This window comes from Pyrus communis, chromosome 8 (genome assembly GCF_041283825.1).
Source record: "Pyrus communis isolate YQ-2024b chromosome 8, ASM4128382v1, whole genome shotgun sequence".
Classification (NCBI taxonomy): domain Eukaryota; kingdom Viridiplantae; phylum Streptophyta; class Magnoliopsida; order Rosales; family Rosaceae; genus Pyrus; species Pyrus communis.
This window is the reverse complement of record NC_142572.1, coordinates 23647607-23718533: the sequence shown is the minus strand read 5'-3', so window position 1 is coordinate 23718533 and position 70927 is coordinate 23647607. Positions and strand designations below refer to the sequence as shown.

General features: G+C 38.2%; 8 protein-coding genes across 9 annotated transcripts; 7 read left to right on the top strand and 1 right to left on the bottom strand.

Moving 5' to 3' along the window:
- Positions 1-3517: 3517 nt before the first annotated feature.
- LOC148695398 (uncharacterized) lies at positions 3518-5340 on the bottom strand. Its single transcript, XM_088698219.1, has 2 exons — positions 3978-5340; positions 3518-3804 (listed from the first exon to the last, which is right to left on the bottom strand). The coding sequence occupies exons 1-2, from the start codon at positions 5338-5340 to the stop codon at positions 3764-3766; spliced, it is 1404 nt and encodes a 467-aa protein (XP_088554345.1). The 3' UTR covers positions 3518-3763.
- A 7549-nt stretch (positions 5341-12889) lies between these two features.
- On the top strand, positions 12890-14655 carry LOC148695397 (uncharacterized). Its single transcript, XM_088699133.1, has 2 exons — positions 12890-14167; positions 14494-14655. The coding sequence occupies exons 1-2, from the start codon at positions 13042-13044 to the stop codon at positions 14520-14522; spliced, it is 1155 nt and encodes a 384-aa protein (XP_088555259.1). The 5' UTR covers positions 12890-13041; the 3' UTR covers positions 14523-14655.
- A 3313-nt stretch (positions 14656-17968) lies between these two features.
- On the top strand, positions 17969-26269 carry LOC137717769 (WAT1-related protein At4g19185). The gene is made up of 7 exons (XM_068457246.2): positions 17969-18511; positions 18887-18949; positions 19054-19170; positions 19317-19602; positions 24119-24274; positions 25531-25682; positions 25871-26269. Exons 1-7 carry the CDS (start codon positions 18306-18308, stop codon positions 26082-26084), a joined length of 1194 nt encoding a protein of 397 aa, XP_068313347.1. The 5' UTR covers positions 17969-18305; the 3' UTR covers positions 26085-26269.
- An 8521-nt stretch (positions 26270-34790) lies between these two features.
- Positions 34791-37843, top strand: ABCG14 (ATP-binding cassette 14). Of its 2 annotated transcripts, none has more exons than XM_068457919.2 (5): positions 34791-35291; positions 35422-36226; positions 36355-36546; positions 36669-36841; positions 36949-37843. In XM_068457919.2, exons 1-5 carry the CDS (start codon positions 34944-34946, stop codon positions 37603-37605), a joined length of 2175 nt encoding a protein of 724 aa, XP_068314020.2. In that variant the 5' UTR covers positions 34791-34943; the 3' UTR covers positions 37606-37843. The 2 variants fall into 2 exon arrangements, with proteins under 2 accessions (XP_068314020.2, XP_068314019.2); XM_068457918.2 differs by having other exon boundaries at positions 34903-35291; positions 36355-36594.
- A 1831-nt stretch (positions 37844-39674) lies between these two features.
- LOC137717631 (zinc knuckle (CCHC-type) family protein) lies at positions 39675-43889 on the top strand. Its single transcript, XM_068457052.2, has 7 exons — positions 39675-40076; positions 40205-40267; positions 40399-40550; positions 40648-40770; positions 41338-41539; positions 42357-42474; positions 42567-43889. Exons 1-7 carry the CDS (start codon positions 39840-39842, stop codon positions 43373-43375), a joined length of 1704 nt encoding a protein of 567 aa, XP_068313153.1. The 5' UTR covers positions 39675-39839; the 3' UTR covers positions 43376-43889.
- A 3235-nt stretch (positions 43890-47124) lies between these two features.
- Positions 47125-47589, top strand: LOC137718004 (uncharacterized). Its single transcript, XM_068457529.1, has one exon. The coding sequence runs from the start codon at positions 47125-47127 to the stop codon at positions 47587-47589; it is 465 nt and encodes a 154-aa protein (XP_068313630.1).
- Positions 47590-48699: 1110 nt separating this feature from the next.
- On the top strand, positions 48700-50199 carry LOC137718558 (uncharacterized). Its single transcript, XM_068458110.2, has 2 exons — positions 48700-49067; positions 49505-50199. Exons 1-2 carry the CDS (start codon positions 48867-48869, stop codon positions 49733-49735), a joined length of 432 nt encoding a protein of 143 aa, XP_068314211.1. The 5' UTR covers positions 48700-48866; the 3' UTR covers positions 49736-50199.
- A 9404-nt stretch (positions 50200-59603) lies between these two features.
- Positions 59604-61949, top strand: LOC137718007 (F-box protein SKIP31-like). The gene is made up of 5 exons (XM_088698260.1): positions 59604-59648; positions 60013-60187; positions 60286-60404; positions 60782-60848; positions 60922-61949. Exons 1-5 carry the CDS (start codon positions 59604-59606, stop codon positions 60990-60992), a joined length of 477 nt encoding a protein of 158 aa, XP_088554386.1. The 3' UTR covers positions 60993-61949.
- The last annotated feature ends 8978 nt before the right edge of the window (positions 61950-70927 follow it).

Below are 70927 nucleotides of genomic sequence, written 5' to 3'. Positions count from 1 at the left end.
CTCCATTACGAGGTAAGAAGGGAAGAAGAGAAAGTGAAGAGTATGAGGGAGAGAATTAATGGGGTGTCACCGGTGAAATTATCACTGTCGATGGAGGTGGGTCGTTGCCGAAAGTTCATGGTGGTGCTTAGTGGGTGTTTGTCGTGAGTTATTGGCAGGGGTGGATGATATTTCCGAGTTTCTGTTTCACTTTCGGGCATTGTAATCGACAAATTGGGTTTATTTTTGTTTAATTAATTTTCTTAAAAACTAAATCAGATAGATTCTTTAATGGGAAACGTGGCACCTTCCGATTGGATGGGTACACCAACTGTCCATGGTGATGTGGGATTCCCGTCACCCCAAAAAATATCTCCACATTTTGTTGACTACATCCCACATAAAATTTAATATTAAGTAATTCATATATCTTAATACAAAATGACTATTTAAGCCCTAAATAGTACACTCCCTTGTAAGAATTGCAGAACCCTTAAAGATGAAGAAGGAAGAAAGAACGCAGGAAAAAGAAGAAGAAACGAGAAAGAGAGACTTAGGAGGGAAAACAGATTTTAGAGAGAAGAAAAGACTTGTTTATTTTTCACTCACTCTACAGTTTACACAAGGACTGTTATATGTAGTTACAACACTTTCTTACTAAGCTTAGGACCAACTGCTATCTAACAACCTTATAACAAACTATGTAGGATCTTGACAAGTGTCATTCATTTCTGCCATAGATTCATCTTTCACTTGGAGGTTGGTATTTCTTACTTCACTATTCTTACAACCCCCCTCAAGCTCATGCGTGTAGGAGCTGAGCATGAGATTGCCACAATGCAACTGGAATAATGGCGCAGATAGACCCTTAGTCAAAATGTCAGCTGACTGATCAGATGAAGAAACATGTTGAATGTGGAGATCTCCTCGTGTGACACGTTCTCGCACAAAGTGGTAATCGATTTCAATGTATTTGGACTTAGCATGAAACACGGGATTAGTGGATAGAGCTATGGTAGAAACATTGTCACAATGTATCATCGGAGGCAAGAGCAAAGGAATGTGAAGATCACAGAACAATTGGCGTATCCAGGCAAGCTCAGCTGCAGTGATGGCAAGAGCTCGATATTCAGCCTCTGTGGAAGATCGAGAAACAGTATGTTGCTTCTTTGAAGCCCAAGAAATTGGATTAGAGCCAAGAAAGACAATGAAACCAGATGTAGATCTTCGATCGTTGGGGTCGCCAGCCCAATCTGCATCACTATAGGATTGCAGATGGAGTGGTCCTGATTGAAATCGAATCTCATACCCTGAAGTACCTTTGAGATATCGAATTATTCGTTTGACTGCAACTACATGGGATTCTATAGGATTTTGCATAAACTGGCAAGCTTGATTAACTGAAAACGCTATATCAGGTCAAGTAAACGTGAGGTATTGCAGTGCACCTACAATACTTCAATATTGGTCAGGACTGTGATAAGGTTTCCCATCATCTTTGATCAGTATGTGATAGGGAAGACAAGGAGTAGCACAAGGTTTACAATCTTGAAGGTCAACCTTGTCAATCAACTCCTTGGTGTATTTGGATTGAGAAACAAAGAGACCATCAGAAGTGTATTGAATCTGAAGCCCTAAGAAATAGTGCAGAACTCCCAAATCCTTCATATCAAATTCCATAGTGAGAGCTGAAATAACATTGGAAACCAACTGGGAATCACTCCCTGTGAGAATCATATCATCCACATAAAGCAAGAGAACAACCGTGCCCTCTGATGTATGTTTAACAAACAAAGAAGGATCGGCTGGAGATTGTCGAAACCCCAATCCAGGCAAAAAACTTGTAAACCGTTCATTCCAGGCTCGAGGGGCCTGTTTTAGACCATAAAGAGATTTTTGAAGCTTGCATACATAGGTGGAGGGATGACTAGAACTGTAAAAGCCTGGAGGTTGTTCCATATACACCTCTTCATTGAGGAAACCATGTAAGAATGCATTTTTAACATCCAGTTGGCGAAGAGGCCAATGAAACTGTGCTGCCAATGCTAGGATTAATCGAATGGTTGTAGGTTTAACCACTGGACTGAACGTCTCACCATAATCAATGCCTTCCTCCTGACTGTACCCCTTTGCAACAAGCCTGGCTTTGTATCGGGAGATGAAGCCATCTGCATTTCGTTTGATTCTGTACACCCACTTACACCCAACAAGATTTTTATGGGGTGGAAGAGGAACAAGGGACCATGTTTGCTGAGAATTTAAAGCAGCAATTTCCTCTTGCATAGCAGACTGCCACTCTTTCACTTTTGCAGCTGCTTTGAATGTTTTGGGTTCCAAAAGTGGTGAGGGGAGAGCCACTGATGCAGAATAAGCCTTGCGTTTGACAATGCCACTTTTGGAACGAGTCTGCATTGGATGCAGATTCATATGGATTGGAAGATCAACAATTAGATGATCTTGTTGGAAATCAGGATCATCAGGGATAGGGAACTGTGTAACAGCCTGAGGGCTAGACACTATGGGTGAAGAGGGTGACAGTGACATGGGATGATGCAGTGAAGATGGTTGAATAGATGCTGAAATTGTACATGATTGTGGTTGAAAACACTCTAAGGCTGTAGATGCAGACAAGGAATCTGTGGCACTAGATGAAATTGGACTCGAGGACTCTGAGGTTTAAGATGAAGATGAATGATGATGTGATGATGGTAAAGTGACATGATTATGCAATGAAACTGATGGTATGAGTGGTGCAGATGAAGGAATTAAGGACTTGGATGTGGATGAAGGCATAGAAGATATAGCAGATAATTTGGTGGAGTATGGAAACAGTGATTCATCAAAGAGGACATGTCTAGAAATATAGATTTTGTTTGTGATTCCATCTAGACAGATAAAACCTTTGTAGTTGGCTGGATATCCCAAAAATGTACAGGTTGTGGATTTAGGTTGGAGTTTGGATGTGTTATAAGGTTTTAAGAGAGGGTAACAAGCACACACAAATACTTTGAGGTGTGTAAGAGGTGGAGAGTGACCAAATAATAACTGGTAAGGAGATTGCATTTTTAAGGAAGTACAAGGCATTCGATTTATCAGATAAAAGGCTGTGGAACAAGCAAAGAACCAGAATTTGGAAGGAAGTGTAGCTGTTTGCAATAAAGTGATGGTAGTTTCCAGAATATGTATGTGCTTCCTTTCTGCCAATCCATTTTGCTCTGGAGTGTAGGGGCAAGATTTTTGATGCAAAATACCTTTGGTTGTGAGAAAATGTTGAAATTGATGACTTATGAATTCACCACCACCATCACTTTGGAAGATTTTAATATGTGCAGAAAACTGGGTATGTAAGTAGGCATGAAACTTAACAAAGATTTGAAAAACTTCTGCTTTATTGCTTAATGGAAAAATCCATGTATATCGAGTACATTCATCCACAAAACTAACATAGTACCTATACCCTTCAAATGACAACACTGGGGCAGGGCCCCATACATCACTATAAATAACCTCTAATGGAGTTACAGACTTAGTTGCAGGAAAAGAAAAAGACAACTTTGTAAATTTGCCTTCCAAACAAGGAGTACAAATGCTGTGACAGGTATCTGTGAATGCAGAAGGATTGAGGTGTTGAAGCATTGCAGAGGTGACTTTATTGGAGGGATGCCCTAATCGTTGATGCCATAAGCTTGTAGTAACTGGTTTGGCTAGATAACATACATGTAATGTGGATGATGCAGGTGATTTCTGCTGTGGAGACTTAAACGGGATGGGGTAATAGCCAGCTTTACACAGCCCCTTGAGAAGAATTTTCCCTGTGATTTTGTCCTGAACCCAAAAGGAAATATCATCACATATGAATCTACACTGGTTATCCTTGCAGAGTTGATATATGGACAATAAGTGTTGTGAAAGTTTAGGAACGTGCAACACATTGTTCAGTGTAAAGATGTGGTTGGGAGCTTGCAGTGTAGATGTACCAATATTAGAAATTGTCAAACCTGCACCACTGGCAGTGGTTATTGTATCTGTGCCTTGGTAATGAGTAGCCATGTCAAGATTCACAAGTTCTGAAGTCATATGAGATGTGGCACCAGTATCTGCAACCCAGAACTGTTCAAATGATGAATAAGGATTGTGACTTGCTTGCATCGCAGTGAGATTAACTGAGGGTGGTCTCCCTTGATATGCAAAGTTGTTTTTGTGATAACATTGAGTAGCAGAGTGTCCAAACTTCCAACAAATTTGACATTGAATAGTTGCTCCATGTCCAGCAGGTGATGTATTGTGCCTTTGAAAACAATCTGCAGCCACATGACCTTTCTTGTTACAGATTTGACAAGTGGGAATCGCATTTGGATGATCAGGACAGGTGTGTTGAAAAACCTTGGGGGCACCAAGAATTCCAGGACTCGAATTGTATGGTGGAGAATGAAATCTAGGACCATTGTTATACTGGAATCTGCCTCTTCCTTTACCTCTGTAATGTGTCCCCTTGTATCCCCCAGAAGACATGGTATTGCCATAACTGCCATTAATATGTTCAGAGCCATTTGAAGAAGATGACCCTTGTCCAGAGTGAAATCCATTAGAAGTAGATCCACTATTAAAACTGTAGTCTTGACTTGAACTGTGATCAAGACTAAGAGCTTTACCTTTTTCAGATTGAGTGCTTGCAACCATTGCAGTTCCAAAAGACAAGGAAGATTCACAAGACTGTCCAATTATAGCTTCTTCAGCAAGAAGCTGTGATCGAAATTCTTTCAGAGAAATCTCATTCTCTCGGCCTCTAATAACACACCTAAATGTATTATAATCAGCAGACAACCCTTTTAGAGCAAGGATGATTATATCATCATCATCAAATCGAACACCGGCTGCAGCAAGATGATCTCTGGCATCTTTGATCCTTTGCAGATAGACAGACACTGAATCGGACCCTTTCTGTATGTTCTGAAGCTCTGTCTTCATCTGAAAGATGGTTGTTTTTGTAACTGTAGAAAACCTTTCTTTGAGATTTATCCACATGGCATGAGAAGTTGTACTGCCAAGCACACAGGAGATCGCAGTGGAGGACAATGTAGCGATGAGAAGCTGCATAAGAGCCCGATCATGCATTTTCCAAACCTGATAGGCATCAGTTTCAACCCCTTCAATATTCGCTTCATCAAGAAACCTTGGTGGACATTGCTTGGACCCATCAGCAAACCCAAGAATTCCATGACTGTCAAGCAGAAGATTAATCTGAAAACTCCATACAAGATAGTTTGAATCATCCAACTTGACTGTAACAGAAGACGACACTGTAGAGATGAGACTTGTAATGGGTGATTGCACAATATGCAATTGCGCTGTGGTAACCATTGGTGAAACAACAAGAGAGTATTTGACTTGGAACTTTTATCGAACAGTTGGTGAGCAACTGTATCGGAGACGAGGATCTTGAGTATCGGGACTTTGATGAGCCCAGAAATCTCAGAAAAGTTTACAAATTAGAGGGTTGAGAGAAAGAAATATATGTATCAGATACTATGTGGAAGCTTTGGATCGACCTTCGGCGAGGATACCATGTAAGAATTGCATAACCCTTAAAGATGAAGAAGGAAGAAAGAACGCAGGAAAAAGAAGAAGAAACGAGAAAGAGAGAGTTAGGAGGGAAAACAGATTTTAGAGAGAAGAAAAGACTTGTTTATTTTTCACTCACTCTACAGTTTACACAAAGACTGTTATATGTAGTTACAACACTTTCTTACTAAGCTTAGGACCAACTGCTATCTAACAACCCTATAACAAACTATGTAGGATCTTGACAAGTGTCATTCATTTCTGCCATAGATTCATCTTTCACTTGGAGGTTGGTATTTCTTACTTCACTATTCTTACATCCCTAAGTTCTTTTAACAGCAAAACCTAATAATAATTCAAGAACATGTTGAGATTTTTTTTGTTTTCGAGTTGCAGTCTAAAAGTTCAAACTTGAAAACATTTTTTGTAAATTCTGATATCACTAGTTTAAAGAAAATTTTCATAAGCTGGGGATGTAATTGCGATTGCAATCGCAATCGCTAATGTTGCAAGGAACCATGAGATTTTCCGTAAAGGAAATATATTGATGTTGATACATGCATAATCATTAATTATGAATCAGAAACTGATTCCATTAGGCAATTAATAATGTCTAGAAGAGAGAGTTGCATTTCTCTTTCTTTTCTTTTTTTCAGTTGAAAGAAGAGACTTCAAGAAGAGAAAAGCTAGTTGAAGTTTGAAATCTCAAAGCAAAATAGGATAACAATGTAAGAGGTCAAGCAATAACCAAATAGAAACAACTAAATTATACAAATAGCAGTACACTAGAAGCCTCGTATTTTATTTCCTGGAATTCGACAAACAGAAGCAATTCTTTCTAAGACTGGATAAATCTCTCACCAAGGCAGCAACGACCTTTATTTCCTTATGTGGGGTGTAAGGGTAGTGTAGGAAATTAAATGGGATGTATTAAGATAATTTTTAATTTAAAAAATAAATGTGGGGTGTTTTCAGTACATGGGGTGTAGTCAACAAAATATGATGTGTTAATAAAACAACCCTAATATTTTTTTCTTTTGAAAAAATGAGGCTAAATCTGAAAAACAACTTTAACTTTAAGGTTCAGCTATAACTACCTTAACAATAAAATCATTCAACAACTAACCAATTCATTTGTCCCACCCACTATTTTAAAAAACTCCTCCTAGGCGCTAGATGGCTGGCACCATCTCCATTAATCTCTAGGCATTTGAAAATTAAGAAGAACTATACAAGCTTAGGCGCTCGCCTAGCCCGTCTAGACTCGACTAGGCACTCGACTAGGTCACGTATCTCACTTAGACAACAAATAAATAACTTTCATTTGCTTTTTTTTTTTAATAAATTGTAAAAAATTTGTTAAATACTTAGATGAACACACATTATATGTTTGTTCCCCCATGTTTTCATTACCTTCTAATACTTTATAATCTATAAGTCATTTTATTTAGCGATTTATTTATCTCAATGAAATTATGTATTTTTTTAAGTATAGGCAGACACTTATTTATACGATTATATAATGAATTTATTTAAATCCACTTAGTCCGCTTAGGCGCTAACCCCAAATTGTCGCATGACTAGCGTCTAACGTCTTTTAGAACTTTGGTCTCACCCCACCCCCACCGCCACCACCTATCACCAACAACAGTTTCAACGCCAAATCGATGCCCACTCCAAGTCCATGCCGCACCATCGATCATCGACCATCGACCATCCCCTAATTATATTTAATTATCTTCGTTCTTCATCTATCTCTTCCTCATTGTGGAGCCAAACATAATCACAAGGCGACACGTGGATTTTTGGATAGAAGAGGACAAAAATACCCTTGAGGCATACCAAGATTCATACGCACAAGTAGCGGGCAATCATCCCTCAACCAAGTCAAAGGTGCCCAAAATAGGTAACAAATTCAAAACTATTTCATCCACCCTCATCCTATATTCTCCACAAGGTAATTATTCCATAACCCCCAAAACATTTCTTTTAAATTATGTTAACTAGTCAATTAATAGATTTATTACCTAATTAATCTATTAGTGACTAATTAACTACAAATTACACCCAAAAAATACCACAATGGCCGGTCCCTATTCTCCTAATAGGGCCGGCAATATCACTATAAATAGCTCTCTATTCTCTCCAAAAATGATGTCCAAGTCTCTTGCAAAACTCTACAAAATTCTCCAAACAATCTTCCCTCAAAATTCTAACTTTGGCATTAGAGGTTTTTCGGCCAAAGCACCCCCCCCCCCCCCCCCCCCAAATTCATCATGAGCGCTGAGGCTTTTTGGCCTTGACCAAATGTGTGATTTGTTTTGTAGGTGCAATTTTGTCCAAGAAGGAGAATGCGGAAATTTGCATCCATAAATTGGTGCTTTCATTGAGAGTTGAGTCCCACACTCGTAGAAGACTCTCGCATCCAAGGTTTTCTATTTTCTTGTCCATTTGTAGATTTCTCGTACGTTCTTATTATTAGAATTTTTATTTGCAAAAATTCTTTGATAAAACGTAAAAGAGAAGTACAATGGTTAGAAATTAAGAAAATTCAACAAATGAAAATTTCAACACACAAGAGATGGGACCACGGCGATCCATGAGGCTAAATGTGACAATAGGTGGAGCAATACCACTACCCTTAGTTTCCACCACGAGAACCACTGCGGTGGCTACCACGGTAGCCACTCGTGGCGAGGTTTATAATGTCACCACCACGGGCTGAGCCGTGCCATCCAAGGCAGCTCACAGCACTAAGGCCACGGCCTAAGCCATGTCATTCTACGCCCAATGCGTTGCCAAGCCGAGCCCAAGCCTCGCACCCTCGTGCATTATACGCCGAGCGGCCCACTCCCCGTGGCCTAACCTGCATACGCCAAGCAGCCCACTCTCGTGGCACAACCTGCTTCCGTTGAGCAACTTGCTCTTGTGGCCCAGCCTTCTCCCGCCGAGCAGCCCACTCTCATGGCCTAGCCTGCTCCCTTCGAGCGCCCACTCTCATGGCCCAGCCTGCTCTCGCGACATTCTAAGCAGCCCAAATCGGCCCAAGACTATCTCAACCATTCAGACCAACCATCAAGCCAGGGGCATTTTCACCACGTTTCTCCGCAGATTTAACATTTTCCAATTCAAATCTCATGCCCGGAACCTACCACACTTCCACTGCTTAAGGAGGCATATTCCTTCCAAGCTCTTCCAATCCAAATGGCGAACAACACTTGTCTCGACAAGTCATAAAGTTGACGAGCGCCCTTGCACAGCAGACAACCTTGGTGAATCAACTCTTGCAATGCACAGAGATCCAACGTGCCCCAGACGAGGTGTCCCAAAGAATGACAAAGGCAGAGGAACTTCTCCACTAATGTTCCGACAAGCAGCCACTTGACCAGTCTCGAACCGAGCGTTCTAATATAGTACACTCCTGACTGGACCCCCGAGATAGCGTATACTCCTGTCTTAGTGCGTAAAGGAGCGTACATTCTCAGTTAGGCCTACGGATAAACATACACTGACAGTTAGGGCCACACTCCGATAATCAACATGAGCAACCTTCTAGGTGAAGTGTTCATTCGCGGCAAGGCCCGCAAAGAACATCATCCACCTCACATCAGAGTAAGCAGCACAGCGAACGGAGAGAAGCAGTCACTCAATTTGGCTGAAGTTCAACCAGCAACCTACTAGTTACTCGCTCACCTGTTAGGAACATACCACACCCACTGCGGACGTGACATAAATGAGCCGAACACATGGAAGAGTAGCCTAGACCAGTAGGTCACGACCAGGGGCAGCCGAGAGTTATGCCACCCCCAACAAAGGCAAATTCAGGAAGAAGTAGAAAGGTTCCTGACTGAGCGATTGTGCAATTTTCAGCACAACGAAGCTATTGACAAGGGGCTCCGATGAGACATAACCAACATAAACGAGTCATCTTTCAATGACAAAATCGAGCAGACGTGACTACCCCATATAGATTGTTGGATATAAAAACTACTTATGTTCCGACAAATGTAGTAGCTCAACTTAATGGCACACCGGGGGCAGACGAGTACTAGAAGGACACACCAGCCCAACTACCAAGAACCAGTGGCAGGCTAAGGATTATTTCGATTGTCCCAGCAATCCAGCTTTCCTCAGCTGCACTCTAACAATGATTTACATGCTCTCCAGTGCGAGAGGATAAACTAATTGCTCTCCAGGGTAAGCTCTCCAGTGCGGGAATGCCACATAGCTTAAAAGATCGAATGCTTGAAGATCAACTAGGTAATAAATGGTTATGGGGCAGCAACCACTTTTACACTTAACAGTTCGCTCATCCGACACTTCATCTTCACCAACTCCGATCTTGGTAGCTCCATCCTTGACTGTTCCATCTACGACAGCTAAGAAATCAAACTCAAGTAGTTTCCTCATTTTTGCCAAGCAGCCCAGACGTGGCAGCCCAAACTGTAGCTTATGCCACGCAACTTCCTCGGCCCATGCCAAGCCAATCCTTGGCTTCAATCAAGCCGAGCAGCACAAGCAATGGCCCCTGCCAAACCACCTCTTTGGCCCATGCCAAGCTGACTCCTGGCCCCTGCCAGCCGACGTGTCACACCACCCTGACGGCTGCCCCGCGACAGCACTATCGACGAAGAAAACAAGAAAAATGAAATTTTTATTACATCAGTGCGGCATGGAGAAAATGAAGAAAGCAACGAAAGACGGTCCTTTGCACGGGCAAGATGTAGAAGATTGCTAGAGGAATGGGAACAAATATCCTTTAAGCTCTCTCTTGTAGGGTAGAATAAATCGCTCTTCAAAGTTGATTTAATCACCCACTTAAGGTGGACTTAAATAGACTTTGAGAGAAATTTAAATCTCTTTCCTAGAAGGATCTAATTTCCTATTAAAGAGGGAATCTACATCAAAATAGGAAGCGGTCCAAAGTTTCTTAAAGCAAGAAAATCTCTACACCTGTTGCCATTTTCTTTGAGCAACCAAACAGGTGTGGGGGCATTTGTGGAGCCAAAAATAATCATAAGGCGACAGATCGATTTTTGGATAGAAAATGACAAAAATACCCTTGAGACATACCGAGATTCCTACGCGCAAGCAGCGGGCAATCATCCCTCAACCAAGTCAAAAGTGCCCAAAATAGGTAACAAATTCAAAACTATTTCATCCACCCTTATCCTATATTCTCCACAAGGTAATTATTCCATAACCCACAAAATATTTCTTTTAAATTATGTTAATTAGTCAATTAACGGATTTATCACCTAATTAATCTATTAATGACTAATTAACTACAAATTACACCCAAAAAATACCACAAATGGCCGGTCCCTATTCTCATAATAAGGCCGGCCATATCCCTATAAATAGCTCTCCATTCTCTCCAAAAACGACGTCCAAGTCTCTTGCAAAACTCTACAAAATTCTCCAAACACTCTTCCCTCAAAATTCTAACTTTGGCATCTACGGTTATTCGACCAAAGCCCCCCACCCCAATTCATCATGGGCGCGTGAGGCTTTTTGGCCTTGACCAAATGTGTGATTTGTTTTGTAGATGCAATTTTGTCCAAGAAGGAGAAGTCGGAAATTTGCATCCACACTCATCATCTTTCTCCTCTATCTATTTTTAAATCTTTATGGTCCGATGTTGATGACACTTGCATGTAATTATATCTTGTTGTAGGCAAATGTGGCCAGCGTCAAAATGATAACCAACATAAAAATTCAAAGATTGAAAAAAGAGATGAGAGACAAGAGTGGCCATCACCAGTGTCGTAAGTAAACGACAGTGTGATCATCACCAGAGTTGGGCCTCGACGCCAATTAATGTGGAAATGGGTTTGTGGATTTGTCGTTTGGGGTAGAGTGGGATGTTCAGATTGGTTTTCTTTTTGGGGTGTGATATAGACACACGCCTTTTTACTTCTTACACATTCTTTTAATTTTCAGCCGTCGGATTGGATGAATTGAAGAAAATCAAATGAAAGAAATTAACAAATATATGTAAGAAATAAAAAGGGGTGCATAGATAACACACATCTTCTATTTTAGTCCATGTTGCAACTGGAATTGGCTTGTGTCATCAATCACCTTGCAAATTTGGTATGCTAAGTGGTGTATCGATTACTAAAGAGAATCTTTCTACCCCACAAGTAGCCTGATAGCGTCCATAACCATGTGTGTCAATTGAAGAAAGACATGTTGGTAAGTATATGAGTAATTCAAAGTCCTTCTAATGTTTTTCAACTTTTGCAACGAACGTATGTGCGTGTGCTTACTGAATTTACAATAATACTAGTTGAACGCACACAACTAATTGGGTTAGATAACTAGTTGTTAGGGGGGGGAGAATGGTGAGGATTGAACAAACATCAGGTGCATAAACATGATTGTTTTCTGCTATTGCGGTAAAGCACCATATGCATATAATAAATCAAAGGGTTACACCATACATCTACTTTTTAAATTAAAATTTATCTTAATACACTCACGTACTTTCCAATACTGTCCTCAGACCCCACACTCTACATTTTTTTTCTCCATTTTTATTTATTTATTATTATTAAGGAGAGAGGAAGATTCAAAACTATTACAATAATTTAGAAAATGAAGAGTTTCAAATATGTGACGTGTGATAGAAACCCAACACCTTATCCATTAGAATATTGGATCATGTCAAACTCTTCATATGATTTTCTCATATACTCTATTCAACTTTATGCACATCTAATTTTATGTCCATTTGAGGGTTTAGTAAGTTGAAAATAAAGGGTTTAGGATAAATTTACACAATGAGGTACTTATAAGATTACAAATGAGCAATACTAGGAAATAATACAATTCTTTGTCTACAAGACAAGAAAACCTAGACCAAATCAAATCATATTAAAATTCTAATTAAATCATATCAAATCACTAATTAAATCAAATCTCTAAAACACTTTCCTTTTATTTTCCAACACCCTCTCAAACTCATGATGTGAAATCGTAAGTTTGTCTAAAAGAAAATAAGATCTAATTTGAAACTTTGTCAACACCATTTTCCCGTTGGACCACACATAAAGTAAGCCAAACGTGAACTAATGTTTTTTTTTTTTTTTTTTTAATTCCTATAAATAAATCTCTCGACAAATTCTATCAATTTTTCAGATTTTTGTCATTACAAATTTTAGATTTCGTATGTATACAATGGCAGAGCCACCTAAAACCTGGCCACTTTGCACTTTTGCATGGTTTTGAACTTTTGAATCAGTATGTATTGGAAGAAGTGCCATAAATCAAGGATTTGCTTTTCCATGTTTTCTGATTCCATGTTTGATGCTGCTTTCTTTTTCTTATTCTGTTGCTTTTTTTCTTCCGCTCATTTATATGAGCTCCTTGTACTTTGTTTTCACATATACAAAAATAGACATTCAAAAATTCAATATGGTATCAGAGCAGTGACCCTAACCGGCCTGTCTCTGTGGTGTTCTCTTGAGAGATTTGTGAGCTTCTTGTCCTTCAATCATGGCTGAAGAAAGCTTAGTAAATTTGGAAGGAAACGGCTTTCATGCTACTCCACCATCACCACACTCAGATATTGATATCAACCCAAATCAATGTCTTAGTTCTGTCTTGCTAAATGAGTTTAACTATCTTCCATGGGAGAGAGCAGTTTCTCTTGCTCTGGGAGGACGATCAAAGCTTGGTTATGTTAATGGTGCTATTCCAATGCCTGAGACTACCTCACCGGAGTATGATGCTTGGCTATGCAAAGACCAGTTGGTCATGTCGTGGCTACTCAATTCCATGGATCGTAAGATTGCAGAAATTTTTAGCTATGCTGAATCCTCCATGACTCTTTGGAAAAATCTCAAGGAAATGTATGGAAATCAGAACAATGCGGCTAGAGTGTTTCAGTTAAAGAAGGACATTGCTGGTTTGCAACAGGAAGGGAAGCCATTTGTGCAACATCTTGGAAAGCTCACCACTATGTGGAACGAGCTGAATGTGTATCGACCACACACCATCGACGCTGCTGTGCTAACTAAAAGAGCCGAGGAAGACAAAATATTCCAACTCCTAGCAAGCCTGAGCCCTGAATTCGAAGATCTTCGAAGCCATATCCTCATGAATCCCGAATTGCCTTCTTTTTCAAGTGTGTGTGCCACAATTCAAAGAGAAGAGGTTCGAAGGAAAGTCATGACCTTGGACATGAAGGCAAATATACCAGAAGCTAGGGCTTACTTCTCTAACCAAAAACTTGGTGAGGAGAGAGGCTACAAAGGAAAGAAAACTGGCTTAAAATGTAGCCATTGTGATGCTGGTGGGCACTCAAGAGACCGATGCTGGATTCTTCATCCAGAGTTAAAACCAAAGTTTCCTAGGGATAACAAAGGTGTCTCGAAAGGCTCGTACAACCCTTCTTACAAGGCAAATCATGTTGCCACAACTTCTTCTGATGGAGCACTGAAGTTCACCACTAATCCAGCTGCACTGATCAACGAGTTTGCTATGTTTCTTCACAAGAAACAAGGTCTTGGAGATAGTGAAGGACCACTAAATCAGTGTGACAACAATCAAACTGCACTACTAGGACAGTTTGCTGGCTTCCTGGCTGGAAATGAAGGCGTGGTACAAAGGGACATCCCAGGTATCTTACACTCCTTCTCAACTGCTCTCAGCATTGGTAATGTGCATGATTATTGGATTATAGATTCTGGAGCCACTGATCATATGACTAACCAGTCTACAAACTTGCATAAATTTGAAAAATTTTCTATTCCATCCCAAGTGTCAGTTGCCAATGGAAAAAATGCTATGGTTGTGGGAAAAGGAAAAATACATTTGATCTCAAGTGATGTCGAGTCTGAGGCTCTTTATGTTCCCTCATTCCCTTTTCAACTTTTATCTGTTAGCAAGATCACAAACTCATTAAATTGTCTTGCCATTTTCTCTCCCAAAAATGTGATCTTTCAGGATGTAGTCACCAAGAAGACGATTGGTGAAGGATTTTTCTTAAATGGTCTCTACTATCTTTCCAAGCATATTCAAGTTCCCAAGGTTTTTCAAGTCACTTCAAGCTTAGCTCAAGAACAACAACTTTGGCACCAACGTCTAGCACATCCTTCTGAAAAAGTTCTATCCATCTTGTTCCCAAATATGTGCAAAGTTACAAGTCCTTGTGATGTTTGTCATTTTTCTAAGTTTACTAGATTACCATTTACTTCCTCTTTGTCTAGGGCTAGTAACCCTTTTGAAATTGTGCATTCTGATGTTTGGGGACCAACTATAGAGTCTTTTGATGGATATAAATATTTTGTAACTTTTGTGGATGATTTCACAAGGATTACTTGGTTGTATCTTTTGAAATTTAAAAGTGAAGTGATGGAAGTTTTTCAAGATTTTCATAGACTTGTGGCCACCCAATTTGCTTCAAAAATTCATATTTTACGATCAGATAACGGCACAGAATATATGTCTCATAACATGTCACACTACTTGAGCATGCATGGTATATTACACCAAACAAGCTGTGTTGGAACACCTCAACAAAATGGGGTGGCCGAGAGGAAGAATAGAGATCTACTTGAGAAGACTAGAGCTCTTATGTTTCACATGAATGTGCCTAAGAAGTTTTGGTCTCAAGGAGTTCTTACTGCGGCATATCTCATCAATAGATTGCCTAGTAAAGTGTTGAATTTTAAATCACCTTATGAGGTCTTGAAAAATAGAAAGATCAATTTTTCCCATTTGAGAGTCTTTGGGTGTACATGCTTTGTTCACATTCAAACTCAAAATCGTGACAAGCTAGACCCAATGGCTGCCAAATGTGTCTTTCTAGGTTATTCATCTACCCAAAAAGGTTACAAGTGCTATAATTCAACAACTAGAAAAATGGTTGTTTCAAGGGATGTTAAATTTGAAGAACATGTTCCTTACTTCTCACAATCACTGGATTACTCTAGACAGGGGGAGCATTTGATGGACTTATTTCCTTTTCCATGTCCAAACGGAGAAGATGCAACATGCATTCCTAGTGATCATGTGCCGGATGATGTTAACCTTCACTCGGTGGAACATCTTGAAGATGAAAACCCTTCCTCATCAGAGATTCACAATGCACCCTCCAGTGATCCTTCCAACCATGATGTTGTTCAAATACCTGTAGTTCAATCTCCTACAGTTCGTCGCAATCCTACACGAGAGAGGAAACTTCCATCCAAGTTGCATGATTATGTGACCTACACTGCCAGGTATCCCGTGACTGATGTTATTGATTATAGCAAAGTTTCATCTTCTTTTGCTACATTCCTAAGTGCCATTAATGAAGCTCGAGAACCTCAAAGTTTTCAAGAAGCCAATCTTTACAGTGAGTGGAGAAATGCTATGGCAGAGGAGCTTCAAGCCCTCCATGAAAATAACACATGGACTATAGTGAAACTTCCAAAAGGAAAGAAGGCAGTGGGGAGTCGTTGGGTGTACAAAACTAAGTTTCATTCAGATGGCACAATCGAAAGGAATAAGGCTCGCTTGGTTGCTCGAGGTTTTACACAAACCTATGGCGTCGATTATAAAGAGACATTTGCTCTAATGGCAAAAATGAACACTGTTAGAGTATTGTTGTCGGTTGCAATTAACAATGCATGGCCTCTCTTTCAAATGGATGTTAAAAATGCTTTCCTGCATGGTGAACTTGAAGAAGAGGTTTACATGAAGCTACCCCCAGGTCATCCTCAATCAAACGATCCAGAAATGGTGTGCAAACTCCATAAATCCATTTATGGTCTCAAGCAAAGTCCATGTGCATGGTATGCCAAGCTCAGTCATGTTCTGGAAAGGGTTGGTTTTTGTCGAAGTATTGCGGATTCTTCCCTATTTGTTCGTTCCAACTTAGTGGGTAAACTAGTTGTGCTCATTTATGTTGATGATCTAATTGTGACAGGTGATAATATGTCAGAGATTAATGCTCTTAAACAGTATCTCAACAACAAGTTTGCTATCAAGGATCTTGGCACTCTCAAATACTTTCTGGGCATCGAGATGGCACACTCTCACAAGGGTTTCTTCCTCAACCAACGTAAGTATGTCATGGATTTTCTTCACGAAGCAAAAATGACAGATTGCAAGCCTGCTCGTACCCCCTTGGATAGCAACTTGAAGCTAAAAACTCACGGTGATCCAGTTCCCAATTTAAGTTACTATCAAATAATGGTTGGCAAACTCATTTATCTGACTATCACACGTCCTGATATATCATATGCTGTCAGCATTATTAGTCAGTTCATGCATGCTCCAAACACAGATCACATGAAGATTGTTCACCGTGTGCTTCGCTATCTGAAGGGTTCCATTGGTAGAGGGATCCTCATGCGCAATAATGGTCATACTCAGATCTCGGGATATACAGATGCAGATTGGGCAGGGAACTCTCTCGATCGCAAGTCTATCACTGGTTTTTGCACATTCGTAGGGGGTAATCTTGTCACCTGGAAGAGCAAGAAACAAAGTGTGGTTGCACGCTCAAGTGCAGAGGCAGAATATCGTGCTATGGCATCAACGGCATGTGAACTCACTTGGCTCAAAACTCTACTCTCGGATCTAGGGTTTCCTCACCCGCAACCTATGTCCCTTCACTGTGACAATCAAGCAGCAATGCACATCGCATCAAATCCTGTCTTTCATGAGCGAACTAAACACATTGAAGTTGATTGTCATTATGTTCGGAATCAAGTGCAGTCCAAGGTAATTGCTACACACTTCATTCGCAGTCATGACCAGCTAGCAGATATCTTCACCAAAGGACTGGCATTTACTACTTTTCATCATCTGCTATCCAAGCTCGGATCAATTGATCCCTTTGATCCAGCTTGAGGGGGAGTATTGGAAGAAGTGCCATAAATCAAGGATTTGCTTTTCCATGTTTTCTGATTCCATGTTTGCTGCTGCTTTCTTTTTCTTGTTCTGTTGCTTTTTTTCTTCCGCTCATTTATATGAGCTCCTTGTACTATGTTTTCACATATACAAAAATAGATATTCAAAAATTCAATAGTATTCCTTGTATATGGTTTTATAATTTAGCACAAAAATAATTATTGGCAGAAACATGAATGTCTTCAGATGTATGCCAGCGTCAAACTTAATTGAATCAACTGCAATTCAAATGCTTTCTCCCATTTAAAAAGCAAGTTAATTTTTGCATATCGTATTCTCATACTTCCTCACTTTCTTTTTTAAAATTTTGTGAGGCTAAATAGTCTTTTAGTATATAAGTAATTTAACAATAAGTTTTTTGTGTGTATTCAATAATAATATTTAGGGTGTTAATGAAAAAATGTAAATAAAATGTAGTATAATAAATTTGAAAACATAGGAAATAGAGTTGAATGGCCAAAGTGGGAAAAAACACATAATTTAGGGGTAAATATAAATTGATTCATTGAACCTAACTTTTGGGAATTTGGAGAGGGTAACAGGTCAGTCGTGACTTGTTCTTGACGTGAAATTGGTTTGAAGGCGGAAGATGAATTCCAATTAAAATAAAATGAAGAAAAAATACAAATATAAATGTCGTTGTTTTCACTGTATGGAAAGGGAATCTCGAAAACCAGCAAACAGCCTTGAAGACTAAGGATAAGGGCTTGTCTGTCCACAATCCACACACCGATTGAGTTTGATTCACACAAAACAAAATCCAACCACTTGTATCTCTCTGAACCCCCAACCAATTAACCCAATCTCTCCCCCGCTCCCCCTCTCCACCACTGGCTTAGGGAGAGAAAGAGAGAAAGATGGCAGCGGCGGCAGGGGTTGGAGTTGGTGGAGGTGATGTTTGGAGGGCACATGCGGCCATGGCAGCGGTTCAGCTCTTCAACGGAGGGTATCATGTAATTACCAAAGTAGCCCTCAATGTTGGCGTCAACCAGCTTGTATTCTGCGTATACCGGGACCTCCTTGCACTCGCCATCCTCGCTCCCATCGCCTATGTCCGTGAAAAGTAGGCTTTTCTCTTTCATCTAATCTATCTAATTTTATCAATTTCCTCACATTTGCATCATTCATTTCATACTCATATGCTCATATACGCATCGTGTGGTGTGGGTTGGTGTATTGGATGCTCAGACCATGACCATGAGCGCGACCATGATTTGATTATACTCCCAAGACTGTTATTTAGCTTGATTTTGTCTAATAATCTATTATCTATATCGACTGTAGTCCTTGTTTCTTGCATAGAGTTAATCTGTCATCTTGGAAATTAATTATGCAATTGAATTAATCTTCTCCATCCCTCCCCTGTCCTGTGCACATGGATCACGATGTTCACAATATCCTCTAACATTTCTCTTCTCTTGTATGCATTGCATTGCAGAAGGATACGACAACCAATGAATAGACGCATCTTCATGTCCTTCTTCTTTCTTGGGTTAACTGGGTAACATAAGATACTACTTATGGCCACATTCTGATTACTTATAATCTACTGCTACAATTGATGCATCACCCCCTTGACATTTGCTGCTTCTTTATATGAAATAGGATCTTTGGCAACCAGCTTTTGTTTCTTATTGGTCTTGGCTACACAAATCCAACATATGCTGCAGCCATACAGCCTGCTATCCCAGTTTTCACGTTTATCCTCGCTGTTTTAATGGGGTCAGTTTGAATTTTTTCAATTTAATCTACTTAGGTTGGTTCTATGTGCCTGTATATTTCTCTACACTTAGGGATACACGCATTTGCATGTTTAACTTGTACAAGATATTACTTGTTCAATATCATATGTGAACTTGTTCATGCAGTACAGAAAGAGTTAACTTGCTTAGAACTGAAGGGCAGGCCAAGGTTGGTGGTACACTTTTATGTGTTTCTGGGGCCATATTAATGGTCTTATTTCGTGGACCTCCTTTGATTGGATATACAGAACCAGACTTTGCAGCACATAGCGAAATAAGTGCCAAAGGTCAACCAGAGCCAGCTGGATGGTTGATGTCCAGTTTTCTAGAGTTTGGGCTAGATCACTTTCATCTTGGAGTTTTATGCTTATTAGGGAACTGTATGTGCATGGCCGCTTTTTTAGCCATTCAGGTGCATCACTATATACTTTTAACTTTATTTGTCGAATATAATTATGTCATTTATTTGTGAAGTGTGTTTTTTCTTCTTTTGAAGCGCTACTGGAGCTTGTTTGGTGCTATTGTCTTTAGTTTAGTGAGGGAGTTATGTATGTAACTTTGTCATCATGCGTTTCTCATTCTTGTGTCTCCCTCTCCCATTTTATTCTTCTTCTCCCTTTGTCTGTCGATAGAAAATCCTTCTCCCATTTTATTCTTCTTCTCCCTTTGTCTGTTGATAGAAAACAAGAAATTTAATTTATGAAAAAAAGTTAGAAATGATGGACAAGAATCCCATGAAAACTAACCTGAGGAGTACCGAAAGTTATCTTAACAGAAAGACAGTCCAACGAAGCCAAAACTGCACATTGCCAGAGTAGTAGCTTCTTAGCGCCAACTCCCTAAAATTACCCCGACAAGAGAAACTGTTTCTCAGACAAACCCACTGCGAAGAGAATGAAGCATAAACTCTCTTTTGAAGCATAAATTATCTTTTGAAGCATACCGCAACCGAGCAAGAAATTGTAGAATTATATTTGGACTTTAGTGGTACAACTTGTCTTGTACCAACTATATCTTGTCTTGTACCAACTATATTTCTTATAGACATAGGAAAAAGTTTGTTACAACAACAACAACAAAAAGCTTTATTCACTAAGTGGGGTCGATGTATGAATCCTAGAACGCCACTACGATCGGTTTTGCACCAAGTCTTTAGTTAGCTCCAAATACTCCATGTGGAGTCTTTTCAAGTCTTCCAGGTCTTCCTCTACCTCTTGTGCCTTGAACCTTTGTCTCATAATCGCATCTTCTAATCAGAGCATGTCTTTAGTTCACATGTAAAAACCACCTTAACCGATTTTCTCTCATCTTATTTTCAATTGCGGCCACTCCTATTGTACCCGGACATCCTCGTTCTTTATCTTGTCCTTTGCCCACATATCCAACGAAGCATTCTCATCTCCGATACACTTATTTTTTGCACGTGTTGATGTTTGATCGCCCTACATGTTGTGCCATAAAGCATTGCTGACCTTATTGTCATCCTATAAAAAAAATTCTTGAGCTTTAGTGGCATATGTCGGTCACACAACACACTCGATGCACTCTTCCATTTTATCCATCCAACTTGTATTTTATGGTTGAGATCTCCATCCAATTCTCTATTCTTTTGCAAGATAAATCCAAGATAACGAAAGAGCTTGCTCTTTGGTACTTTCTGATCTCCAATCCTCACCTTTATCTCATCATCTAGAACCCCATTCCTACTGAACTTGCACTCCATATACTCTGTCCTTGACCTACTTAGACGAAGACCTTTAGATTCTAACACTTTTAGCCAAAGGTTAAGCTTTATATTTACTCCCTCCTCCATTTCATCTATCAACACTATGTTATTTGCGAAAAAAAAACACTAAGGGATATCATCTTGGATGTCCCGTTAACTCATCCATTACCAATGCAAAAAGGTAAGGACTTAAAATCATATGGATATGGGAAAAATTTTAGTTTGTCCTTAATGAGTTCTTACTGTAGTCCTTGCCCCATCATACATATCCTTTATTGCATGGATGTATGCTGTTTGTACTCCTTTGTTCTCTAGAATCCTTCAAAGAATTTCTCTTGGGACCATATCATATGTTTTTTCCAAATATATAAAGACCATGTGCAAATCTTGTTGCATATTTCTATATCGTTCCATCGATCTCTTTAATAAATAGATTGCCCCCATAGTCGAGCACCCCAGCATGAACCCGGATTGATTGTCTAAGACCCGTGTCTCTTGTAGATAAGCACCAAAGTGCTTTTTCGCCACTCATTTGGCATTTTCGTTTTTCGAAATCTTATTGAAAAGGTTTTTGAGCCATGCTATACCCGTTTCTGTCAAGACCTCCACATTTTGATTCGTATATCGTCGGGACCCACTGCTTTTCTATGATTCATCTTTTTCAAAGTTATAACAACTTCCTCTTTCCTGATTCAATGGTAGAAGGAGTAATTTCTACACTCTTCCGAGTTACTCAACTCTCCCAAAGAAGTACTCTTTTCGTGTCCTTTATTGAAAAGATTATGAAAATTAGCTCTCCATCTGTCTTTATTCGCATTCTTCGTAGCTAGAACATTTTCATTCTCATCCTAGATGCACCTTACTTGCCTTTTTTTCCCTTACTTTAGCCAATTTATAGATATCCAACTCTCCTTCTTTGGTATCTATCTTCGCTTCTCTCACAGCTTTCTTCGCCTCCTTCGTAAATTTATACCTCTCACGGTTTTCATCGGTGCTATCCTTGTATAAGGATTTACATCATTCCTTCTTAGCCTTAACTTTTTCCAGTACCTCATCCTTCCACCACCAAGGTTCCTTTTGATGTGGAGCAAAACCACTTTATAGATACAACTAGCAATCAAATCCCACATTTGACTAATGTTCCCTCTGTATCCCAAACGCATTGGACACTTCAGGTCTTGTTCTTTTTTCTCTCTTTTGATATATGCATCTATCACCAACAAGCGATGTTGGTTAGCCATGCTTTCTTCTTGTATAACTTTGCAATCCTTACAAATTATATGATCCCCCTTCCTCATTTTTGATGACCCACTCTTGTAGGTGATCACATGGTCTTCTCTGTTTGTAAAGAAGGTATTGGATAGAAAGAGATCCATTGCAAAATCCACAATGGTTTCGCCTTCCTCGTTTCTCTCCAAAATCATGGCCATCATGGAAACCTCTGTAGTTGCTTGTCTCTTTGCCCATAATGTTCATTGATTAATTTTTTCGTCTGAGAGATTCCTTGAACCAATTCTCCTAAGATCTTCCCAAAATTTATCCTTTCAGACTCTTATCCAACCTAAGTTGAGGTGCATGCACACTAATCACATTGATATGCTCTAGTCCCTTCACAATCTTGATTGCTATAATTCTATCCCCGACCATCCTAACATCTACAATATATTTTGTTAAAGTCCTATCCGCGATGATGCCAACATTGTTTCTTGATTTGTTTGTGCTTGAATACCAAAGATTAAAACTTGAGTTTTCGAGATCGTTTACCCTAAGACCAACCCCTTAGTTTCCTACATAATACTTATCTTTCTCTTCAACTTAACTTTTACTCTCTTGAACCCCGCTCTCATGTCCTTGCTTCTTTGACCTCACCCATCTAGTAAGGTCAATATACTTCTTTTGCATCTGTTGACCCAAACAACTTTGAGTGGAGTTGTTCAAAAAGAAGTTTCTACAGCACCATTGCTCGTTTAACACTGCATAGGCAAAAGTTTGTTAAACTATGTAAATCTCAAGCAGACAATTCCTTGTGAATTGTTGCATGGTGTGTTTTCTCATGACAGTAAGATTTCAGTTTGCACCTGCAAAACATTACCCATCACTGTGTACTCTACTTAAAATGATAGAGCGCCATAGTAAGTCCAGCTCTTGAGGGTAACTCCACAAGCATTTTCCTAACGAGGCCTTGGTTCTTTTTTCACGACTTTGCAATAGCAAACTCTCGTCTGTACACAACTACTTTCCTGATGAGTCCTTTTCGTTTTGATGAATTTCCAATAGCTAACCCAAATCTATCTTTTGATCTCTATGCAACATCTCAGCTCAATAAAAGATCCTTCTTCCGCAGTTGCTCCTTTCTCAGAGGAAATCCCTGCTCAACTTTCTAACCTTCACCATCTTACTTGATAATTTTGAAATAGAAATGAAGAAGGAAGGAGGGCTACTCAAGATAAACTTATTCCAGTTTATGTGTGCATATGTAGTGTGCTTGGAAGTGTGCTTTGATAATCTCTATATCTTATCATATTTGGGCAAATTAGGATCAGGGTTGCAGAAATTGGGAGTTTGTGAAGTTAGGGTTCTAGAATTAAGGGAAAGGTTAAATCAAATTTCATTGTTAGGTCGGATCAGGGTTACATTGACTAGCAGCTCTGCACCAATAGGTAGGATCGGATTTAACTGTGTATTAAGTACTTGCTTCTTTGACATGCCTACTCATTTGCTGATTTTTTGTTGGAATTTTGGGACGCCTTCGTGTTATGTGTATTTTACATATCTGTTCTCCCCAATTCCTTAAGCCATCGTTTGAATTAGCCATTGGTCAAAGTTGGTGCATACTATTGTACTGAGAGGGTTTGACCTTCAATTCAGTTTGTTGAAAATGGTTGTCGAACTTGTGTTTGCTTTCATTTTTTTGAATTATTACATTAGTTGAGGGGGAGGGGATTCTTAACATTATTTGAAGGGAAATTCTTCCATTGACATATGACAATTCAAATACATATTGTAGCAACTCTGGCAATCGATGTAATATGAACTTTTGGTTTATTTTATTGAGAGGGGGCGGTGTAAATTTGAATCACTTCGAGAGGGTGGTAGATGACCTTTTATTAGTGCATTAATTTTTACTCAACCGCTAGGATACATACATACATAATTATAATAACATGCCTTTCAATTTCTGATAACATGTCATAACTTTCAGGCTCCACTTTTGAAAAGATATACTGCCAACCTGTCAGTTACAGCATATTCATACTTCTTCGGTGCGCTATTGATGGTGGTTACTGCATTATTTATGACAAACGAGTCAACAGACTGGAGCTTGACACACTCTGAGCTTTTTGCAGTTATTTACGCTGTAAGTTACAAATTATTGATATATATAGCCCAATCTTTTGTTATCTATGCAAAATTTCATCATCTCTCTTAATTCGTTCTGCCTACAAAGAAGGTTGACTGACTATATGTAACATGGTTTCATACTTGATGTACTAGTGATTTAAAAGATTAGAAACCATACATTTTGATAACAATCCTATGCGTCACATTCAACAGATAAGATGGTGTGCTTCTCATAAAATTCTAGAAAGATCATGTCATCTTGATGATAATGATGTGGAGTGGGCCCTACAAGGGTGTCCCTCGATAAGCTTATTTGAGGGATCCTGCTCCTTCTCTTAAAGAATATATACTCTAAAGTGGTTTTCTTTTCTTCTGTAGCATTAGACTTTGAAGCTCTGTTAAGTTTTTTCTTATTCTAAATAAGCAAACTAACATTGCTTTGGTTGGATTATTTTCCTGGTACAAGATAGAGGGGAAGATGTTGGGAAAGGGAGGAATGGAGCTGAGAGAAGAAAAAGATGGAGAAATGATGGAGAATACTTGAAGCTAAAATTTAAATAAAAATTATGTAGAAGTTGTAATTGGTTTTTACTAAGAACCATATTATATATGTTCTCATCTCTCCCTCTCTCATTTAGCATCACTCTCTTGACTCTGCCTTTTCTCTCTAAGTTATTTTGTTTGATTTTTAACCCTAAAAAAATGCGTCAAACCTTTCTACCCTTTTCCCTCTCTTCTTTCTGTAACACACACCAGAACCCCTGCAAGACCATTTTTCATCTTCAACATCAATGACCCAAATTAGTTCAACCAGAGAGGCCTAGGTATGTTGCATACTCCACCTTAACTTCCATTTCACTGAAAACTGCCACAACCAGCCATGTAAATCACATAGGATAATCAGCCACATATTCTTTTGACTCTGATTATATGAGTGTATTTTTGGTTAATCACTCATTAACTCTGATTGCATAACTAGGTCTCGTATCTGAGGTTCCAGAAAACTTTTATAACTCATGGTGATTATATCTATTGGCTCTTTGTGCTCCAGAAAATCCTCTACGTACAAGTTACATATCATGTAAATTTGCTGAAATTATTGTATCAGACAGTCGATAATAATGCTATTAACATTTCCTTTGAGTTCTCTGTGATATGATTTTTCTAGTATATCTAATGTGAATAAATATGAAGATGGGCACATTTAATATGGCCAGTTCAAAGCGGTTTCAATTGTTAGAATTTGTTAAATTATAACCCTTTGGTTTTCAGGGAACTGTTGCATCTGCCCTTAATTATGGACTGCTGACGTGGAGCAATAAGATTTTGGGGCCTGCTATGGTTGCTCTTTACAATCCACTTCAACCTGCAGCTTCGGCGTTTTTGTCAAGAATTTTCCTTGGAAGCCCTATTTATTTGGGAAGGTTTGCTCACATCAGATACTTGTGTGGAAAAATCCTTTTGGTCGTTGGCCATATATGTACTGTTATGCATTATGTTTAGTCAGCTATGATGTTTATTTTCTGTGGTATTATTCACTTGATTAATTATGGCCGAGCTGGCGTTTTGTACGAGTGCTGCTTATTTGGTCTCCTTTTTACATGTGAAACAGTGTCTTAGGAGGAATACTAATTATTGCTGGTCTGTATGTGGTAACTTGGGCGTCTTTGAGAGAAAGACAAGCAGCTTTGGATGCTGTTATACCTCACGTTGCTCGGAGCTCGGAACCTCTCATCCAGAAAGATGCAACGCTTAACAAGATACCATTCCAGAGAGGACTCATTTTCTCAGTGCCTTCCAGTTCAATACCAAAGTCGTCAGATTAAGAAAACATGCGATGGGTATTGACCAAAAAAAAAAAAAAAAACGTTTCTAGTTCAATACCAAAGTCGTCAGATTAAGAAAACATGTGATGGGTATTGACCAAACAGAAAACGTGTGATGGGTTGTGATGGGAATTTGGAGAGTAAACCAATTGAGGAGAATTGCTCAAATATCCATGTTTCTTTTATTTGTGGTCCGAATTTTTTTTCCCTTATGCATGCGTATGATTTAGCCGTGTTCTTTTATTATTATTTTTTTTATTACGTATTTTTATGAATAGGGAAAGACCGAAAGAGGGACGAGGTATAACACGAGCAATAGATACCAGAAGATAGATGGTGGATGGTGGATGGTGGAGGGTGGAGGGAATCGTGTTCTGGTGGTTCAGTTGTTAGTATAGTGGTCATGCTTACGTAGTACTATGCAATGCGCGTGCTCTCATCCCATCCCATGCTTATGAAGTTATGATAAATAATACTAATGCGAATATGTTTGGATTGGACTGGTTTGATTTTCAGGTCTCACAATGATTCATTCCAATTATCAGATAAAATCCCACTTACAACTGCGACCTTCTATTCCTATACCTATAAATAATAAAGGTATTTGCAGATTTTTCTTCTGATTTTGTAAAGAACTGTCAATTTTTTCTTGAAATTTAATTTTAGTCGATTAGCCTCGTGAGCTTTCATAATTGGCCAATTTACCCTCTAAGCTTTAATTTTAGTCGATTATCCCTTCTGAACGTTTATAATTCGTTAGTTTTCAATAATGAATTTGTTGGATTGAGCAATTACTTTTCTTATTAGAATTTACTCGTAGATCAAGTCATTAGGAAGGCTATTGAAATAGCATTACAACTCCAACATGTTGAAAAAGTGGACCATGGGGAAGATTCATAGTTGGCCACATTAGGGATATAATTCAAACAAAAAATGTATGGAGTAAACTAGCGGAGAAGAAGAAAAAAAAAATATGTTGTCCACATTAGGAGTAAATTACCTTTTTGTCTTCAAACAATTGCCAAGTATTGCACATGTGACTAAGATGGATGAAAATTTTCAAAATCTAATGTCGATGGGGAAATTAGCAAATTATAAAAGTTCAGGAGGGTAATCAGCTAAAATTAAAATCCAAGGAGAAAATTGGGCAATTATAAAAGTTTATACCGTAATTGGTTAAAATTAAAGTTCAGGAGGAAACTGACAGTTCATTACAAGTTCGGGAAGAAAATTAACAAATACCTCTAAATATTAACATCATCTGCATATTTTTTTGTTTTTCAAAATTTATTTGTATATACAGAGTCTTTAAGAGAAGGATTCCCATTTTTACCAAAAAATGGGGTTAGTTGTGGGGTCCTTCCCATTTTTTTAAAAGATGGGGATTAGTTGTGGGATCCGAACAGACTATTTTTCAAGTTGCATCCCATAGATCATCGTTGCAATATATTAGCCAATTAGGAAACACTTGAAGCATCTAATTGAGTTCAAAGAAATTGACGAACATTATGTTCTAAGAAACGTTGAAATCTTATCGTGACAATTACATGGGCAAATGTTTTCGGATTGAATTGAATTTTTACATAGATGATTTATGAATCGAGACTTATAAAATAGACAATTCGGATCGTTGAAGTTCAATGTAGACTGAGTCTCACAACTAATTCTCATTTTTTGAAAATAAAAAATAAGGAAAATTAATGAAAATGACTTGAAAACTTTGAGTTTTAATCAAAATGACAAAAATGTGTTGTAAGTGAATAGTACTAGAAGTAACTTTTTAAAGTAAAAATATAATTTTCGTTAAAAATGAATTATACCTAAAATGTTTTGTTAAAACTTCCTAGAAAATAAGATTCCTTCCCTCACTTGTATGCGTAGCAGCCTAGTCATTATGCCCCATTAGCTCGTTCTACATAATTATACACGTAGCAGCCTAGAACATATGAGTTGAAGTGGGTGTACTCAGCTAAAGCCAAAAGAAATAATCAAATATGAATCAAGTAACCACGAGTGAGAGAGGGACGCACACGCGTGGTTCTCTGCTGTCTACGTGTATAAAACATATATGGCTACCCTTTCCTTTGGCCCTCACATAACTTTGCTTACGTGTCAACCTCCTACTAAATGATTCTATCTCTCTGATTTGGACCCTTGGTTTGGTAGCCTGAGAGCAATTTTGAACGGTTCCGGTTAACTTTTTATCCAAAATGAGAACTAGCATAGTGTCGATGAAACTAAATAAAGGTTCTCTAATTTTGTGAGTTGCATACTTATGCATGGACATGTGCAACATGTATTATATATGTTGATTTTATGTCGTGCAATACATGTACATAGAGTAACTCTCGATATAGCACTAAAAGCAAGATATATAGACATCAATACTCCTCCAATTTTCATTGAAAGGAGATCCACACAAAATCGAAATTAAGTTGTGATTTAGTAGAACAGACATGTGGAATGATGCCCATGAACTTTCAACTTGCGCATTACATAGCCCAGCATCTAGCTCCTTCCGATAACGTGAAGGTATTCCATTCTACGCGCACATTAGTAAAGAGTAATTGTGTAAAGTAATTTGTACAACACCAAAATCAAAAGGGCACTGAAAAAAAAAAGAAGAAACACCCACAATATCCTACCCTACTGGTCCCTACCCATACATAAATCAAAAGGGCCAAGTACCCAATCCCAATCGCTGCTTTTTAAGTTTTGGCAGATCATCAGATCTCTCTTGCATTCTTTTTCACCGGACACCAATAATGTTGTCGTCCTCATGTGATCATTAAGATTTAAGATAATGGTAGTGTTATTTACACGTTATTTATTTATTTTATACGTTTTTTTTTATTTTTAATCATTAGATCGAATAAATTAAAAAATATCAAAGAATACAAATTCACTCAAAATGTGTAGAATGTAAAAGTAGATACATAAAAGATAAAAAGAATATGTAAATATCATTATTCTTATAGCAATAACTATACTCTCTCTTGTGCTTTAAATGACATCATATATGCTAATCATAAAATCAACTAAATCAAATAGTGATCTAGCTAACTCAAAAAAATCATTTCCATTTATTGGACTAATTATGTACCAGTCAACATTCAGGAGTGCTTAAGGGTTTAACATTTTGCAAAATAATTTTTCATTCTACATGATATATGAAAACGGTGAAAATTTTGTTTAACAAATTATTTTATAAAGATAACTCATAAAATGGAAAACGCATAAAACAATATTTAGTATAAGCTATGTAGAACATCACATTGATGTTTTCTTAGTTTTTCAAGAATAAATTTTTAAATATGGCATAAATGATAAATTGTAAATAGTCAAAAATCTTAAGAAAAAATAAAATCAGGTATGCTACCACCATCACTTTTTTCATCACCACCACAACATTCTCAATGCCATCACTCGTACAACCTCCACCATCTCACATTCTCACTCTCAAGTCCACCACCACCACCTCCCACCATCGCCACAGCCACCACATCTTCCACTGCCGTTATCCATGCAACCATGGCTACTATTACCGACATAGTCTCACCATAAACACCATCACATGCACCTCTGTCGCCACCACCATTAACAGCATCACTATCATCATATTATCGATTGTCTTGCATTCTCACCATTACTACCATCATCCAGCCACTATTGCTACTAACAGCACTCTCGTTGCAACCACCACCACTTCTACTGGACACATTTTCAAATCATAAAATTACAAAATTCTATTTATCATTTTCGTGGTACAAAAAAAGTCACTTCAAAATATGTTTGCAAAGCGTTACTGGACGAATCCTAATTAAAGCAACACATTATTTTTGTATTGTATAGTAACTCTCTATATGTAGCACGCGAAGCATATAATGATAAGATAATCATCACAATTAAGAATATCACCCAAATAACAATACAAAACAAAACAAACAAAAATAATCATCACAATTCACAAGAATTACCTACTTAATAATTACATCGATCATATGATAATCACCCCCATAAGCTACTGGACAATATAATAATGATGCATACATATGTACATAATAATGTAATTAAAGATAACATAAAATATGTGGGTTACCAAGGCCGCAATCAGTTGGCCGGTCATGTCCATCAAAGTCTTCCACACCACTGAGCTGATTCCCACGACACGCATCCCATCATACATACATGTATGTGATATCTATGTATATACATGTACGATGGGATACAAGCTAACACTTTCTCTACGCGTGTGTTAAACAAAGTATATATGGACGCGCACTGCAAAATACTTGTATATGTGCCAATATCCAACCACCATTTTCTGCGTTTATTTTATGTCCAGTGCTGCTCTTAGGGCAAATCCTTTTGATTCTTCACGGTTGGTTAACAAGTGGCGATTTTAAAATTATCGACAATCCACGTAAAGTTTATATATATATATATATATATATATTTTTTTTTTAATTACAAACTACATTTACCACTTCAATTTATATTAAAGAGAGGAGAATAGTTTAAACTTTAAAAGCAGTGAAACGTCTTTAAGCACTAAAATAATTCATCACTAGGGATAATTTTACATTGTGAAAAAAAAAAATATATATATATATATATATAGGTGAATAAAATATTTATATTTTCAGCCAAAGTTTTCATTTGTACTATGGGATAATGGGTAGAACTAGAATGATTCTTAAAAATAAAGGAAGAAGGAGCACTGAGCATATATTAATCTGGCGGGGGCACCCCCACGAGTCCTCCACCAAATGATTTGCATTATGTATGTCATAGCTGCTAGGTAGGATCACATTGACACATTCGCATGTGTAAGCATTATACAAGCTTAAAGCTTTCCACTTCCACTTTCCACTTTCCCACCCAAAAACAAACAAATTAAGACTATTATAAAAATGAATCCCCACTCCATTATCATAATAAACTGGGTTGCATGACACGTGTGGATTTCCGAACTTCATTGCCCGAGCACACCTGACGAACAATATTGTTCCAAAACAAAACCCAGTCTAATAATTTATGAGAACTTGAGAAGGGGAGAGTAGTAGTGTAGATTATCATTTTGGACACTTGCATGCACATCTTTCTCTTTTACTTTTCTTATTGTGATATTTGGATCAGAAATATTGAGATAAAGATACGTGCAAAAGAAAGTTGTTAAAAGTGAAACTGTGTAAGTATATATATTATCGAAAACGAAAAGAATCCTTTCTGTCATCCACAAGATATAAAATTTCAATTAATTGCATGCTTTATGTAAAGTCAATAATAGTTTACAAGTTTAAGGCAATGTCATAATTAATTCATAAGCAACGAATACAGTTACCTAAAACTTTTATCTCTCCCACAACTTGTCAACTAAACTTGCGTCCGTCCCTTGCACCGATCATGTCTCTATATATATTTTTTCTTCCAAAACAATTAGTTCTATTATTTCATTACTAGCTAGAGGCTAGAGCATCGCAAATACTTTGGCAAAATGGAGCTCTTCATGTTATATTAGTAACTCCCTCACATGCTATTCATGTGGTTGATAAAGTTATTGCAGTGGAAGTTACTAATTTTTTTAACACACGATATTATCTACACTAATTTTTTTAACACACGATATTATCTATATATTAGTAACTCCCTCACAATGGGCTAGCAATAATGTGATTCAAATTCGCCTTTGGCGAGAATCAAACCTAAAACCTCTCATTTACACGTGAAGAAGAATACCACCAAACCGTAATAAGTGGCACTATTTCATTTTATTTATGAAAATTAATATAAACTCACTTAAGTAAAAAGGATCATGATCATATTACCCTCCTTTAAAAAGAATAAAATGACCATCATGTCGCTTTTGGTTTAGAAATTATCACATGATGGTCATTTTATCCAATTTGTTCATATTTTTCGACAAGTATCTACTGAATTTAAAAAGGTAAAATGACTGAATTTGTTCATATTTTTCGACAGGTAGAATTCGGTATGCCTTTGCTAAAAATTTACGTGGTCTCTGTTGGAATTGATTTTGGTGTGGAATGTGTGTGTGGTGTGAGGGTGATTTAGTAAGTAAGTAGAGTGTATTAAGAGATTTTAAAAGTTAAAAAGTAGGTGCGAGGTATTTTTAGTGTGTGAGTGTGTGGAACAATATGTGGGATGCTAATAAAACAATCCTATATAGGTATAAGTATACAATACTAGCAAGGGAGACGTGAGTTGTTAATAATCATTTTGTTTGGGTTTATTTGCATCATTTTTATTAAAAATAAGAAAATTGTTTATTAGTAACCGTTTTGATTTTTAAAAAAAAAATGAAAAGTGAAAAGTACATTTTTTTAATTTCTAAAACTTGCGTTGTTTTTGGATAACTAAACTACAAGTCCAAAAGATAAAAGAGAAAAATTTATATACAATTTCATAACACGGGGGCATTGTCGTATATTCTGTGCCATACAATTTTTTTTTATTTTTAAATATGGAATATATAGGGAAGGTATATATATATGTATATATATCAAAACGCAAGGGCATACTCGAGTGGAAGAAAAACTCGATGTCATTGTCATGGACAAATATATGAAATTTATATTCATACTCATGCACAGGTTGGGAGAGAAAGACAATGCTCTAAAATATGATGCTCGCGCCACCCAGCGTCAAATAGCCAATACTTTTGCAAATCTCTGAAATGAGAAAGGGCAGGCTAGGCTCCACCACGCAACCGGATCCCATTTACTCTTATCTCTCAGACTAATCTGATCAGTAGTGCTCTCTCAAAAGAAACTTCATTATTTTATTTTTATGGACACAACTTGGAATCTGATTGATGGCTTCTTCCTTTAATCATTCTTTGATTGATCTCTCTTATTCAGTTGATTATATTGGAGAGATTAAATTTGTAGACTAAATGACATGAAAGTTGATAATTGAATTATTACTTAAACGTTATTAAGCGTAATCATTCTTATTGATGATACATCATTTAATTTGTAATTTTATATACAAATTTAATCTTCCTAACATTAAGCGAAGTTTAAAAAGCAAAACAAAAGTGCGTACGTATGTGCGTGCGAGAGGAGATAAATTATCTCTTGTAACTTAAAACATCATATTATAATATTTATTAAGCTAACGGTATACTGTTTAAACACGGGAATGATTATTTAATAACCGGTGATATTATCAAGCCTAATTCTTTCTTGCGTGAAAATTTGTTTTGTGTGTATGAGAGGGAGAGAGGACTTTGTTTAGCATCTAACTTGAAAACTTTTCCCACCTTTTAAAATGAATATTATTGATATAAGATACCATGCAACCATAAAATACATCAGTCATAGCGAATTTCAGAGATACGAATGTTGAAAACTACAGACCCAAATCAATTACTATTTATTTAAAAAAAAATGGGGAAGGGAATATAGGAATATATTGATTAATTATTTACAAGGAAAAGCGGCATTACTGTGTCTCTTTAGTTTACTTAGAAATTCTTTTAGGGCAATTCAATTCACCATAGCTTTCTCTCGTAATCCCACAACTCTTCTTTTCCCTCCCAGCTTTTTCTTTTCAACTTATTCTTGCTGTTGAGAAAAAGTAAATTCTACAAATAGAGGCATGAATTTCTTATGCTTTATACGCTGACAAATAGAGGCTAATGATTTTCCAAAAACACAAAAAGAAAAATTAAAATGAACCGTCTTGACATGTTGATAAGCCTAAAAAAAAGGATGCCGGAATGAAGAGGAATGTGCTTTAGCTACTATGCATGAACGAGGTGATAGTCCCAAACCCCGGATCATTTCTTTGGCATTATCCCCCAATGAACTTGTTTAACAAAATCTAACATGACCGCACGGCCATACTGATTTTGTTAAACAAGATCACCATACTGTACCCAAATTAGTTGTTTGAATAAAAGGATAGACTAAGTTCAACTTGTGACAAGCTAGTTAAACCCAGTACCTAATTAGTCTAAACAACTTTAATGACGTGACAAACGGGGCCTTATTGATAATAATAATAATTGCATTCCCCTCTTCGAGTATGAGGTTGTTCATCCACTTGCAAATAACGTATTTTCAACGTAGAAATTTTATAATCGGAACCACTCAATCTCTTAATCTTCATTTGAAGATCATCTATATAAAAATTATTTGAATGGGTGATTGTTTAGTCATCTAAATGTATTGAATAAATCAATGGAGAAGATACCAAGTAACATAATCATGATGAACAGCTGATTTACATGATACATTTGGATGCCTAAATGATTCACTGATTTAAATAATTTTTTGTGGGGTTGATCTTCAAATGAAGATTAAGAGATTGAAAGATTCCAATTAAGAAATTTTTACAGTGAAAATACGTTATTTGCAAGTAATTAAGGGAATAAACTCATCCCCAAGGGGAAAATGTAAAGCATTCCTAAACAAAATTTTGCCACTCAGAAAAAAGTTTTTCAGCACCCCTCATTAGCGTATTATTGTTTCCAAATATAGAAAATTCTTAAGATGCAGATGTAATCGATAATTTTAACTATTTGAGTTACAAACTGCTTGCTTTTCAAATAAACTTACATATATATTTGATTTCTACGTACATCCACGATGACCATAATACTAATCAAGAATAGACAGAAAAGATGCCAATAAAGGGGACTAGCTTAGCTATATATAGGATGAGATTAGTACTAAGATTAATGGCTAATAGTTAGTGTTCGAATAAATTAATAGAAAAGGTGCGATTCCCACCATCGCCACATGGAATGGAGGTCTACATGACCATGGATGCGAGCACACAAGAGGACATCTTCCATCCTTCGTGTGTGACTCTGTGTGTGTATATATATATATGCATATCGAAAAGCTATATATTTATGTGCTCCCAGGCTCGTTCGCTTTGGGACACCAACTTAAATCAAGCCAACTCAAGTACGCCTACGTACTTGTGCCCTTCCCCAACCATCGCACGCAACAAAATTATCGAAAAAAGGATAAAATACAAACATTCAACTTTGCAATGTCTCTCAGCAGCATAGTGCCAAAACCAGCAGAATATGGCGGCAGCGACAGTACTTGTGCTACTGCTGTTGAAGGTTCGCCGGAGATGCCTGCTGGAACCCAGAACAAGGCAGCGCCCGCCACCCAAGTTAATTCGCAAGCTTTCCTACAACTGACGTTGTACCCTATAACTTTAAAGGTCTCTCATCATCATCTCTCTCTCTCTCTCTCTCTCTCTCTCTCTCTCTCTCTCTCTCTCTCATCGACGTATGTAAAAGTGACAATCCTGCTAAAATTAAGTAATTAATTTATTAGTAACTAAATTGCAGTTTGAGGAGGTGTTTTACAAAGTGAAAGTGGACCAGAAAGGGAGTAGGGATAGCAGCAGATCTAGAGAAAAAAGTATACTGAGTGGGATAACAGGTATGGTATGTCCGGGAGAGATACTAGCCATGTTAGGGCCATCTGGAAGTGGGAAGACGACCCTCCTTACTGCCCTGGGAGGGCGCCTCAATCATCAGAATAACAGCAAGTTCATGTCAGGCAATATCAGCTACAACGGCCAGTCATTCTGCGGCGCCATCAAACGACGAACGGGATTCGTTGCCCAAGACGACGTTCTGTACCCGCATCTCACCGTGACTGAGACTCTTGTGTTCACGGCTATGCTGAGGCTGCCCAACAGCCTAAGCCGGGACGAGAAAGTGCAGCACGTGGAGCACGTTATCAGCGAGCTGGGCTTGACTCGGTGCCGGAGCAGCATGATAGGGGGCCCACTGTTTAGAGGGATATCAGGGGGTGAGAAGAAGAGGGTGAGTATAGGTCAAGAGATGCTGATTAACCCGAGCTTACTTTTGCTGGATGAGCCCACCTCAGGGTTGGACTCCACTACAGCTCAGCGGATCCTGACCACACTCAAAAGGCTTGCTAGTGGGGGCCGAACCCTTGTCACCACCATCCACCAGCCCTCCAGCCGCATCTACCACATGTTTGATAAGCTCGTCCTGCTTTCCGAGGGCTCACCCATTTATTATGGCCCTGCTTCTGCGGCCCTAGATTATTTTTCCTCCATCGGTTTCTCCACGTCCTTGCCTAGTGTTAATCCTGCTGATCTTTTGCTGGATCTTGCTAACGGTATGTATGCATGTATGAACTAATTATTATATGCATGCATGCGTATATATGCGTATGTTAAAATGGTCAATCGATCCACCATCTCCATCGGATTGTTTATTCAAACTAATTACGTACGTTACGTCCAGGAATCGCCCCTGATTCCAAACATGCATGTGAGCAGCGCGAGAATACGAACACGGAACAGGAGCAACAGATGGTGAGAAAAGCTCTCATTTCTGCCTACGATAAGAACATTTATGCAAAGTTGAAAGATGAGCTCTGTGCTGGTTTGGAGGTCAACAACTACAACAATTACATGAAAGAAGCTGCTTCTGCAAGTAATTCCTTAAGCATATCCTCTCTCGCTCTCATTTTCCTAGCCCCTGGTTCGTTTAATTTTTATTTTCAATTAATAATAGTGGCTTTTGTAGTGCATTAGCTGATCATGCGATACCTGCAGAGCAATATTGGTGTACAAGCTGGTGGCACCAGTTCAAGGTGCTGCTTCAGAGGGGGTTAAGGGAGCGAAGGTACGAAGCCTTCAACAGGCTAAGGATTTTCCAAGTAATAAGTGTGGCCACGCTTGGTGGACTCCTCTGGTGGCGCACACCCACTTCTCACATTGAAGACCGTGTAAGCTACAATTCCTTTCTTTAATTTATAATGCATAACTCCATATAGGGTTTAGTGTGGCCACGTATTAATAATTTTTTAGTGTGTATATGGTTGGTTGGTTGCAGATCGCTTTGCTCTTCTTCTTCTCAGTGTTCTGGGGGTTCTACCCACTGTACAATGCAGTGTTCACATTTCCCCAGGAGAGAAGGATGCTGATAAAAGAACGATCATCGGGAATGTACCGGCTTTCATCGTACTTCCTTGCAAGAACAGTTGGAGACCTGCCGCTGGAGCTGGCACTGCCAACGGCATTTGTGTTGATAATCTATTGGATGGGAGGGCTTAAACCGGACCCCTTTACATTCATCCTGTCCCTGCTCGTGGTTCTGTACAACGTGCTGGTCTCCCAAAGCCTAGGGTTAGCCATTGGTGCCATTCTGATGGACATAAAGCAAGCCACCACTTTGGCCTCGGTTACAACACTTGTCTTCCTCATCGCCGGGGGTTACTACATTCAACAGATTCCCCCCTTCATCGTGTGGCTCAAGTACTTGAGTTATAGCTACTACTGTTACAAGCTTCTTCTTGGGGTCCAATACGATGAGGACGACTTTTATGAGTGCTCCAAGGGTGTCTTGTGCCGAGTCGGAGATTTGCCCGCCATCAAATCCATGGGCGGTCTCGAACACTTGTGGCTCGATGTCTCCATTCTCGCCTTAATGTTACTGGGTTACCGCCTTCTTGCTTATCTTGCACTCCATCGAGTGCGCTTGAGGAGATAATTAATCATTAACTTCATCGATCAATCATCCGAAGATTTTTCTCCTTCTTCAACTGATCGATCGTGCATCGAGGAGGAACGTAGCTGAAAATCATCAAATTATGTGGTGGAAATTTGAGTTGGAATTAATTAAAATCCTATATGCTGTAGCCAGCTTAATTTAATCGGCTTGATCGATATTAGTTACTGACTTGTAGAAGATCATTCTAATTTCAAAATAAGACATTGATTATGCTCAATCAGTTATAATAAAGAGAAAGAGAACATATGCTCTTCAATTTCTAGGTGGAAGCACACCCAACTGCCGGATCATTCAAAGAATGGTCGTCCTTGTAGTATAATATTATTGTCAATCAAATCTGAACAATATCCTCCTTCGTTAATTAGTGTAATAAAGATAATGTTATGGATGTCAAATTTTTAAACCAAATTTGCAAATCAAATTATGTGCCACCAATAGAAAATAAGCATATTAAACAAAGTAATAATCCAATCATTAGCATCCACATCATTGATTTAAAAATTAATCTTCCTAGCATTACACATTTTTACTTTTAAAAAATAATAAAAACATATGTTAAATTATCATTGGGTCAAAAAACACAAGGTACTCACTGTGAGACCTAAGTATTATGCTAATAATTATAGGGTTGGGCTATCCACACACCCTATCTACATGAGTATTTTTGTTCACCATCATAAACTTTGATGTATGCTCACTATATACCTAATCATCTATCACGTGTCCATTCACTTAACTTTGGTTAATTTTTTATAAAATTAAAAAAAAGTAACATTTAATATGAAAGTTAACTAAAGTTAGTTGAAATGACACAAGACAAATAATTAGGTGTATGGTGAGCATACACCATAGTTATGTTGGTGAGCAAAAAATGCTCCCCCTATTTACCTCCCAAATGACACACCCCTCTCAATTTCCAGCAGTCATATTGAATTAATTGAAGAATATCAAATGATATAAATTAACAAGGGGTATGTAAGAGGTAAAAATGGTATGTGGATAGTACAGTCCTAATTATAAGATAAGATGACTACTTATACTCAAGATGTATACAAGCGGATTATATATATAACTAATAAAAAGGGTTTCAAAACTTTAAATCTTAACCAAAACCATTCAAACAACTTTATTTAATATTTATGTAAAAAATAATAAGATATATATATATATATATATATATATATATATATATATATATATATATATATATATAATTAGTCTGTCGCGTATCCCCCACTTTAGGCATGGGTGTAGAGCGGATTAATCAACTTGGACCATATTTGTTAATCTGACAACTATTTAATACATAAGACTACAAACGCTCGATTCATATTAAATACTCCTATCCGATGTCTTATACAAGATGCCAAACGAGGCACGAATGACTAAATAGTCTCCAATTTGATTTATATTTTGTAAAGTTAATGATAGGTAGGCTAAATTTGCAGACTAAATGATGTGTCACTAATAAGAAATAAGCATGTTAATCAACACTTAAGTAATAATTCAATCATCAACTTCCATATAATTTAGTTTACAAAATTTAATCTCCCTCGCATTATCTTTTTGTAAATATAATATTTAAAAGGATTATTGGCACTTTAAAAAATTAAGTTTTTTTAATTATAAAAAATTTAGAGCGCACAATTATATTGTTTGGGTGGCAATAACAATTTTTCTATTTGAAGAGAAATTGATAAAATAAACGGTATTGATTATCACATGAGCAAGTAACCGTATAAGGGCTCGTTTGAATGTGCTTTTAAAATGACTGAAACCGCTTTTGGTGAAAATGTTTTTGAAACTAATTCTTAGTAAAAATCCAAGTGAATCCTAGAAAGCACTTAAGTGCTTCCTAGAAGAAGCACGTATTTGGTGCTTCTTCCAAAAAGCACTAAATGCTTTTGGAACACAAAATCAATTTCACCAAAACCATTTCTAATCATTTTAAAATCACTTCCAAACGAGTCATAAATCTATTGATCAAGAAGCACTAAAGCCCAATAAGCTAAATCCGTATTTTAGGGCGCAGAGAATGGGCCTAGCCTATAGAATGCCGAAATTATTTGAGTTTCAATCGACCGATAGCGATTGGGGATCGGGCATCGAGATCGTGTACCAAAAGCATCAACAATCTAAAGGAAGAATACCCAGATTCTAATTCTATTAGGGGAAGAAATACAGAGAGTTAGAACTGACAAGAGGAAGGAGGGATGGAAGGTGAAGAGGAAGGAGGGATAAGGCTGAGTAAGAGATTTGCGGACAAAGGAGGAGGAGGAGGAGGAGGTGGGGAGGTTGATTACAAGAATAAGTCAGGCACGGCGTGGAGCCACTCGTACCTGAATCAGAAGCCATGGCACCCTCTCTCTTACCCCAATCAGCGCCGTAAGTGGATCGCAGAGCAGATCCAGGCCCAGCGTCAGCGTCGTACCGAGGAGGTCTCCCGCGAGGCACGGATTGCACTACCAAGTTCCAACCTTTTTTATTTCTTTATTTACTTTTGATTGTTTGTTGACTAAATTCAATTCTCTCTCTCTTATCTAATACCAATTACCAATTCTGTCATTCATTGGTGCAGTATGCACAAGAGCAGGAATTCTTTCGGCAGGCTGCTCTCGTCTCCAAGAAAGACAAGGAAAAGGTTCTCTTTTCTTCCCTTCTCTTATCTTTGTGTTTTCTCTTTTAATTTAACAACCGAATAAAATTCATACCTTCCCAATGCAAGGCAAAAGCAACATTTTTTAAGTTGATGGATGTATTGCATTGGTGTAGATTGAGACTATGAAAGCTGTTAGCTTTATGTATGTTCGACCGCCTGGTTACAATGCCGAAAGTGCAAAAGCTGCAGAGATTGCTGATGAGAGTGCAAGAGAGCACCCACAAACACAAGCTCTAACAGATGCTACTGCTACTTCCACTTCAAGGTACCATTTGCATTATATTCTGCCTTCCTATTTGATTGCAATATGTATTTTCTTTCAATTCATCTTTGTTAGGCCTAATTGTCTATTCTCTCGTTAGCCAACGCCCACCCGAGTCTTTGCCTCCCACTGCTGAACATGCCAAGAAATCAAGGCCTAAAGATGTGTTTGGCCGTCCTTTACCAACAGAACAAGAATTTGAAGTTTTGAAAAATGCTCCAAGGTGTGCCTGTTGCTGCCTTTTCAGTAAGATGCAATGTTTTTATCTTACTTTATAGTTTCTTAATTGACGTGCATTAAGATAATAACATGTTTTATAACTTGATAACGAGATTCATAGATTGTTTCTTCAGTGCAGCAGACATTTTCATTGTTTTACACACTTCCTTTCTGGACAGTTTAAACTATAAAGTCAATGGGTTGTTATTCTAGAAATGCATAAAAGAAGCTGTTACATCGCATTTGTCAGAATATGCAACTTTTTGAGTCAAGCATATCTATGACTGATACAATTTACAATTAAAATGGTGCTGAGGTATCGAACTGAGATTTCTGTTTCCTCACTGTTTAATGATGTTGAGGTACACCACATGAAATTGCTTTCACACAGCTAAAGATGTCAATGCCCCTCTCTTTAAATCATGTTTGAGTTTGTCTTGTTCGTCTTTTGCTATTCAAAGTGACTGAGGTTCACAGTTGGTGCATGTAAGGGTACTACTCTATTGTTTTCCTGATGATAACAAGGATAATGATAATAATAATAGTAATATTCATAATAATTCCTTTTAAGGCTGGAGACTGGTGTTCCTACGAGGGCAAAACCATTTGGAGTTGAAGTGCGCAATGTAAAGTGCGTAAGGTGTGGAACTTTTGGTCACCAAAGTGGCGACCGTGAATGTCCGTTGAAGGATGTCATAATGCCCAACGAAGAGAGCCGTTTGAAAAGGGACGACCCTTTGACTGCTATTCTTGCCCACACAGATCCTAGCGAGGTTAGTCTTTCGATGGCTATCTTGAAACCTACTAGGAAGGCTGCTATTATCCCTTGCTTACAAAATTATTTTCTCTCTTTCAAATGGGTGAATCTTTGAGGTAAGGTGCTGACGCCTTGCATGGCTAGGCTGGCATAAGCCTCAAAGCATGGGGCATCGCCTTTTAATTGTTTCATTTTATTTTGTTTGAATGAAGAAGCGCATATTGTATTTCCTACCAAATAAAATGAAGCATGAATTGTATTGCCGTCCAAGGTTGTTTAGATCCTCTGAAAAAGAAATAAGCTCACTAAGATTATTCTGTGAGAACTCTTCTACTACCTACCTTAGCATCTTTGGCCAAGTGAGTTGGGAATTCCAATAGGGATTTCTGCATGGATGGAAGGTTAAATTTATGAGTAAAATATCTAGATTAAAAGGATATGTTTGTAAGTAAAATATCTAGATTAAACCATCCAAAACGGTAAAAGTCTGCATCACACCTCGTAAGTCAAGTTGTAATAGGTTCAACTTGCAAGAGTCAAACATTTGTTTTAATAGTTAACTTGCTTGAAATTAAACCTCTGTTGCTCAGAATGCAGTTTATTATGGCTTGAGAACTGGAAACTTGGTATACTACCGTCAGGTAGAATATAAATGCAACTAATGTTGATTCCTAAGTTAGGAGCGTCTAGTGACTCTCAAATATTTCAACTATAACCAACTTCAATTTTATCCTTGACACTGCTGATGACAGATGCATTCTCAAATCATATATCATGCTAAAAACTGGGATCCTATGTTACTTGTATATAATTTTTATTTGCTTATTTTGCAGCCTTTAAAGTGGGAACTCAAGCAAAAACCAGGAATTAGTCCTCCACGTGGAGGGTTTAAACCAGATGATCCCAACCAACAAATAGTTGCTGAGGACACCATATTTGATGAATATGGAGGTATTTAGTTTTTGATTCCAGAATATGCATGACAACTTTTATCTTTTATCTGTGTTGCCTGTGAGATAACTGCAACTATATACATTTTGTAGGGTTTCTCAGCGGGAATGCCATCCCTGAGTTGCTGACCAACTTCTCAAGCAAACCCAGGTTCAAGTCCACAAAGAAGAACAAGCACAAAAAAAAGCAGTCATCACCAGTTAGTGGGGAAGATGGGTTTTCATCTTCTTATGAGGATGATAAGAAGTCAAAGAAGAAGATGAGCAAGGTAAATAAGAAGAAGCACAGCCATTCTGAATCAAGCTCATCAGAGATTCTGGAATTTGATAGGCATAAAGTAAAGCGTAGAGTCAAGCATTGTTATTCATGTGAGAAATCAAATCATGAAAAGCATCACAAAAGTATAAAGAACAGAAAGAAGCATTCTGATTCATCTGAAAATTCCGAGATTTATAGGCATTACAGCAGAAGGGACAACAGCAGTGTCAGGTGTACTGTTTCATCTGAAGATTCTGAGGCTCTGAAGCACCATAGAGATGTCCAGCGCAGACGCAAGCACTCTTTTTCATTTGAGGAATCGGATCATGAAAAACATCGTAGAAGTAGAATGATCAGACAGAAGCATTCTCATTCATATGAAGATTCCAAGATTGATAGGCATTGCGGAAGGGACGTGAGCAGGGACAGGTTAAATAATTCATCTAAAGGCTCTGAGTCTGATAGACCCCTTAAAAGTGTCAAAAGCAGACACCGGCATTCTAATTCATCTGAAGATTCTGACACAGAGAAGGAAAATAGACATAGAAAGAGCAGGGATAGGTACTCTTACTCATATGGTGAAACCGAAAATGAGAAGCATCATAAAAGTACTAACAGAAAACACAAGCGCTTTTGTACTTGAAGTTTTGGCTATAGAAGGATGGTAGAAAGGGTGTACAGTAGACACCCATATTGTTGTCGTCATCGTCACCGTCACCTCAATGCTTAGCAAGTGTAACAGCCATATTGTCGTTGTCATCTACACCATCACCTCTATGCTTGGCAAGTGTCCTGGTGGAAATGAGCTACTAATTACAAGCCAACTGATCTATCAGTCTCACGTTCCCGGTTCTGCCTCAGCTATGATGTTGCCGAAAAACAGGTTTTCTTGAAACCTCGAACAAGTGGACATTTCATATCGTTGTATTCATAGACATGGCTGTGATTCTCTTCTAAAGGATATGCATTTTGGATAATATGTTGATGTGATTTCAACTTGAGAGATGAGTGTTTCTTTTTCCTAAAAAACTTGAACGTAAGCGACAGTATGCAATCATGTACGGTTTCTTTTACTTTTGATATTTTCCTTGTTATGAGCAATATTGGTCCCTGTTCTTTAAAATGATAAAATTGGAGTATTGGGTTTTCTTTTTCAATTGGAGTTTCGGCCAGAGAACACGTATTAGGCCCCGTTTGGCATTTTATTTAATAAAAAAATGGTTTACTTTATGATTAAACAATAAAAAGCGATTGATAAAAATTAGATATTCCATTTATTTCTAAAGCAATGACAGCAACTCTTAAAGCCAACATATATGTTTTTAAAAGCTGGTTTTATAAAAAAACAGAATTAAGTTTTTAATGAATATTTTTAATTTCTGTATCACATTTATTATCTTTTAAAATCATATTATTTATTCTTCCATAAACATTTTCTCTTTTAAAGAATAAATTGGCCACCACCTCATACCATTACAACAATTAATCTTACATGATACATCAGTACCGTCATTACCACTACCGTTGTCCCCACTGCTGCCACCACAATCATCGTCGCCGTTGCCTCCACCACTACCACAATAACAACTGCCACTGACTCTAGCACCACTGATAACTCTAGACCCCAACCACCACACCCTATTATTGGCACCAACGCCATACTCTCACTATTGCAATAGCCATCACCACCACTGCCCCAACACCGTTGTCGTCGTCACCAGCCATTAGTATGTCCATTTTTTCATTATATATAAATATAATTACTTTTGTATTCATATTTACCAAACGGTTTTACACTTCTTTTCACACTCACAATACTCTAAAAATCCAGTTTGTTTATCAAACTCTCAACTACTTTATTATACATCTAATTATCGCAAACTGGCACATAGTCTATGAATTCATTACAATGTACACGACTTAGGGCCCATCTAGCGGGCAAGGCATACCACAAGCTTCTATGAGGACTTACAATGGGGGTTTTAGCTCTTTTTTTGTTTTTACAGATTTCCCGTCAAGAAGGATTGCCGACAGCGAGATTCGAATCTAGACCTAGGTCTAGCAAAGAGAACTATCCTTACTAACTCAACCAACCCTCGTTGGCATATGGTTAGAATTTTCGTTTAAATAAAAGAAAGGAAAAAGATAAGGAGATACTCATCTTTTATACCATATATATATGTAAATTACATGATGTGACAACTGATAACTGAATACCATTATTAATGGTTTAAAGAAGGAATTCAATTATTGACTGCTACATCATGATTCATGTGGCATCTAGGAGATATTATTTCACATTAAGACAAATTTAAGAACAGTACTTGATTTTTTGTTTAAAAAGTTGTGACTTCAACACACTATTTTTTATTTGTGCACATTTTCTATTAAAGTTGACATTTAATTTTCTAGAGGGATGTGTGAAATGAAACATGTTATTTGTGCAAAATTTTTGTAAATGTTGACATTTAATTTTGGGTAAATTACATTTTATCCCCTTAAGTTTGGGCGAAATTACAACCTCATACAAAATTTTAAAAACATTTCAATTCCATACATTTACTACCATTTAATTTCAACATCATACGTTCCATTAAAAAATCTGTTAACTTAACCGTTAAGTGATGATGTGGCACATATGAATTCACATTTGTGCTTATGTGGCTAAACAAACAAATAAAAATCAATTAATTAATAATAAACATAGTTGGCCCACCACCTAAATTAAAAAACAAATTATAAATATATAAAACACATCTCTCTTTCCCATCAACCTACCACCACCACTCATGCCAACTTATGTTGCATCCCACCTCCGACACCAACGCCATCCACGTTCCATCTATCCTAGCTATTCCAACTCTTGCTCTGCGAGTCCAATGACTCTTCCCCATATCCGAACCGAACCACCCTTTAAACCCATCAGTGCTCAGTTTGACTCGACCCACAAACCCCCTTTGCGACAAGGCTCCAATCCACTCCCAGATCTTACTGCCTTGAGCAACGCGGAGCACTCAAGCCTGATGACCGAGCTTCCCATGTTGCTCAGTACGAGAATGGAAGAGTGATTACTACAATTTGGGTTTTTACAATCTTAAATCGCATAGAGAGAATATTAAGGTTTTTACAAGCTTGAATCGCAGAGAAAGAAGATTGCATTGCATAGAATTAGGTGTGATTTTGGGGTTTTGGATTAGAGGACAAGGGTGCATATGTGGTTTTGGGGGTGAAGGCTGAGGGACGGATGGAAGAGGAAGGAATTAGGGTACAAATGTGGTTTTGGTGGTGAAGGGAGGGGACGAACTGAAGGGGAACAAATAGAGGGGGAAATTGAGGTATTGGTGGTGAAGGGAGGGGACAAACGGAGGGGACGAACATAGGGGAATGATTCAAGGTGTGGATGGATGGGTGGTGAGGCCCACTATGTTTTTTTATTAATTATTATTATTATTATTATTTTAGCCACATATGCACAAATGTGAATCCATATGTGACACGTCATCACTTAACGGTAAGTTAACAGATTTTTTAACATAACATATGATATTGAAATTAAATGATAGTAAATGTACGGAATTGAAATGTTTTAAAGATGTTGTATGAGGTTGTAATTTCGTTCAAACTTGAGAATGTAAAATATAATTTACCTTTAATTTTCTAGAAAAGCATGTGAAATGAAAGATGACGTGTGAAAAAGCACTACCCAAGTCGTAATTAGTAGATCAAAATTTAGTATCAATCAATGCCCCATTTTCTCTAAAATTTCAACCTAAGGCTGGCCAGAGGGCTCGTTTTAGCCCTCTAGCCTTCCAAGAAATTAATATTTTAATGAACAGTACATGACCATATTTCTTACCATCTCTAACCGAGGGCCAAAGGGTTCGTTTTAGCCCTATCACAAAAAATTATCTCCAACCGAAGGCCAAACATAATTTATTATTTAAAAACTACAACTTAAATTCAAAACCAACGGCTAAGTGACGTAAGTATGATGTCAACTAGTCATTGCACGCTGACATCATGCTGACATCAACTAGCCGTTGAATTTGTATTTTTTTGGGCTATAAATAGGGTGGATATTGGGTTATAATTCACACACCTTTGAATTCAATCTATTTCAATTCACTCTTTTTCAATTCAAGTTTGCAATGAATTCCAACTTTGGATCATTTTCGGATTCCAACTGGGGGTCTTCATCCAATTTTAAATTGGAAGAAAAATGGGCGCAGATGAGACGAGAAGATGAGGAGCCTGATGAAGAAGATGAAGCATGGCGCAACACACAATATGTGGCAGCCATGGCTGCGGCCATGGTGTGTCTGCCAACTGAGGAACAAACCTCAATAGGGTGGCTCTGTTGCTGGTCGATCTTACAAACCATGAAACAAAGTGATGACGCATGCCAATCTAATGAACAACTACTTCAACCTTAACTCGGTGCACACAGAAGAGGATTTTAGACGTCGCTTCCAAATGAGGGGTCATGTCTTCAAGCATTTACTTGATGATGTCCAGCAGGTCAATCTATACTTTCGACAGAAGCGGGATAGAGTAGGGCGCCCTGGTTTTTCACCTCATCTAAAGGTTGTTGTTGCACTACGAATGATGGCCTATGCCTCCTCAGCTGATTCACTGGATGAAACACATGGTATATCTAAGTTTACATGTCTTGATACTCTTACTGAATTCTGTAACACAATTGTTCAGCTTTACAAGGAGGAGTACCTCCGTGAGCCAAATCATGAAGATCTGAATCGGCTCATTCGCAAAGCTGAAGACTGTGGGTTTCCGAGCATGATAGGATCATTAGACTACATGCATTGGGATTGGAAGACCTGTCCCACCAGATGGCAATGAGGCTTCAGTGGAAAGTTGAGAAAGCCAACTGTTGTGTTAGAAGCGGTTGCCTCGTATGACACGTGGATCTGACATGCTTTCTTTGGAGTCCTTGGATCCCAAAATGACATTACAGTTCTTGGGTGTTCACCCATCTTCAAAAGCCTGACGGAAGGTAAAACACCTCAACTTGACAACTACATCAACGACCGTCAGTACAATATGGGGTATTACTTGGCAGATAACATCTACCCAAAGTGGGCGACACTTGTCTAAGCAATTTCAAACCCTGCGAATGACACCGAAAAATTGTTTACCTTACACCAAGAGGCATACCAGAAAGATGTTGAGAGAGCTTTCGGTATTCTACAAGCACGGTGGAAGATCATCAGCGAACCAGCAAGAGGGTGGAGTCGAGAAAATTTGGACTCCATCATGATGTCTTGCATCATATTACACAACATGATTGTAAAGGATGAGCAAGATGGGTATATTGATGGAGAGTTTGATGACGACCAAGACGATCTAAATAGGTCAAGAAGGGCTCGTGCAAAAATATATGATGGGCCTTATTTGCCTTTCAATCCAAGAATTGGTAGTATCTCTTTAAATGAGTATATGAGGCGCTATAGAATGATAAGTTTTCATGCCACAAACAAGTACCTACAACAGGATCTTATTGCACATCTTTGAGCCAAAAGAACCATGGAGTAGGTGCTTTAAGTTTTATGTTGTTAAATGTTTTTAAAAATGTTGTTTAAGTTTCATGTTGTTAAATGTTTTATTTTTATGTTGTTTAATGTTATTTAATGTTGTTTAATATTGTTTAATATTGTTTAGTATTGTTTCATGTTACTTAATATTATGTAATGCTTAATAGTTTAGGAAGTTATAGAGAAAAAAATAAAAATTTACAATTTTTAAAACAAATTTTGTAAAAAAATTAAAAAATAACAGCTAGCCGACGTCAGCTAGTTACCGTTGGTTTTCAAATTCTAGCCTGGTTCCGGGCCGGCCGGTTGGCCCTTTGGCCTTTTTTTTTCAGTGGGGCCCATGAGGCCTTTAGCCTGTTCATCGGTTGAAGATAATTTTCGTGCTATTTTTGGCCTTTTAGACCCTTCGTTGGAGATGATCAAGTAGGTAGTCGATAAGAGTCCAGGAAAATAAAGAGAGCCCGGCGGGCGGAGACAAGCGGAAGAGTAGAAACGCAACGCATCAAGAGAGAGAAGCAGCATAGATAGATTCGTAGGGTTTGATAAAGCAGGAGCAGTTTAGAGCTTTAGGTAGACTGAGTTTAGATGGCGGGTGGTAGCGGTGCCGCTAGGGCAAGCCGGTCGCTAATGGCGGGTGGCGGTTTCTCAGAGGCGAAAGTAATAGCAGCGAAAGTGAAGACGAAAACTTCAAAGTCAGAGTTGTGCAAGTTTCTGGGGATCCCAGAGCGCTCTCGCTCTCCCACTGCACTCTTAATTTCCAAGTTCATTGGCCTCTACAACCATCAGGTACTCAGGTTAGGTTAGGACTTGCTAGGGATTTCATTTCGATTCCCCTTTTTTATTGTATGCTATGATATGAAATTTTCTATCAATTTATGTTTAAAATTTATGGGTTTTGATTTTGTGCCCCGTAGTCATTTTTGTTTGTGCGGTATTCCTTATATATATATATATATATATATATATATATATATATATCTTGCAATCATAGCATTAGCATAATACATTTGTTTGTTTGTTTGTCCGATTTATGAGTGTTGTTATTTCACTTGCACCACCGTAACAGTACCAGTACCATTAATATGTATATGTTATATGGGTATCTAAACCCTAGTGATCGGTGATTTTCCCTTGTTTCTCATTTTCAACTTGGATAATCTCCACTCCAGTCATATGCTTCCGAATGAATTATTGAATTTGGATGGTGTCGGGGAATGGTGCAGAGTCCCGGTATCAAGGACCGTAATTGGGAGGAGAACTTGAAGACGTTATTACATGGAAAATCGAGGGTTGGGGTCGCTGAAATCACCCGATTGCTCTCCCAAGAATTCACCTATTCTCGCATCAAAAGCACTGCCACATCCTCCGCCACCCCCACGCATTTGGCTGACCAGAAACTACAAGATTCCAATAAATCCAAGAAGACCAAAGGCAAGGCCTCCAAAAACAAGTAGCAACAAGATTCTACCCTGCTTGTCTATTGCAGCATTTTACAAGTACTTTTGATTCTTCTTCACCTTCAGGACACCTCTGTTTATCTGATTCCCTCCTTAAACAGATTTGGCACATCCACTCAACCTTTTCCTTCACTTGGAATAAATGTCACTGTATTTTTCAAGACAGAGACACAATCCATATTTAGTTTTAAGATCATGCATTTTACTTGAAAGCTCGAATTTCATGACCATTCAACTTACATTGCATCCGTCACAGAGTTAGTTTTTCCCTTTCCATCCCTAAGTCGTCTCAATGCAATATTATTTAAGTGAAATTCAGTGATTAATCTTTCTTGATTATGTATTGTATCTCTTGGATTAAGTTTTGTTCTTCTATTGTTTATCCTTCAGTTTGCTGTAAGATGTTACAACAGTTATGTAATGTTCTCTTTTAGTAGTATATCATATTCGTGTTTGCCAAACGATTGAATTATTGCATTAAGTAAGATCACATGAAAGTAATTGTTAAGAGGCCGCTTGAAGACCATTTCAATTTTAGTTTTTAGTTTTAATTTTTTTTTTGCTAGACACATAAGAAAAGTACTTGGGATAAATGCGGAAAAGTGAATTTATTTTTTTCCCCAATACAAAGTACGATCCAGTTGTGGAGCTTGCTGGGCACAGGCAGCGAGTGAGTTTACCAGAATGCAATACGAGGTCTTTTGATGATCCAAATTAGCCAAGGCAACCGCGATAAAATGTAGCCCTTCTCAGAATGTGAAGGGTTCAGGGTTTCGCATAAGCTGCTGAGGAGTTAATCAACGATCTGCCAGATTTTAGTTTAACAACATGGGCAGGTGGCGGTTCCAACTAATTCAAAATCGGCAGAGGACTGCTACTTGAACTATTTTCAGCTCTCCTAGAGGAGTGCTGCTGCTGCCAATGAGACCAGAATGTCTCCATTTTGACAACTTTGAAAGGTTGAGGCACCACATTTCGGAAAACCAAGTGGTTCCTTCAAAGTCCAAATCCGCCAGCAGAGAATTAAAAGCTTGCAATGGAGGGTATCGGAATCAGTATAAGTATCAATAGGAATACTCCACAAGGCCGAGGAGACCCAATCAATAAAGCTCATATCAGATGACGGGGACAGGCTAGAGGAAAAATGAAGGGTTGAATGAATGACATTGGAGGAAATGTCTATGAAATAAAACTCAAAACTAAAAACAAGTTTACAATTTTAGTTGTTTCCAACTTTAATGCTGTTAAGAAAATTTTATTTGAACCCATTTATTTTAACTGTACACCCAACTAAAAAGTTGTATCCACTATACTTTCAAGTTTACCTTTAAATAAATAAATAAGAAAATGAAAAATTAGAATTAGATGCATTGTTTTAGACATTTATAGATTAAACATCTATTACTTTCCAACTTTTGATTAAAGTGTTTTCACCTTTGATTGAACTCTATATTTCATATATATTCTTGAGTTAAATGTTTTTTAAAGGAAAAATATAGAGTATACTTTTAATACCTAATTTTATATTGAGACAACATTTTTTAAACATTTTAAAAAGAGACAAAAGTAAAGACATCTGAAAAATGATATCATTAGCTTATTTATTCCTAGAGCGTAGGTTACCAAAATACCATTCATAGGGTATTTTTTTTCACACTACTGTTATCTCCTTCGCTCTCTTCTGTGTGTTTCTCTCATAACTACCATCACCGGCTTTGTGATTTAGCCAGTTTCTGCCAAACCGTACCACAAACACATACCCTCTGAGACATTCATAGCACTTTCCCTGTAAATTAATCGCCGACCGTTCCCCAATTGCTCCATCAATTTCTTCGATAAGAGATTTTATGGCTTCATATGATTTTTCTCTCTCTAACAAGCAAAAGCCGAAAGCAATGCAATATGCAATTTAACCAACAGCCAAAAGCAACGCAATGCAATCTGCAATTTAACCAACCAAAAGCCCAATGCAATCTGCAATTTCTCTCTCTCTCTCTCTCTCTCTCTCATAATAAAAATCATACGATCGTCGCCAATAACCTAATGCAATATGCAATTTAACCAACAGCTAAAAGCAAAAGCCACCGATTTTTTTGGAATCCTGCCAATGCAGAGATGCTCCAGATTTTGATTAGTCAACGCCATATGTTTCTCCAATTATTAGATTTGGAATTAGGGATCCGTGTATGAGTTGAGCTCCAACGGACCCAACAGTGATGACGCCCTCTACCTCTGCTTCTGCTTTTTGGCTTCTTTGACCTCCATAAGCTTGCTGCCAACGTCGAAGGTCTGTCTGTGTCTGTGTGTTATTGAATTCGGGTTTGTTTGGTTGTGGGAACTGGAATGAGCTAATGAATGAATTAATGACTGATTGGATTTGACAGATGACACATTGAATGCGTTGAAGTCCAATCTAGCTGATCCAAACAATACTCTGCAGAGTTGGAATCCAACTCTCGCCAATCCCTGCACCTGGTTTCATGTCACTTGTAATATCTAAGGCAGCCTTATTTGAATGAATGCAAACTCGCATGTTCTACTAACTTAGTGGCAGCATCACGATTCATACTTCTAAATGAAGTTGCATATTTTTTGTTTTTTTTAAAGTACCAAAGTCAATCAAGTTTCATAATTGAAGCCTCCCACTTCGGAGTATTTGACTAATTTATTAAAATTTAATGATAATTCTTGGCTCAAGGAGTCATGTATTTGAAATTATACAAGACTGATCATGCAAAAATAATCGAGGAGGGGTTGGACTGATGGCATGTATATAGTTTTGTTGAAAATATACAAATTGATTCTACTAAAACTATACAAAATGATTCTACTAGAAAAAATATACAAAACTGATTCTACATGTTTTTTAAACTGATTTTGCAAAAATAATCGATGATGGATTGAACTATTTTTGCAAAAATGGTCAATGACTAATTGAACTGATTCTGCAAAAATGGTCAAAGACAAGTTGAGCTAATTCTGCAACAATGGTCGAGGACGGGTTGATTCTGCAACAATGGTCAATGATTGGTTGGACTGATTCTGCAAAGATGGTTAAGGACTGATTGAACTGATTCTGCAAAATAGTCAATGACAGGTTGAATTGATTCAGCAAAAATGGTTGAGGATGAGTTGAACTGATTTTGCAAAAATGATCGAAGATGCATTGAACTGATTTTGCAAAAATGATCTAAGATGGGTTGAAATGGTTTTACAAAAACGATCGATAACTCATTCTGTAAAAAATGTCAAAGACGGGTTGAACTGATTCTACAAAAATGATCGATGATGGGTTGAATTGATTATGCAAAAACGGTCGATGACGAGTTGAACTGATCCTACAAAAATGATCAAGGACAGGTTGAACTGATTTTGCAAAAATGGTGGATGACTGATTGAACTAATTCTGCAAAAATTGTCTAGGACGAGTTGAACTGATTTTGCAAAAACAGTCGAATACGAGTTGAACTGATTCTGCAAAAATAGTCGACGACGGGTTGAACTGATTCTAGTACTAAAGAATACAAACAGCTGGCGTTGACCAATCAAAATCTGGCGCATCTCTGCATTGACTGGATTCCAGAAAATTTGGTGGCTTTTGCTTTTAGCTGTTGGTTAAATTGTATATTGCATTAGGCTATTAGGGACGATCGTATGATTTGTATTATGAGAGAGAGAAATTACATATTGTATTGGGCTTGTGGTTGTTGGTTAAATTGCAGATTGCATTGCATTGCTTTTGGCTGTTAGTTAAATTGCATATTGCATTGCATTGCTTTTGGCTTTTGCCTGTTAGATAGAGAAAAATCATATGAAGTCATAAAATCTCTTATCGAAGAAATTGATGGAGCAACTGGGGAATATCGACGATTAATTTACAGGGAAAGTGTTATGAATGCCTCAGAGGGGCTACGTTTGTGGTACGGTTTGGCAGAAACTGGCGAAGGAAACTACAACCACAGAGCCAATGATGGTAGTTATGAGAGAAACACAGAGAAGAAAGCGAAGGAGATAACATAAGTGTGAAAAAATACACTATAAAGGGTATTTTGGTAACTTAAACTCTAGGAATTAAAAAGCTAATGATATCATCTTTCAGATGTCTTAACTTTTGTCTTTGTTTAAAATATTTAAAATGTGTTGTCTTAATATAAAATTAAGTATTACTGTATTAAAAGTATGTTTTCCAAAAAAATACATATCCCTTTTTTTCCGTTCTCCCCTAGTATCCCACCTCGACCTTCTCCTCCATCGGACTCTAGCAAATTAGCAATAGCTTAGCATCGGGGATCCTCCCGAAAGACAGAAAGCAACCAAAAACGTTGATAATCTGCAAGTTTTCAAGCTTTCAAAGCTATTTTCCTGCTTCCACAAGAAATTGTCCGTTGAAATTCCACCATTTCCTTGTCTCCTTCCGCCGCCAACATGACTATATCAGAGGATGAGGACGAGAGTTTGGCTCGTTTCCTTGAATCGGATGTGCTCCCTGAGGTTTTAAGAAGACAAGGTTTCTGCAACCATGTTCTGTCCTTCCGATTCGGTTTGATAATCCATTTGTCTTTAAACAGATTTTAATATGACAACGCTTTCTTTCATTTCAAAAATGTGATCTTTGCTTGCTATGGCTCAGTTTACTCTTAAAGATATTCAATTTTGCGGAGTTAATTTTTTAATTTTATTTTATTTTTGGAAATGTGAATGATATGATTTTTACCACCTGCAAAAGTAAAGATAAAAATACTTAAAAATACTTGCAAGAGTACAATGTTATCGTAGTATAACAGCTCAAGTAATGTCATTTTCATAAGGATTGATTAAATAATTTGTATTTAAACTAATTCTTAATTAACTATTTAAAACAAAGTTTCGGAAAGGTTGATTTTATGATCTAGAGTATTAAAAACGAATTTTAAATTAAAATAATTAAAGAAACCAATTTAAAAGAGAACAATCTTAGAAAATAATGATAAAATGACACTAGGTTCCACTATCACCTTAACAATATTATGTAGTTTTACCAATTACTTATGAATTACACATGCAACTTTGATGGTTAGGTTTTCCTGATGAATATTCTACTTGTGGCATTCAAGTTAGAACGTGTATCAAACATGCAATCTGTATGTGGCATTCAAATCAAATGTAAACATGCATGATTCATTACGCTTTGTGAGAATCTTTTGAAAAACCATGTAACCCCTAAAACGTGGCATTTACCCTAGGTGAACTTACAACTATCAATCAGAAGAAGCAATACTCAATTCTCCGATGACATTCCGATAGAATTGCATCCGATTACTTATCTAAACATCATAATGGTAACTAAGCTTTAAGATATAGAGACAGTTTAAACACATTGATTAATAATTCAAAGTATGCATGCATAATATCATAAGCAATTAAATAAAAACTACATATTCATGCTAAGGCTCAAGTCATTGCCCAAGCAAACGAAAATTAGTTATGAACAACCATAAAAGAAAATATTATTAAGAAAATAGATAGAAAACACCTTGTAAGTAAAAAGTCTGAAATTCTCCAAAATAGTGTGTTCCCTCCTCTCTAATGGCTAAAAAGCTTATTTATACTACTACAAAATAAAATCCTACCTAGAAAAGGTTTTCAAAAAACTAGGAAACATAATAGAATAAGATAACTAGGGAATAAAAGATTTCCTATTTAAACTGAAATTAGGACTTCTCAAAAAATCAGACTTTTGACTAACGAAATCAACTCTAATTTGGTCCCAAAATATCTCTTTTGAAAGCTGAAGACGTCTCCTACAAATCATCAGAAGTAATCTTCCTCGAAATATAACATCTTGACCTCCAAAATGCCTTAAACGTCGAGAAACATCAATCTGAAAAAGTTGCGCGCTGGGTTTTTATTTCATTGCCACGGTCAAACGGATTAGTAGAAAAATTTAGAATTTTGACACAATCATCTTGAAAGACTCACAAACATCTTTCAATTGGCATCACTCCAAAATTCATCCATTTGATAATTTTTTGCTTCAAAGGAAGTCGAATGTCCTACATTGAAATTACATAACCAAGTATCAAAATTATACTAAAATAACCAATAAACTGTAACAAAGAATAGAATAAAATATATGGTATAATATGGAATTATTAGGAAGTACAATGGCTTGAAGCAATAAGTAACCGATGTTGTTTGGTTTTTGATTGCATGGTAGGAGGAGGAGGAGGAGATGGATGAGGATGAGGTTGAGGAGGAGGCAACAGAGGAGCTCAAAGCAAAGAAAATGCGACTAGTAGAGGATACGGCTGAGAAAGACCCTCAATTTCAGAAAAGCGCATCTTTTTCAGGGTTTTTTCAGTCAAAAAGCGCCATTGGCTGCAGTAGTAATAGCGGGAACACGTTCGTGAGGATTGAGACTGGCATTTTTAGCAAAATCCTGTTGTGCCTTGGCTGATTATCTTCACCAACATACAAACCCACAGTTGAATAGTTTAAAATACAAGAAATAAAGACACCGAGAAATTTACGAGGTTCGGCAAAAACCTGTCTACGTCCTCGGAGAGATATTGCTCTTCACTATGAGAAAAACAGTACAAGTTACACATGAGTTAAATCGTTATAACCCAATCCCATATCCCTTGTACACCCATTCACAGAATTTTCCCAAGAGCCTCACTCTACCCCAAGAGTTCTTTCACAAGAGACCTTTCACTCTAGCTCTCTTGATTTCTCTCTGCAACTCTCTCTACCACCATAAGGCATAACAAATGCCTTAATATATAATGTTCAACTTTTCCCATGGGAGAGCCGAATACTTTCCCCTTGGATGCTTCTTTATGCTTTCTCATCATGATGCTTACTCATCATGATGTTCCTTCATTATTTTCTTATTTCTTGCTTTCGGCTTCTTTAACAAATGCTCCCAATTAAAACAATAGGAAAACCACCCCGTGGCTTTCACATGGACCAAATAATTATGGCTTTGAAAAAGCCACAAAACAAGGAACAATAATCCTCATCATGATGTTCCCTAGCCTAATTTGGCCACTATCCAACAATCTCCACCTTGGCCAAATTCGAAAACATCACAGAGACTCGAATCAACACTCACCATAAGCACCCAAAGTACAAACTAAGGACAACGGTAACTAAATCAAATTCCCTAAACTTTCTGGTACTCATAATGATCTCCACCTCGACTCAAACTGTACCAAAGTCCATTGGCCTTACGTACCAGCATGCACACTCTGAATCAACCTCATTGGTCCTGTTCCGATTCAGTCACTGCCAATGCATGTGCAGCTGCTGCAAGAAAAAAAAAACATTTAGCTTCAGACAGGATCTCGACACATCCTCGTCTCCTCCAGCAGGTTTTCCTCCTCTTCGTTGTCTGCAACTTGGAAACTTGTCAGTGCACCCATTTCCAGCAACACCCGTCGAGTCAGACAAACATTCCTCACACTTCTCATTCTTCAGGACCATCTCATCACCTGTGAATCCCATAGCTCCACCTGCTGCAAAACCCCTGCAACACTTGAGACTATACATCACTAGGAGATGTGTTGCTTCCAGTACCTAAATGGCATACTCGAAGTCTTCCGCCACAAAATTGCTGTTACCTGGACCAAGATCATCCTTTCTTTTTCTCAAAGGACAATTTATCCTTTTATGCCCAAATTCTTTGCAGTCATAGCATTGTGGTCCCTTGCCTTTGGAGCTTGATTTGAACCTGCTGTCTCTCTCAAATCCTCCTCCCAATTTTCTTCCATGATTCCAACCTTGAACAGCTAAAGCAGTCTCGTGCCCACCATCAACAATGGTCTTCCTTTTTTGTGTATCATAAGACACCAAAGAAGCCTGCACCTGCTCCAAACTTACTGTATCTTTTCCATGCAATAAGGTTGTCACAAGATTCTCATACGAATCTGGAAGTGAGTTAAGAAGTAAGAGAGCTTTATCTTCTTCCTCAACCTTAACATCAATTTTCCTCAATTGATCCAAATATCCATTGAACACATTCATGTGGTCCATGAGACTCCCGCCTTCATCCATCTTCAGCTTGTACAGCTTCCTCTTCAGATGTAACTTGTTGGTCAAATTCTTAGCAATATAGAGTTTTTCCAACTTCTCCCACAGTGCAGGCGCAGAATCTTCATCCATAACATTGTTGATAATGTTATCAGCTATGCAGTGTCGAATCGTGCTAACACAACGCGACTCCAGCTCCTCCCAATGGTCATCTGTCATTTCTTTAGGCTTCCCATCTTTTCCCTTCAAAGCTCTAACCAAGCCTTGTTGAGTCAAGACATCCTTTACTCTCATCTGCCAGAGAGTAAAACTGTCATTCCCATTAAACTTCTCAACTGAAAACGACATGTTTGTAGTCATCATGGTGAATAATAAATCTGAACCTTCAATGAACCAAAGCTTCCAACAAAGCTCTGATACCAATTGTTGTGCCTTGGCTGATTATCTTCACCAACATACAAACTCACAGTTAAATAGTTTAAAATAGAAGAAATAAAGACACCGAGAAATTTACGAGGTTCGGCAAAAACCTGCCTACGTCCTCGGAGAGATATTGCTCTTCACTATGAGAAAAACAATACAAGTTACACATGAGTTAAATCGTCATAACCCAATCCCATATCCCTTGTACACCCACTCACAGAATTTTCCCAAGAGCCTCACTCTACCCCAAGAGTTCTTTCACAATAGACCTTTCACTCTAACTCTCTTGATTTCTCTCTGCAACTCTCTCTACCACCATAAGGCATAACAAATGCCTTAATATATAATGTTCAACTTTTCCCATGGGAGAGCCGAATGCTCTCCCCTTGGATACTTCTTTATGCTTTCTCATCATGATGCTTCCTCATCAGGATGTTCCTTCATTATTTTCTTATTTCTTGCTTTCGGCTTCTTTAACAAATGCTCCCAATTAAAACAATAGGAAAACCACCCCATGGCTTTCACATGGACCAAATAATTATGGCTTTGAAAAAGCCACAAAATAAGGAACAATAATCCTCATCATGATATTCCCTAGCCTAATTTGGCCACTATCCAACAAATCCCTCCTGAACTCTTCCCTCACATCCTCAAGTTCCTCTCTTCTGAAGATCCTATTGCTTGCTCTCTCGTCTGTAGATTTCTAAGTTAGGTCGCATCCGATGAATCCTTATGGCGCCGCCTGTAAGTAACACTTACATGTCTTTGTACAACTAGTTGTATTTTCCTATGTTATCTTCCCAATTCAATTAATTTACCGCAATGCAATAATTGGCTGATCTATTAGCAACACCCGTTTGCATTTTTAAGAGCTATACATAACTGTTATTTAACATATTCATTCCCTAGTGTGCCCTTGTTGATTCTTCAACGATGATAAACGCACTGTATTTACTTCATCCTTTTGCGAATAATGTGTTTGTGCGGCTATGTGCAGGTACTGCGCGATGGGGTTATTTGCCCCCTAGTAGAAAGCTGCGTGAATGTCCTTGGAAAAAACATTATATTCAGGTACTTCTATCTTTTTTATTTACTATTGATTTAGTCAGCCATAATAATTAGGTCTCGAACTAGCCATCCCTGTGAGTGGAACACGATTCCTCCCACTTACAAGTCTGGGAATACCACCAGGCCGTAGTGAATCTAGTGATAGTGATGTTTTTTTTTTTTTTTTTTTTTTTTTTTTTCTTTTTGGGTAGTTGCTGCTGCAGTCATCATCGGCATTCATAAAAAGTACTTAATTTGTAGTTTGGACTTGAAAAACTGAACTTTTCATACTGCGTGCACTTACATGAAACCTGAAGCTGCTTTGCAGCAGCAACCTAGATAAGTGACATTAGCCTGAACAAAATTCTTTCTCTTTTCCAGCGTGATGAGGAGGATACGGTGCCTTGACCTGTGTGGTGTTGCTTCACAGGTAACTCGAGCTACCTTTGCCTTAACCTGTGTGGTGTTGCTTTGTGTGAGGTTATGAGAAGAGCCTGCTCTTATGCCTTGACCTATGCGGTGCCTTGGCTTTTATGCTTCTTGAAACCTTATGCATAATTGTTTTGTCTTGGTAGACTTACTTTATGAGACATTGGGTCTTAAAGCCTTCAGCGTTTTGCTTTTCTCTTGGGTTAACTTCAAGATCTTTTTGTCTTATTTTCTCAGTAGTTTTCTAGTGCTGAATATGTCGTGCTTGACCTTTACTTTACATTCAGTTGTAACATGTGGGACTCTCTCTATCTCCTTCTACTTGTATACCTTTATTGGTTTAACTTTCATATTTGCTTGTGAAGGTAAATGATGACGGGATAATTCTTGACACAACAGTAGCTGATCAAGTGTCTATGTGGAAAAGTAGTAGAGGCCTAACTGATAAGGTGGAAGCTGATCATGCTTGTTCTGGTGAAAAGTGCACTTACTTCCAAATTGGAGACGTATTTGTTTGTGAGAAGACTGGCCAGGTTCATGGTAGGTATCAATGAATTTCATGCACCTTGTGTGTTCATGTGTGAATTTTATGCAGGACTGAAGTCTCATCCAATTATTTTTCATGTTCTCTTCTTCAGTATGTGATGATAATAGCAGAGAAGTTGTTATGGATCCGGCCAATGAGCTTTGGGTCTGCACAATATCTGGGCACTGTTTCGATGGGTTTCTATCACCGGAAGAAATGGAGTCAGATGCTGTGAGTGGACATCTCCTCTGCCTTGCAATTTGTCGTCATTATACAACAATTTGTCATCAAGTTGCCCCTCAAATTCTTCCTCATGAGATATTTTCTGGTTAATGTAAATAGTTAAAACTTAATTGTGTTAGGCTTAATTATTGATAATTTGGTATGCCCCTTGAAACTCACTTTTAGTCTCACTTTACCCCATTAATCTGAAAATGTGCTACTTAACCCCTCAAACATCAACTAGTTGTCAATTCCGTTATCTCATTTCTTGTAAAAAATTTCAAATGCAATAGGTGATTTGGCTAGTTGTTAGCCATGTAGTGAACAATTTGTCTCATTCTGTTTATATAGTTGCTAATGCTTGGTCATTTCCTTTAAAAAAATAGATTCAGGAGCAGCAGCAAGGAACTGTGACAGACGAGGCAGAACCATTCCTGGGATCTGGGCGCTTTGGTAATCAAGTTGCCTTTTTGTTTTTGTTTTAGAGAAGTGGAATGTCCTTAATAATTTTCTGTTTTTGTGGCAGCAAGAGCTTATATGATGGGATATAATTGTGTTGATGAGAAAGAGCTAGAGGATGCTTTGAGGTTTGCTTGAACAGAATAAAGTCCCGGTCCCATATAGGTTGGAGTGAAATTCTTGGGTCAGGCACATGGACCGCATTACTCATGTCGCTGGCACACTAAGAAAAAATAGCAGGCCCCTTGCATTTGGCCCAACCCACCCCAAGACTAGGAGAGAAACATGGCCCAGTATATCAATGTCGAAATACAAGTGGTTAGATACTTAAAATTTTTTCTCCAATCACTTGTATTATGACACTTGGTGCACCGAATCGTGTCCAATATACTGGGCCGTGTATATCAGTGTCGTAATACAAGTGGTTGGATGCTGAAATTTTTTTTTCTAACCACTTATATTATGACACTTGATGCACCGGATCATGTTCCCATCATATTGAAAAATTTCTCCCAAAAGTCACTACTGACTGACTGAGTGTGGAAAGCCAGCCGCAACACTAGGTGGGTTGTCTTTATTCTCTTGTATTAAAATAAAAAATATGCTTCATTAAAGGAAAAAAAAATGGTCAATGCTCAACGTTGTATGCATATTACAGTAGGTATACTGTTGTATTATTATTATCATCATTATCAGTGCCGTGAGACAGATAGAGATGCATGGTGGTTGCTGTTGCTGTATATTTGGAATTGCAGTTAAATTAGCGTTAGCTTTGCTGTTCCTTTCTTTTCTTTTGGGGTGTGATTCCATTCCTTTATACATCTGTGTAATCTGATATTTTCTCTTTTTATTTTTTTGAAAATTAGAAATATATCATTACCAGGGCAAAGATTCCAGAAGTACATAATGAAAGGTTACAACGAGGCAAGCAACATTACAACAGACCGGGTAGTGCAAGGGGATAAGATGAAACCAGACTCAAAAGAGCTGGAAAAGCCTCCCACCTGCCATTTGATATCTCACCCTTAAGGCAAGAAATTGATTCAAGGGAATCAGATTCGACTACCACAAAATTCATACCTATAGCAATGCCCATCTCGCAGCCACGTCGAATTGCAAATGCTTCTGCCACAAAATTACCAAAAGAATTTGATTCTGCATGTCGAATAGCAATGCCCATCTCGCAGCCATGTCGAATTGATTCTGCATCTGCGCGCTGCAACAAAATTACCAAAAGAATTCCACGCAACCACCCCAGCATATCCCACATTCGTATTACCCACCCAACTAGCGTCGACATTTAATTTGACATACTGAGGAGGCGGTGGAACCCAACGGATCTGCACAAGGGAATCGGGTCTGACGTGGACAACAGTTTCAGCCGAGACCCTGGAGGCCTCCTAAAAAGCACAGAAATTCGTAGGAATGGCAGCAAGCACTTGTCGCGGAATAATAGGGTGTTGTTGGAAAAGGAAACTGCATCTAGCCTTCCAAATTTGCCAACACGTGAATGCAACATAGGACAACATTCTTTCCAAATCAGCCTTTGAATTTCTAAAAGAGTTGATTAGTGCCGTGATCCAATTCACCCAAGTTGTGATCTGATTCCGGTTAACTCTGTAGTTAAGCAAGCCACCAAACCACATTGGTTCCACCCCACGGGCAAAGAAGAAAGAGGTGCTCAATTGTTTCCTCATGAGATTTACAAAGTGGGCACATAGGTGAAGGAGCAGATCTCCTCCTAAAGAGTGTCGCCATTATTGCCAGGGGCATTATGCATTGTCTTCCAAATGAAGCATCAGATCTTTGGAGGGGTATGAAGCTTCCACACAACTTTCCAAATAGATCCCGGTATTGACAAAGAGGAGGAAGATCCAGGATTAACCCTCGGGATGACCCGCTCATAAGCGCGATGGTATCCCGATTCAACGGAATAGACCCCACGCTTATCAAGTGGCCACACCAGTCTATCCCATATACTCGGATCACCTAACTCAGTTTCCAAAATTGCATCATATTCAACCGTTGAAATGAAGGGTTTTAAAAAGTCAATATCCCATTCTCCATTTGCAGGGCTAATTAACAACTCTACCCTAGTGTTTCGACTAACCTAAATAGAACCACTAGGGAAATAGTGTCCGTCCGGTAGGGTGAAGAGCCATCTGTCTAACCAAACCCGGGCTTCCTTCCCATTCATTACCTGCCAATGTGCATCCTTCAACAATAGATCCCTACCCGAGAGCAGGCTTGACCAAGCCCAAGAAGCTCTTCCACCACACTTGGCATCGAGGGAAGAGCAGTGTGGGAAATAGCGGGCTTTCAGAACCCTCGCCCATAATGAGTTAGGATTTTGAATCAACCGCCAACATTGTTTAGCAAGGAGGGCTTCATTAAAATCCATGAAACTTCTCAGCCCAAGTCCTCCCACCGCCTTTGGGAGACCCAATGTATCCCTAGAGATCCAATGTATATGGCGTTCCTTTCCTTTGTGCCCCCACCAAAATTTAAAAGTAAGAGAATCCAAATCATTACAAACGTTGGCAGGGAATTTACAAATGTTCATCAGGTAGGTTGGAATAGCCTGAGCAACCGCTTTAATCAAGACCTCCCTTCCCGCCTGAGAAAAGGTTGACTGCTTCCATCCTTGAATTTTTCCCAAGACCTTCTCTTTGACATATGACAACCCCCTTTTCTTAGATCTTCCCCAGATGGCGAGCATGCCGAGATAAATACCAGGGTCCTCCACCGCTGTCATCCCCAAAATACCCCCCAAGTTCTTACGTGAGAGCCACTGGAATATTTGCACCAAAAAACACACTGGACTTAAGCAGATTTACTTGCTGCCCAGAAGTCGCACAATAATCTTTAATCAAATTCACCATGTTGGTGCAATTCACCTTGTCAGCCTTTTGAAAAATTAAAGCATGTGAGAGATAACCGGCCTAAGAGGGCTAACTTGAACCCCAGTGATCTTCTTTGTGTCACTTGCCCGTTGGATGAACGATGAAAGGACTTCACTTACAAAAAGAAACAAGGGGATAAAGGGTCACCTTGGCGGAGGCCACGTGAGGGAGCAAACTTCGACCCAGGCTGCCCATTGAGCATGATAGCAAAGTTAACAGTGGATATGCACCCATGACTAGACTACACCATTTAGAGTCAAACCCCATTTTCTCCATAATTGCCAACAAAAAATCCCACTCCACCCTATCATAAGCCTTGTGCATGTCTAGTTTAATTCCAAGTGCTTTTTGCATTTTTAGGAAATGGAAAAGCTCATGTGCAATACCAACATTATTATGGATTTGTCTTCCAGCTACGAAAGCGTTCTGAGATGGGAACTTCCCCCATGTTTAGTGTTTACTAATATATTGAATCATGAAGCAATTATCGTCAAATCCTTGTTGATTGATTAGCCCTCACTTTAAGCCTTGACATTTCCTTGTCGGCAATCCCAGATCCAAGAAAATGGTCACGACTCACTGTTAGCGTGAGTCAATATTAGGAAAAATAGGGAATGTAAATAATAGGAGTCCTTTATTAAGTAGGTTTGTGTATATGTTATTTGTTTCCTTGTAAAACTATAATAGTACTGATGTATATATATTTCTAAACAAGTAATAGAAGAAAAGTAATTCCGTAAAAGTTCTATTTGGTATCAAGAGCCAAAACCCTAGTTTTCTTTTCCGTTGTGCTTGGTTGACCTTATTTCTGCAAATCTTCTGCATAAAACAGGGTTGCCGTGTGGGTGTGGTACTGCTGTGTGTGCAGTCTGCTGCTATGTATTGCTGTGCAGTGCTGTGTATTGCTGCCGTGAGGGTTGCTGTGTATTGCTGTGCAGTGCTGTGCAGTGCTGTGTATTGCTGCCGTGTGTTCTCAAATCAGACGTGGGGCTGGTTGTTTTTTCTGCAATTGTACCGTGGGTTCTCAAATCAGACGTGGGGCTGGTTGTTTTTTCTGCAATTGTACCGTGTCTGTTGCTGCTGCCGTGTGTGTGTGTTGAAGCCAAGACTATTGCCCTTGTGTGCTGTATCATTACTGTCGAAGGGGAACAAAAGTCACAACAGGTCTTCAGTTGGTGTCGCTGCATCCCTGCAGCAAACCTGATTGCGTGTTGTGTACGTGTGTGTATTGTGTTGTGCCGAGAAGGGTAACTACTGGTATCATCATACCGTGCTCTGCTGCTTATTGCAGCGCTGTCAATTGTGCTATTTAGTACTATATTCGAGCCGTGTTAATCAAAAAAAGGAAAAAAAAGGATTGGCTGCTGCTTGAATTGCATTGTGCGGTCCAACTTTTTTGTCTTTGAAGTGCTGCTGCTTGTTTTTTCCTTGCAGCGTGTGGTTTTGTAATTGGTGTGGTGCTGTGATTGCCGTGTACTTGTGATTGTCATTTTGCGTATTATTAAATGGCAAATACAGGTTGGATTTTAGATTCTGGTGCAACGGATCATATGACATATGATAAAAATATGTTTCAATACATGACCACATCTCACAGGAAAAATATATCAACTGCCAATGGTACTTTGGCACCCGTGTGTGGTGCCGGCACTGTGCATCTTACCCCTACACTTCCCCTACATCATTGCTTGCTTGTTCCTTCTTTATCCCATCATCTGTTATCCATACCACAGGTTACTGAACAATTGGATTGTGTTGTTCTAATGTATCCATCATTTTGTCTCCTTCAGGATATTCAGACCAAGGAGATAATTGGGCGTGGCACTAAGAGAGAGGGGTTGTACTATGTGGACGACGTCGTTTCTGGCAGAGCTAATGCGGTTCGAGTGTCCCGGTCTAGTAATTTACAAGAAGTGTGGTTGTTGCATCGTCGGTTAGGGCATGCATCTTTTGGGTATTTACGGCATATGTTACCTAGTCTATTTAGTGGAATAAATGAATCAGACTTACATTGTGAAGTATGTATTCTTGCTAAAAGCCATCGGGCTTCGTTTCCTCCTAGTATGAATAAAAGAGCTTTACCGTTTGAACTTGTGCACTCTGATGTTTGGGGACCATCTCCTGTTGTTACTTCTTCTGGGATTAAGTGGTTTGTTACGTTTGTTGATGATTGCACTCGTATGACGTGGTTATATGTGGTGAAAAATAAGAGTGATGTTGGTATGGTATTCCGAACCTTTTCTCAAATGATTCGGACACAATACTTATCTGTAATTAAAGTTCTTCGTTCTGATAATGGTGGTGAGTATCTTAATTGTGAGTTGTCGGAGTTTCTTTGTGATCAAGGCATTCTCCATGAAACAACCTGTCCCTATACTCCACAGCAAAATGGAGTGGCTGAACGGAAAAATCGCCATATCTTAGAAACGGCACGTGCTCTACTTCTGGGCGCGTCTGTTCCTAAGATTTTTTGGCCTGAAGCAGTTACTTATGCGGTCTACGTGATTAATCGTATGCCCTCTCGGGTGATTGACTTTCGAACTCTTCTTCAAGTTCTCACTCAACATGTTCAGGTGATGTCTACTCATACTCTCAAGCCCCGGGTATTTGGTTGTGTGGCTTATGTGCATATTCCGAAAATTCATCGCACTAAGTTGGATCCGTGTGCCCTTCGATGTGTGTTTGTTGGTTTCTCATCTCACCAAAAAGGATATAAATGTTATCACCCTGAGACTCGGCATATGTATGTTACTATGGATGTGACCTTTTCTGAATCAGAGTTTTTTTATGCCCCCGTATCTTCATCTTCAGATCACCAGGGGGAGAGCTCTAGTGGTGATCTGGAATGGTTGGACTTGGGAGAAAATATTGTGGTTGATGTTGAGGCCGTGCATGCTGATGCCGTGCCTAATACGGCAGTGATCATACATGCCGTGCCAGAAGTTGCTGCCGAGAGCAGCATGCAGTCAGAAGCAAAAGATGCCGAGAGTGATCCGCAGTCAGGACAGTTCATTGTCGAGCCTACTTGTGTAACCCCCTCTCTCTCTAGCTCCATGGTGATGCCCAATGATTCTTCTCTGAATAAACCTGAGGTAAGTATTGTGGATGATTATGTAACTAATGCAAGTACTGATGTAAATACATATAAGCTGCCACCGAGACAAAATCGAGGTGTGCCACCTGACAGGTTTTCTCCGGAAGGCAAAGTAAAGTATCCGATAGCCAACTATGTCTCATGCAATGGTCTTGCACCAGAGCGTAAGACCTTGATAGACAATTTGGAGGCTATTCGAGTACCAACTCGTGTGGATGAGGCTTTAAAGGATCCAAAGTGGGCAAATGCAATGGATGAAGAAATGTTGGCGTTACAGAAGAATAATACCTGGGAGGTGACGTCCTTGCCGGAGGGAAAAAAAAACAGTTGGATGCCGGTGGGTGTTTACCGTCAAATACAAAGCCGATGTATCAATAGACAGGTACAAAGCAAGATTGGTAGCTAAAGGATACACCCAAACATATGGTGTAGATTATCAAGAGACGTTCTCTCCGGTTGCCAAGATGAATACGGTACGTGTTATGATTTCTTTAGCTGCTAATATGGACTGGCCATTAAAACAGTTTGATGTGAAAAACGCTTTTCTCCATGGGAACTTGGAGGAAGAAGTATATATGGATTTTCCTCCTGGGTACAGTGCTGGTAGAAGTACCGAAGTATGCCGGTTGCGTAAGTCTCTTTATGAGCTGAAGCAATCGCCTCGTGCATGGTTTGATAGGTTTACTCAAGTTATGAAAAAGATTGGGTATTATCAGAGTCATTCTGATCATACATTGTTCGTTAAACGGAGACAGAAAAAAGTGACAGCTTTAATCATCTATGTAGATGACATGATTATTACTGGAGATGATTGTGATGAGATTTCAAGATTACAGAAGAATCTTGCGGCTGAGTTTGAAATGAAGAACCTGGGGGATTTGAAATATTTTCTTGGAGTTGAAGTTGCTCGATCTTCGAAAGGTATTTTCTTGTCACAACGTAAGTATGTTTTGGATTTGCTAAAAGAAACTGGTATGCTGGGATGCAAGCCAGTAGATACACCTATTGTTGAAAAACATCATCTATGTGTGGATCCGAATCAGAAATCAGTTGATAAGGGGAGATATTAGAGACTTGTAGGGAGACTAATTTATTTGGCTCATACACGGCCTGATATTGCCTATGCAGTAAGTGTAGTAAGTCAATTTATGCATTCACCAAGTCTAGATCATATGGCTGCTGTTATGCGTATCTTAGCATATTTAAAGTCTGCACCTGGGAAAGGAGTTCTATATCGGAAGTATGGACATTTGAGAATTGAGGGGTTCACAGATGCTGATTGGGCAGGAAGTGTAGGTGACAGACGGTCTACTTCGGGATACTTTACGTTTGTAGGAGGAAATTTGGTTACATGGAGAAGTAAGAAACAGAAGGTAGTATCAAGATCCTCGGCTGAGGCCGAGTATCGAGGGATGGCTCACGGCATTTGTGAGATTCTCTGGCTTCGAAAGCTTCTTGAGGGGCTTGGGTTCAAGCCAAAGGAAACCATGAGACTATACTGTGATAATAAGTCAGCAAGAGATATAGCTGATAATCCGATACAGCATGATAGGACAAAACATGTGGAAGTTGATCGACATTTTATTAAAGAGAAGCTTGAAAGGAAGATTGTGTCAATACCTTTTGTGAAGTCAGAGGAGCAACTTGCAGACGTTCTAACTCATGCAGTATGTAGTCGAAGGTTTGATGACTCACTTGTCAAGTTGGGCATGTGTGATATCTATGCATCAACTTGAGGGGAGTGTTAGCGTGAGTCAATATTAGGAAAAATAGGGAATGTAAATAATAGGAGTCCTTTATTAAGTAGGTTTGTGTATATGTTATTTGTTTCCTTGTAAAACTATAATAGTACTGATGTATATATATTTCTAAACAAGTAATAGAAGAAAAGTAATTCCGTAAAAGTTCTATTCTCACGACCTTCCCGAGTTCACCCTTCTCAGTTCAAAACCAATCTACAGTATATACTGGTCGCCTATCTTTAGCCTGGTTTGGTACTAAGGTGATTCTGAAAAAAGCTGGGAGCTGTTTTTGTGTTTGGTAAACATTCAACTTCAGCTTTTTTTTCACACTTTTGGGTGAAAAAAGCCAAAAACAAGAAGCTGCAAAACCCAGCTTTGAAAAACCGGCTTTTTTTCACATTTGTTTTACATAAAAGTTTACCAAACACTATAATACTGTTTTTTTTGTTTTTTTTTTAATTTTAAAAAAGCTTTTTTACAAAAAAGTTTACCAAACACTCTACTGCTTTATTTCACAGCTGCTTATTCTCACAGCACAACAAAATCAGTTTTTTTTCAAAGTACAACAATACCAAACTAGCCTTGTATGGTTCCCCATTAATCACCCAAATTGAACCAACTAGATTGAATTGTCACAAGCAAATCAGTCATCGGATTCAGGCTTGGTTTGGTATTGCTGTGCTTTGAAAAAAAGCTGCTGTGAGAATAAGCGGCTGTGCTGTGAGAATAAGCGGCTGTGAAATAAAGCCAGCAAAGTGTTTGGTAAACTTTTTTGTAAAAGTGCTTTTGAAAAAAAAAACAGTATCATAGTGTTTGGTAAACTTTTTTGTAAAACAGCTGTGACTGTGTGAAATGACCAAAAAGGGTATATTACTAGATGTGCTATTAATTTAATTTTCTTAACAAATAAAAGTGAATTACTAAATATATTTTATTTTAAAAAAAAAATATTTATAAACTTTATCTTAAATATTAATTAGTATACATATATATATATATATATATTAAAACACGAACAAATGATATTGTAATATAACCAAGAAATAACCGATAAATGATCCACATACAACTACAAATACATTACATCACAAATTGGGTTCACAGTTTGAATATATACATACATATAAATACACACATATATATATATAAATATATCAAGAAATAACCTATAAATATCTTCTTATCTTGGATCCTAGAGGCTGCTAGGCCAAATCCAAATGGTTTGCGTCAGCACTCTAACTAGTGGACCCAACCAATTTTCGGACCGGTTAAAAGACCCAACCGGTATCCAAAAGCTTCAGGCGTGCGCCTGTCTCCAGTGCGTTTCCAGTACTACCATGACTTCTTCTATTACCTCTACCCCGCGCGAAGGAGATTCGGTGAACCAATTTTCTGTTCTATTCATGCCCTTTACTATACATATATACATATATGTGTATCTGTCTATATTTCTTCTGTTTTAATTCAATCCCTATTATTTTCTGTTTGGCTTCTGGGAAAACTAGGAATGCGGCATCGAACATCTTAAAATTTGTATTTCCAATGGTTAAATTCTAATTTTTTATTGTTTTCCTGAATTGGGTCGGAAATAGTTATTGTAGAAATGTGGATTATGTGAAAATATAGTACGTTTGATTTCAATTCTTGCCTAGTATTTGTCTGAAGCCTTATGTTTTGTTCATGTTATCTGATAGGTTCTGGTACAGAAGAATTTTTTCCACAAACCATATCACCTTCCCCAATTAATTTTTCCCCACCCTCCATCCCCAATTGTTTTTCCCGACACCCATACCCTCATCCCTTTGCTCTTCCCACCCCTCTTTCCCTAATCTCCCCATCCCTAATTTGAAAAATCCAAACAAATAAATGAGAAGCTTACCTGGAGAAACCTGGAGAACGAGAGAACGAGTTCGCTAGTTTTTGGAACGAAAGAACGAGAGAACGAGAGAGACCTCAGAGCTTGCGAGAGAGCTCTGGAAAGGTGAGAGCGTAGGTGAAGGGAAAGGGAGGGCAGTTTTGGGTTATTCATATTTCATTAAATTTGTACACTGTTCACCCGTGTGTGGGTGAAAATAAGCTGCTTTTGGAAGCTGCAAATTGCAGCTTCTTGTCATCTCCTGGTTTTGGGCTTTTTTTCACCCTCAACTTTGAAACAAAGTTGTTTTTCAAAGTTTACCAAATACCAAAAATTTTCATAGCTTTTTTTTCATAATAGCTTTTTTTTTAATCACCTCACTCCCAAACAGGCCCTCAATCATGTCGATGTAGATTTTTATTTAGGAAGCAATCCAAGGATACCTAAATTATCCAAAGCTGATTGAAATTGAACTGAAT

Coding starts and splice junctions, on each gene's coding strand:
- LOC148695398 (XM_088698219.1), bottom strand. CDS start 5,340: ATGGTTACCACAGCGCAATTGCATATTGTGCAATCACCCATTACAAGT. Junction 3,805..3,977: donor AACCACTGCCAGTGGTGCAG/GTTTGACAATTT, acceptor TTTTGGGTTCAG/GACAAAATCACAGGGAAAAT.
- LOC148695397 (XM_088699133.1), top strand. CDS start 13,042: ATGGCTGAAGAAAGCTTAGTAAATTTGGAAGGAAACGGCTTTCATGCT. Junction 14,168..14,493: donor GGTACAAAGGGACATCCCAG/GTATCTTACACT, acceptor GTGATCTTTCAG/GATGTAGTCACCAAGAAGAC.
- LOC137717769 (XM_068457246.2), top strand. CDS start 18,306: ATGGCAGCGGCGGCAGGGGTTGGAGTTGGTGGAGGTGATGTTTGGAGG. Junction 19,171..19,316: donor ATCCTCGCTGTTTTAATGGG/GTCAGTTTGAAT, acceptor TTGTTCATGCAG/TACAGAAAGAGTTAACTTGC. Junction 25,683..25,870: donor AGCCCTATTTATTTGGGAAG/GTTTGCTCACAT, acceptor CATGTGAAACAG/TGTCTTAGGAGGAATACTAA.
- ABCG14 (XM_068457918.2), top strand. CDS start 34,944: ATGCATATCGAAAAGCTATATATTTATGTGCTCCCAGGCTCGTTCGCT. Junction 36,227..36,354: donor TTTGCTGGATCTTGCTAACG/GTATGTATGCAT, acceptor CGTTACGTCCAG/GAATCGCCCCTGATTCCAAA. Junction 36,842..36,948: donor CTTCTCACATTGAAGACCGT/GTAAGCTACAAT, acceptor GGTTGGTTGCAG/ATCGCTTTGCTCTTCTTCTT.
- LOC137717631 (XM_068457052.2), top strand. CDS start 39,840: ATGGAAGGTGAAGAGGAAGGAGGGATAAGGCTGAGTAAGAGATTTGCG. Junction 40,268..40,398: donor CCAAGAAAGACAAGGAAAAG/GTTCTCTTTTCT, acceptor GCATTGGTGTAG/ATTGAGACTATGAAAGCTGT. Junction 41,540..42,356: donor CCCACACAGATCCTAGCGAG/GTTAGTCTTTCG, acceptor CTTATTTTGCAG/CCTTTAAAGTGGGAACTCAA.
- LOC137718004 (XM_068457529.1), top strand. CDS start 47,125: ATGACGCATGCCAATCTAATGAACAACTACTTCAACCTTAACTCGGTG.
- LOC137718558 (XM_068458110.2), top strand. CDS start 48,867: ATGGCGGGTGGTAGCGGTGCCGCTAGGGCAAGCCGGTCGCTAATGGCG. Junction 49,068..49,504: donor TTGGCCTCTACAACCATCAG/GTACTCAGGTTA, acceptor GGAATGGTGCAG/AGTCCCGGTATCAAGGACCG.
- LOC137718007 (XM_088698260.1), top strand. CDS start 59,604: ATGAGGAGGATACGGTGCCTTGACCTGTGTGGTGTTGCTTCACAG. Junction 60,188..60,285: donor GAAGACTGGCCAGGTTCATG/GTAGGTATCAAT, acceptor TCTCTTCTTCAG/TATGTGATGATAATAGCAGA. Junction 60,405..60,781: donor AAGAAATGGAGTCAGATGCT/GTGAGTGGACAT, acceptor TTAAAAAAATAG/ATTCAGGAGCAGCAGCAAGG.